We start from the raw sequence: 70,874 nt of genomic DNA, 5'->3' as shown, positions 1-70,874 counted from the left end.
TTACTCTTTATATTCTTTTCACACGAAATCAATCCGTTGACAGGTATATAGTTTCTCCCGATACATCTATAGAAGAACCAGCACTCTATATTGCACTTCATTAATGGATAGAACTATATCCCTTACTGTATGAAAGATATAGTCTTACTTTACATGACCTTGTGATATGGAGGTACATTCCAGCCCGTATTGCGGAAGCTCAATTGATTGATAATGGCCCACGAAGGCCCATAGGTATTTCACCGAGGCCCAATTAATTCTCCTACACTCTACATATTACGGGATTACAACACATGGCCAAGAGATTTGAGGGATTCCATGTATCATATTGTATTTATTATTAGCCTTATTAGTTAATTGTATCTTAGGCAACAGTGTAACTTTTCCTTTTGCTTTGACATACTCGGCCTATATGTAACAGTGAGCACAGTCAGTGAATTTGTGGCTTTTCCAGCAAACTTATTTCCGATTTAACACGGTATCAAAGCAGTGGGGTTTTGGGATCCGACTGCTTCGTAAATTCAGGGTTTCTGATCAAGGATTGCGACAAAGATGGCTAAGGATGAGGAGATAAGCAAGAAGAGCGACAAGACTGAGGGATTAGGGACGGCAGTAGGCGGCCAGCCTCCAGTGTCATTGACATAAGCCCTCAACCCAGCAGACAGCACGGGAAACCAATTAATCTCGTGCTCCCTCAATGTGAGAATTACCTCCCGTGGTCAAAGGCAATGACGATAGCATTGAAACCGAAGAACAAACTGCTGGTGGTGGAAGGGACAATCCCGAAGCCGGAAGAAGGCAATCCCAATCGTGAACGATGGGAGATGTGCAATTCCATGGTAATTGCCTAGATTTTCAACACTCTTGAAAAGGATTTGTGCGGTGTATGCAGATAATGCGAAGACACTATGGGATGACTTGCGAGAGAGATATTTGCAATGGAACGAAACCAAGATATATCAGTTGAAGACACAACTACATAACCTGAAGCAGGAGGGTCTACCAGTGGCAAAATATTATGGGAATTGCAAGACTATATGGGACGAGCGAGACAACTATATGCAGGTCCCTCAGTGTCATTGTGCTGCGGCGACGACCTATGCGGCTCAGAGAGAGAGAAAGAAGACCCACCAGTTCTTGATGGGTCTCGGACCGAAATATAGCACGGTAAGGTCCAACATTTTAAGGACTGAACCGCCTTATTCGCTGAACAGAGCATTGTCCAAGATTCTCCATTAGGAGAGTCAGAATCAGGTCGCTCGTTCCCATGAGAGTGGACCAGTAGTGGCTTTCCTCGGGAAGATGGCAGGATGCGGAAGCATGCAGGAGGGTCAGACATACTCCGGGAACCAGACCTACTCCTAAGGCAGCAACAGCAAGACTTGCTGCCATTGTGGCCGTGTTGGTCATATCAAAAGTGTGTGCGGGCTCCTGCACCGCTACCCCTCGAACTCGGAATCAAATCAAGCAAAGGACAAGGGAAAGAAGCCGTTGATAGCAGGAAGGAGAGAAGCACCAGCACCTCAGAACCGCTAGAACCAGAAGGGCCCTAAATAGAATCTCCTATTATTTAGATTTGTAGTTTCTAAAAAATTAAAATTTTTAACATCAAAATTTTAAAAGTCACTCTTATTTATAAATCTCACATCTTCTAAATAATAATAAATCAATCATAAAATTTAAAAGAGTTAAATGCACTTTACCTCCTGAATTAAAGGGTGAGTTTGGGTTCACCACTTGATCTTTAAATTATTGCAGAGTACCCCCCGACCTAATTCGAAAATAAGCAAGTTGCCTCCTACTCTAAGTTCCGATCAGATTTTCGGCCAAAAGAGGACACATGCCACTCACATGTTCATGTAAAAGGGCAAAAATGTCACAATGAAAAAGAATTAGGGCACAAATACGGCATGTCGTCTCTGTAGTGTTTGTCGCTTTTGCAACACTGTGACGGGAATTGGATCGTCATAATTCTGTGATTTTTTTCCTCTTGCTTGCAGCCTTCCTTTCCTCCAGATAGTGTACGTGGATGTCCTTATGTTCAAGAACCGGATAAGGCTGCACAAAAGAAACAGAAAGACACAAATTCCCCAAGCCTAATGTAAGCGTGGCTGCCACAGTTTCATTCTATCGACTTCCTGATTTAGTTGTGGATTAGAAGCAAAGATTTCGGAGAAGTTAGCTGTTACATATTGAATTTGCCTTTAGGAAGAAGTCAAACTTTGTCGATTTTATTCCTAGGTCGAACGTTGCAGCTTCAAATCCAGATATGGATTTTAATTGTCTAGAGTAAGAACTTATCCCTCGCATGTTAGTTGCTTTTAATTGTTTACGAGTCGTGATGCGTTGATGTTTCCAATTTTTTCCTCTTTTTTGCAAATCTATGGACGCTTTTGCTGTGATAGACTAACACTTTCATCCTTTAGTACTTTTTCTTTTTCCCCCCCTTTTTTAATTTCACCCTTCCAAGAACCTAATCTTTGTCCTTGTCATGTCATCCCATCCCAAGCAATCTCTTCCAAGCAACCGACGCATCTTTCTTTTGCCCTTTCCCTCGTGTCATGGGAGCTAATTGACATCCCAAAGCATCGAACTTTGAATCCTTGAACCATATCATTGACCCGATCCGCATTTTCTATCTCAACCGATGATCACTATTTCCCGCATCAACAACACAATGATCAACGACCCGGGTCGTTCCTTTCTGTAGTGTTATCAGATGGAAGAAGAGAGCGTGGCGGACTCATTAAAATACATTTAATAGATGCCAACTTGGATTGGTTTGGTATCTTGAGAATGGAGAAAATTTGTGATTGGGAGAGATATATACCTTAATAGGTCGATCCAACTCGAATTTAGATTAATCAAAATCCATTAGACTTTTGAATACCTAGTGGTACCAAACGGCATAAATATTCACTATTATAATTAAAAAGAAACTAATTATTAAAAATTTATGAATTTTAAAATAATTTAAGATCATATACTTTACTATCTTATATATGTAAAAGATATCTTGAATTTAATTTAGTACATTAAATTTATAAATTATGTTAAAACTCAAAATAAATAAAATATTTTAAATTACAATTAGATAGAAACTAATTATTGAAAAATCGTGATTTCGAAATAATTTAACAGTGTATACTTTACAGTCTTATACATGTAAAAATATATCTAATTTTAACTTAGTATATGAGTAAAATAGTTACAAAGTTAAGTTAAAATCTAAAATAAAATAAAATAATCAATATTACAGTAAAAAAAACTAATTATTTAAAAATCATAAATGACATTATAATTAAAAAGAAACTAATTATTTAAAAATCATAAATTTTGAAATAATCTAAAGTCATAGACTTTATTATTTAATGCACGTAAAAGATATATCAAATTTTAATATAGTATATTAGAGTGACATAATTAACAAATTGAAGTTAAAATTTAAAATAAGTAAATCAATTTTATAATTAAAAGGAAACTAATTATTCAAAAATTGTGATTTCAAAATAATAACATAATTTACTTTACTCCTATGTATGTAAAGATATTTCGAATTTTGACTTAGTATGTTAGAGTAAAATGATTGACAAATTTAACTCAAAACTCAAAGTAAACGTGAATATTTCATATTATAATTAAAAATAAAATAATTGTTCAAAAATCTCTAGTTTTGAAATAATATGACATTATATACTTTGGTACTATCTTATGTATGTAAAAAATATCAAATCTTAATTTAGTCTATCAGAGTGAAATAATTATATATTCAAGTTAAACTCAAAATAAACATAAATTTTTATATTATAGTTGTAAAGAAAATAATTATTCAAAAATCGTGAATTTTGAATTCATTAAAAGTTATATACTTTACTATCATATGTAAAGTTATATTGAACTTAACTTAGTATATTAAAGTGAATCAATGTACAATTTTAAGTTAAAACTCAATGAAATTTTCACAACTAATTAGATGCTTGAAAATATAAAGAGATTTTTAGAAAATTAATAACATTTTTAATTTTCATATAAAATAAATACATTTTTCTCATTATTAAATTAGTAAAAAAATTAATTAAAATTCTAAGTAAATCAAAATTATTTTGAGTTTGAAATTTTAAATTGAGTTAAATGCAATTTGCCTCCCGAACTAAGAGGTTAGCTTGGGTTTGCCTCCTAACCTTCAAAATATTGCAGAGTGCCCCCCCAACCTAATCCGAAAATAAACAAGGTGCCACCTACTCCAAATTCCGGTCAAAAGAGGCACATGCCACTCACATACCAGTGTAAAAATGGCAAAAATATCACAAAATCTAATTATGAAAATTAAATGAAACAAGAAAAGAAAGGTTAGGGAACGATTGTTGTCCGTCGCCTCTACAACCCTGTGACCAGAGCCCCCACCCAGACCACAGCCGGCGGTTTCAATTTCATAAGTACTGGCGACAGATTTTCAACATTCAGTTATCCTGTTGATTCTGAGCAAGGTATGGACCAATATACCCATTTTACGGCACACTCATGCCTCGACATGTCTTGTGCTAAAGTCATAGACTTTGCATATTTTGTACGAGCAAGCATGAGTTGTTCACGAGGCTGTGACAATCATTAAGTCAGCACTTGATGATGAATTCTACGTTAATTCAACAGCTATCAGAATCTCATGAATCGTTTATATAATGAACAATAGATATTTGATGATAACCATAACGTTTTCAGTGAAATAGGGTCATCACCTAGGACTGATTTTCATGACTTGGGAAATCCCAAGTTCGTGGTTTGAAGCCTTTTGGTTTCCACATCTGCTTAATTCCATAAGTTACATCCATATTTTCTTTCATGGTGATCAATGCAAAAGATTCTATATTTATGTGATCGAAATTCTTATAAGTAGTTTAATCATTTATGTGCATAAAAACGAGGCATCTTGCAATTTTAAAAGACCCAAAAGGAATTGGAAGAATCGTACATCTTGATTACGGTGATGACGATCCTTCTCTTCAATCTTTTCCTTAATGCAGTCGTACGGGACGTCCCTAATTTTGCTAAATCGACAACAAAGACTCTTTCAATGTTGATTTCTCGATAAAAGATGTCGATAGCGAGTGCAAATAATAGAGCCATACATCATTGTCGAGTTGTTCCTTTTTTGGTGCAATGTTATCAATCGTCTTGGCCTTATGTACAGGGAAGACCTAACCTTGCGTGCTTTTGCTTTGCCCGCTTCCCCCCTCTTCGTGTGCTCAACCAATCAGTATACGGTGATAGCTTCTCGTCCTTGCAAAAGTAACGTTCGTGACATGCACACGTCACATGAAAGGCTCATCAAGACAGTCCCATACTATCAAAATATCGGGTCCTTATTTAGTCCATACTTCGAGAAAAATCCAGGTTTAGGCAGTGCCAGCCGCCACATAAGCATGAAGCTTTGCAAACATCCAGCAGCTAGACGGATTATGCAGCGTCGAAAGACTCATCGAACTCAAGTTCTTAGTTCTACTCGTCTGATGCCCGTGCAGTAGCATGAGGCTAAGAGAGGGAGTCAAATATCAATACGGACACAAGAAACTTACCCGGGCCAATCCAAACTCGGGCAGTACACAAAACCTTGAGCCTCTAAACCGGTAAATCCTTCTCGTACCCGAAGCAGGGAGGAGAACATCATAGCTCAATGCTATTCCGGTCGTTTATTGGGGTATGAATGCCCGGCCATATTTATCCATGAGACCCCGAGCAATCAACAGCTATCAGTTGTCTATCCGAGCTTGGTAGCCGACAGAGAATGGGCTTTCCCTGCTAATCCAAAAAGAAGTACCCTGGCTTACGGGACATTGGCAACGCCTTCTATTCGTGGAATTTATCTTGTCATGTTTTCGCAGCCTCGGCGCAAACTGCTACAACATGGATAGCGATGCATTCCAAGAATCCAGCCATGGCACTTGTATGCTGCGTGCTCCTGGCCACAGAAATAGGATTTTCTAATCCGATCATTTATGTCTTTCGTGTATCTATTCAAACTGAGTAAAATCTAACTGAGTGAATCCTTCGCTTAATGGATCTAGATCATCTTAACCAATTGATTGGGGGCAGAAATTGGTAAAACAATATTTTCGTAATTTCCAGCTAACCATTTTGTTGAACCCAGATATTGCATCATCACGTAGGCCAATTTCACCCGACATATCCATATCATAAAAATCAACTTAGATTATTGATGCTTCTCCGAGCCAAGACATAAAATGAAGACACATACATATTGCTTTCGTACTCCAAAACACCGATATACTTCAATCGGCTACCAAACTCTCTTAGACCTAACGTGTTAGCAGTGGGGACGACCCCATTTGGAGCTTGCCGCGTGGCAGCGGTGGCAGACATTTGCATTTTTTATTTTTTTTCTCTCTTTCCCCATGCCTTGGGCTGCTGTTGCGTAGCATCAGCGGGCCCACAAGATCTGCTGCCGCTTGGCAGCAACGAGCTCACAAGGTCAGCTGTGGCTAGCGGCAGTACATATTAAACTTTTTTTTTTCTTTTTTAAGTTTGAAATATTTGTGATGCCCATATGAAATGGGATGGGACTTAATATTGTGGTGTGGCGAGTTCCCATTTATTTTAGATTCCTATTTTTATTTATGTGGCACAAAAGTGAGTTCCAAAAAATAGAAACGGGGACTTGCACATTGTGATGCTCTCAGACCCCGTTTCGTACGCCGAAATAAAATGGAAATGAATATAATAGATTTTTGTATAGTGAGAAAAATAGTTACTTTTAGATTGAACGAGAAAAAAAAAAAGAAGCGACACACGGATAATTTTGATCGAATTAAGAATATCCACTAGATCACATAAAGAAGATTACAACAAAGTCGCACTTGTATTTTCCTAAGCCTAAACCCAATTCACTCTCAATCAAACGAACCCTCACATGAAGCTCTCTCTCACAATCTTCACCGTACTCAATGCTCCAAGACTATCTTTATTTATAGAGTTTACAAGACCGACATTCATAATATCAGATATATCTTTAGCTATACTATACATAAAAGTATGAGATGTTTCTCCATTTTTTATTATTCTAAAAATACCCATACACTTTCGTGACTTTTTGTTGCACCATTATTAGATTCATTACTTTTGGTCGTATACTTCCATATGCTTATATTCAGGTTCTTTCTCTTTACCATTACTTTTTGACAGTTTTTTCTCTCACATCCATTTCAATCAAGTTAGTCCTTATTGCAAAAATCCCTTTTTTTCATATCGATTTATAATTTCAAAACTTTGTTGTATCATATATTCGTTGCCAAGTAATTTAACACAGTCTTTGTCTCTTGGATCCTTTCACACTTTTGATGGCAAATATATATATATATATATATGAGGTGTTTCTCTAACTATTCTTCCTATTTTGCCCTTACTTAAATAATGATTGTACAAATTTGCTTCTTTACATAGTTAACAAAACTAAATTAATTCTCGAAATCATTGTACCTTTTGGTAAATGTCTCACATTTAAACGATACAAGGGAAACAACTTTTCAAATAATATTTCAAGAGACCTTTGCATCCCCTAGGGCTAAATGAAGTTCATACATCACTTATTTTTTAAAATTTTCATTTGAAAATTACATCTTCTTTAGTGTAACAAAAAAACTATAAAGATCCGATCAGAAAAATAAAGAGAAAGCTATAATTTATAGATAAATTTAATAGTTCAATTAGTATAGATAAATTTAATCATCAAATACTATTTCATATTTGGTGAAATAATTTTCTGGTGAAATGATGTAACTGCTAAAGTGATGCGATTACTTAAAAAGTTACATTTATTTTTGCTATATATACTTTCCAGTTTTCAAATAAACATATGAAAACTTATTAGAACTCCCTTCTCTCTCTAAAACTTTTTTAATTGATAGTTTCATTAATTTGTCTCAAAAGATTCTCGATATTGTTGCCTAAAAATCTGAATGTCATGTTCTTATATTCCAAAAGGTATGTTATCTCTTATAAAATATATATTTGCTTATAATTTATGAATTCTTTATGGGTCTTTAATAGAGAATATTTACGTATGATTCTCGAGAATTTCTTAATCTATTGTTTTTCATAGATTTTACTCTCTTTTTAAAGGATATCATAGATTTTCCTCTATATTTAGAGATATTATTTGATTGTCTTTTATTGTTTTCTTTCTACTTTTTTCTCCATACCCTTGGTCATATTCTCATAGGAAGTAGGAAATTGAGCAGTTCGGGGCCTTTGGCCGGCAAACAACACCGGTCGTCGACCTCGGTAGGAGCGGTCATGCCCTTCGAGGAACCACCATCGGCCATGACTACTTTTCTATTTCGTTTTTCGATTCCATAAGTGTTATTTTTATGTGTGTATGTATAACTGTTCTAATTTTTTAGAATTTAAAAATTTTATGTTTAACTGTTGAAAAAGAAAAAATTCAAAATATTGGAAAGGCTTTATTAAATATTAACAAATTTTATGTCCCGTTTATACAAAAACAAATATTTTGGTCTGAAAGATAAAATGTTATATATGTTTTTATCTTTTCTGGTATTTATTCCAAATGAAAAATGAGAAGAAATTAAAATTTTATGTGGATTACAGATAACAGCAGATTAAGAATAATTATTCATTACTTTTGAGGTAATTTTCCTTAATAATGTTCACTCTTTTTATTCTTGGTTATCATTATTTTAATCCTGCATTCGGTTAAGACTTTTATATTAATTATTTATTTATTTCTCACGTTTTATTTTTGCGTATTTTAAAATCTATTATATGTGTAATATAACGAGAATATTAAATTACTAACATACTTAAAATGAATATTTATTGCAATTTCTTTCTGATTAAACATTAGAATTGAAATTTTTTCTTCTTCTTTTGTTTTAACTAACTACTTCAAAATTTCAACAAATATATAATAATTTGAAAATGTGCAATATCAAAATATTATACCTTTATTTCTTAGATTAACCTTAATTTTTTAAAGAAAAATCGACTTAATTCTCACAAAAAAATTGAAGTAATTATTAATAATTTATAATATTATCAATTACGCTATATTTAAATAAAAAAAGTATCTTACATTAATGATATTAAGTAGTTCATATTTATTGATTTGATATATTTAATCCAACCAGTAAGATTATTAATGATATTATATAATTAATTAAATATTTTTTAGATAAAATTTAATTTTTATATATTTTCTAGTATTTTATAATTATTACGTCTTACCACTTAATCGAGAAACATTTCACGTGCACCATGTGTGTAAATTCACTAGTATTTTAAGTATCCCTAAGAATATATCCTAAAATATTTATCTCTAAAGATATGTACAAGACCATCTAGAAAGATTTTTCCTTTGAAAAAATTCTGAGTTGCAACGAAGACGAACCGAAACAAAAACAAAATCACGGCAAAACTTGCACCCGGCCTCAGTTGGGACGGCACCGCTTTTTGTCCTGCAGCACCAAGCTGCTTGCTCAACTCTGTACTTTGTCCCGCAACATTGTCTTCTCTGTTCTACAGCACAGACTACTAAACAGTCCTCTTTGTCTAGTCGAATAAGCTTAATAAGGTGTTTCCCAAATATATCAAATGATTAATTAATTACTTGGTCAATTTCAAAATTAGTTTGTGACTCTCTTCATCTCATCGGTTGTTCTATCCAATTTATTGTTGAAAATTAAATTTTGTATTCTTAAGCTGCTTTGACCGTTCCCATTTGTCTTTAACTCTTGCCTTCAATGCGTGATATATATACTAGTCGAAATTGCACAAAGTTATATTGACATTAGGAAAACGGCACAATTAGTACAAAATTTTTTATTAAAGCAACATTTTGGTATTTGGTAGAAAAAAAAGTAACACTTTGGTCGGAAAACTAAAATTGTAACAATTTTTATATAGAATTTTCGATTCTTTAAAATATTAGACAAACTATTAATTATGATTTAACTTTGTTAAGTTTTGTTGATGTGACTTTACGAGGCTCTTGATATATCGAGTTTTTATATGGGATGGTTGTTGGCAAGGGAGGCGCAATCCACCCCCCCGCCCCCCGGGTCTTTCGGATCACCTTTGTTCTTCTCTCTCTTTAATTTTACTTTTCATTTTATTTATTTTACTTGAATATTTGAAAATTTTTAATTCTAATTTTAATATTAATTAATTTTTATTATTTTGTTATTTATATTATAATTTGATTTTAAAATAATTTTTTTTTTATTTTCTTTATGTTGTTTTACATTTATAATATTTTTTAATATTATTTTGTTTTATTTATTTGTCTTATTTGGGATCTATAAGTAATACATTCTATTTAAGTATTTTTCCACAACCATATATAATTGAATTATATTTGATAAAATATTCACTACATCAATAATTTTTGAAGTCAAATTAGACTCTTTTTGTGCTTTCTTCATATTTAAGTAAAACTTACTTCGTAGCTAAGCAAACTTACTTCATGGTTATGTATATATTATTATTTTATACGTCAAAAATTTTTCTTTAGAAAAAAGTCAAATCCATTTGTGAGAATATAAGAATTGATCGTATTCTCCGACATCTCCGCTAGGACTTCTGAAATGCTTCCGCCTTACACATGTATAATATAGTATATTATAATTGATAGATAGATAGATATAGATAGATTAGATAGATAGATGAACCCATAGGGTATTATGATGAGTGACATTATCACATTACCTTTTTGATATTCTTTGGGTTGGGTTCTAGTGAGGGATTATTGTTTTTACAGCCAAGACTTATCCTCGTGGGCCTTGTATTCTGGGATTGGATAGTTTTGTCGAAGTCGAATTGAAATATTGCAGTGAATTATCTATTCTCAAGAGAGTTCCCTAAAAATGCCTTACCGACTAATCATTTTCAATTATTTGTGTTTTTCATTAAAATTATATATGTTGTTTTGATGTGTTAGACAAGTTTATTTTGCCGTAATTATGATTTCGTAATATCACAATATGTTGTGTCAAATTCATTTTTCTGTCTTTATTTGTTGTAGAGGTGTCTTGCATCTACCCCGGAAGACTTAAGGAACCCAAAGATATCGTTCTAGATGGTCTTGTACATATCTTTAGAGATAAATATTCTATGATATAATCGAGAGAGGGTATAGTGCAGTGGCGTACATTTCGCCTGGTGACCAAAAGGTCCCAGATTCGATACTCAGTGGGACTACTCGTACACCTTTATTAGATATTTATGATTTTTATTTTAATATACTAGGTCCATGGACCTTCCTTGTAACTGAAAAAAAATCTATGATATTCTTTGTGATATTTATATGATACTATGGACGTGGGCAAGTGATATACTAGAAGGTACGGATCGACATCCCAGTATTGATGGAACCACCATGATTGGTTAAGAGCCCTTTGGTCAAAGCTTCATAGAACTCAGATGATCAGTTGTAATGTATGATTTCCGCAAAAATGTAAAAAAGAGAAAAACAGAGCTTCTGACAGTTTATATGATCAATAGTGAGTAATTATGATCATTAGCCGACAATAATATTACTATGTAAATCTTTGTATTTTCAGTTTGGATGGGTTCTGTTCGTAATTTTTTCCTTTAACAGGTAACTCTTTATCTCGCACAGTTGCATCAACACAACAAAAATTGAAAGACCACAACCGAGGAATTTGCTGATTGGATTTCGTTTTGATCTTCTTATTTAGCTTTGGGTTTGGAGTTCCACTGAATAGGGTATGCATCAAAACAAACATCAGCCGCTTCCTGCTTTCGCTATCCGTTCTATGTCATTCCATGAAGTGAGATCCTTCGGTCCACGATGGGAAATAGGGTACGGGATGGGGGACATCACAAGAAACAGGGCAGCTAGCAATACATGGTAAATGAATATCTACTTAATGAGCTAAAGCTTTTCCACCCCAGCGCAATATATTGGATACACGTATGGCTTGCATAGTCCAATTTCACCCCACATATATCCAAATCATACAATCAACTTATTCGAGTAATACAATGACAATTCTCCAAACCACAGCCTTGAAATAGAGAGACACACATATTGCTCACATGCAAAACACCAGTATCCCTCAATATGACTACCAAATTTTCTTAGGGTGAAAAATGCGAGGAAAATATGTTGACTGCACCATGAAGATGAGCAGTGGAAGTTGCAACATTGCAAATAGAGCAACAGGGATGGCAGTGAGTGCTGTGATCGGGAACAAAATCCACTTGAACCTCTCACTTACGACCATATATAATGTTGCTCCGAATGCCACCATCATGGTTGCCAGGGCAAGGAACAAGGACGTGAATCCTAATATCAACCTCTTCGGGAGCGCTCGAAGGAAATCTTCTTCTGCGAACCGCGCCGTCAGGATAGACAAGAACATTAAGATGGAAGTTGTAGAGGAAAAGAGAGCTAGAGCATCGGACACAGCAAACAACATGAAGACTCGCTCGTTTAAAAACAGTGGAATGCCTTTGCCGTCAACATTTCCACCAGGAACTGTGAAAGCTGCTGCAAAAACGACGGTAGCTATGAGAGTGGATACCACCATGCAGGAGCTTGAGGTGTCCTTCATCCATTTCTCCGCATCTCTGAGTAACCTCCGATGTTTCCTTGTAAACAGTTCTCCAACTATTCGGCCTCCTTTATCCTTATGTTCTCTAACTTGGGGATGAACAAACTCTTCCACAGCCTGGAGAGGCATGCAAATCCGTAAAGCTTATAATGTCCGAGCAGAAAAATGCAATTCCAAGGCAAAACTGGTAAGAAGCATGCATCGCACCTTAAACCATTGCAACTCTCTTTGCATTTGTAGTGCAGGACAAGATACAGATGAAAGTTCAGGGTAAGGTGACAGTTTTGCGGCAGATCGCAAAATTTTCGGACCGCATCCGTCCTTTTCGTTGGATAAAGCTTTGGTAAATGCGCTCTGTTCAAGCATCAGATTAAGCACCTTTTCTTGTCGTAGGGCTACCGCCGACTGAAGAGTGGCTGCAAATGTTGACTTGACCCAAATCAAATAGGGAAAATTCTCAAGGCAAATGGATATTATTTCAACTATGCCTGACATCGCCGCACGACGTAGAATATTTTGACTTGCAAAGAACTGATTTATCTCCCTCGGAGTCAGACGATCGGCAATTACTTTGCATGTAACTTCCACAAGCTTTTGGGTGCATTTGTGTTTGTACTTTTCATCTTTGATGCACTTGATCGCACCAAATGCTGCAATTTAGATTAAGTTAATTCATGATTAAATAAGTGAAAATAATAAGACCAAAATAATTACAATACCAATCTGACTACTATATCGTATATTGTACCAAAATAATCCTGAGCTTTCCCAGCAGTTTTGATGCTCCACTGTCGAACTGCAGTCAGAAGCAGACAAAAGAAGGCAATTAAGCGTAAGAGATCTAGGTATCGCTTTATGATCAGCTCGAACTTCTGCAATAGATATGGGGTCAACTACTTATAGGCTTAGTGGAAATTTAATGCGGTGTTAAAGCTCCTACTCGTCTCATGTTTAGCCCGAGTGTGGAACTTGTGGTCAACTTAGTCCGAATGCGGAAGAAAAAATCCACCTCATAATCAATTATCGAGTATGGAAGTGGAAGACTTGGGTACCACTAGCTTTCAGCTTGAATATATGGAATTTGGCTTACAAACCTCGAGTCCAATAGGTTGTTGAAGTTGGTGGTATTTGGGGGTTCACCTGAGGGGCTTCCACATCATTGCTAAGTAGGCAACGTGGTGTATGGTCGTGCTCCACTTCCACCGGAAGAACTTTAATAAAATGAAAAACATATTTTAAAAAAAAAGATTCAAATAAATAAATAAAAATTAGAGGCACTATATATATATATATATATATATAATTCTAGATGTACGGTGGTATATGCATCGCTGCCAGAAGTTAAGCTTGCATCCGCTTTTGAAATCAGAATGCTTGTCTGTCAAAGCTTCTAGCATTCCCAGTCCGAGTTCATTTGTCAAGGCTAAGTCTGGATATATCTTCGATAAGCGAATGCATATATCTGGTGAAACAACGGACTAATAAGTTGAAAGAAATGAAACTTTTTCACAATAATTAATTAGGAGCAAATATGTTAAGTTTAGAGAATGAATTAGTGAATAAATATATGCATGCATTTACCGTAGGAACCTGACCACACCAGAGCCTGAATTAGTGAACCGGCCTTAGGACCGGTAAAGGGACAACCAGGATGATCGTCAGTAGTTTTCAAGGTAAGGTACTGCGTTACTTCTTTGCGGTTGAAAATGGCTGCGGTATGGAGGGCTGTAAATCCCTCAGCGTTGATGATTTGGGTCAACGTCCTGTGTCTATCGATCAGAGTCTTTACGACATCCAAACTTCCATACATTGCAGCAAAGTGGAGGGCTGTCTGGCCGTTAGAATCTGTCATTTCCAGATCTTCTGGGGACAAGCGTTGTACTAGCTTCTTTATGAACTGCGTCCGTCCCATTGAAATTGCCAGAAGCAATGCAGTCTCTGGTCCTAGAGAAATTCTGGCCGTTTTTGCATCGGGGTCGCTCTTGAAAGTCCCCTCAGCCGTCTCCCAATCTCCTGCTAGAGCTGCCTTATACAGGTCTTGGTAGCGCCGGAGATCATCTCCATTGTCTTTTAATTTGCACATTTTTATAAAAAGTTAATAAGAGGTCCTTAATTAATTAATTAATTAATTGCTTTCTTTCTTTTGTAATCCAAATCATATATGATCATCTTAACAATATCTATATGCATGCATTTATAGAGAAGAGAAATGACTACGCACATTAGAATTAGAATGCGCGAGCTTTCATATTTCTATAATTTACTTAATGTTTTTTTTGTAATATATTTCACAGAAATAATGAATTGATGACTTGTGATAAATTCATTTGATTGATCGAGAAACCGAGGTTTCCGATGCCCTTTTATGGGTTTCCCGTCTAATAATCTATTTTAATGGCGTCCGTCATACATAATCCGTTGGCATATCAATAACTAGAATTTGTTTTTCAATAGGGAGTAATACTCTTGACAAACAATAAAGGAGCACAAGGAGGGCAACTGCATCTATGGGTCTACTTGTATTAAATTCCAATAGATTTATAAGTGATTAGGTCAATCTCCAATTTTAAAAAATTAAGCCGATAAGTTGTAGTATCCAATTTCTCTTTATAAACCTATTAGATTCATTGATAGAAGGGAAAAAAAAAAGAGAGAGAGATATTCTTCCTAACTTTTCTACGTGTAATTTCTAAACAAAAAAAAAGCAATTTTAATCATAAACCTTATATCACTTTTTCATTTTTATCCTAAACCTATCTTTTTGTTCGACTTTGTCCTCGTTGTTACGTATATTGTTCTTGTTGGTCCTTCCGTCTACTTTTCCATCCAAAAAATAAATTTCCACCGAAATAATTTTATTAAAAAATTAGAAGAAGCTCAAAAGAATGCTGTGAACAAGAGGAACAAAGAGGGGATTGAATAGGGGTTGGTGACCGACCGAAGCCTCATCAGCGACCACCCTTCCCCATCTGGGGTCACCAGCGACCTCCAAGGGGGAAGGGTAGCCATCGGCAAGGCCCTCTCAAAAAATATTCAAGGGTTCCCAGTTCCGACTTGGAACCCTCAAATCCGCAAGGAGGTGGCCTCATTGGCAACCACCCCTCCCCCTCTTGCTTACCCTCTCCGATCTTCTTCTTCATTGTTTTTTCTTTCTTTTATTAGTTTTCACTTTTTTTATAATAAAATTATTTCTTGAAAATATATTTTGGATGGAAAAGTAGACGGAAGGACCAACGGGAACATAATAAGTAACGTGGCGGACGGAGTTGAACAAAAAATGATAGTTTTAGTACGAAAGTGAAAACGTGACATAAGGTTAAGGACCAAAACGACATTATTTCATTTCTAAACTTTCAACATCCACTCTCGAGTGATAACATGTGGCCCATTACGCGTTGTATGCCCCTAAACACCCATGCGCAATAACTAATCGTGAGCCCGACCTGCTCTTTGGTACTCGGGTGAGGGTGAACAAACTAAAATATCCACGATCCACACTCGAGCTTAACTATAATGAGACACACTTTTTGTTGTCTTGAAATTGGATCAGGCTACACTCGAGCCTGACTAACGTGAAACGCACTTTTGACTTCCTCGAAATTAAATCTGGCGTGGTGTAAACCCACACGTATCTACAAAAGCATAACATGTTCTGATATCATGTTAAATTCCACTGAGTTCATAAGTGATTGGGCCATTTCCAACCCAAAAATTCGAGCTAATAGATTGTGGTATCCAATCTATCTTATAAACCCATCATACTCTTCTCTAATTTTTCCACCTGGGACTTTTAAGGGCGGTTTGTTTTCACAATTAAAATCACTTTGATTTTAACTTTAAATTTAACTTAACACACTACACAACAAAAATACACATTTCCCAAGTTAAAATTTTTAACTTTAACTCGACACACTACACAATAAAAATACACATTTCCCAAATCAAATTTATAATCTCAACTCATTTATCATTTTCCACAATCAAAATTAAAGTTACTTTAACTCTCAATCGAAACCCACCGTTAAGCTCTCAACATCAATTTGAATCTATTTATTTTTTCAATTATAAGGGAAATCTATGCAAGGACGAAGGTAATAAGGGGAGGGGGCAAAATTACGTTGACATGGTTTTATATAACGCCCTTGCTGGACAAAATTTCTAGCTCCATCCTTGGACTTATGAACCTATTATAAAAATCCTAAGAGTTAATAAAGGGATACGAGTACAAGAATCAAACCAGTAAGCTTTTGATTTACCGGGCAAACATATGCCCTACTGTGCTAGATGCTCTTTCTCGAGTATGTCTATTTGTCTCTCACACTATTTTCTTCAGAGTGTTTACAGAAAGAGATAACCATGTTGATCTTTCCCAAAATAAAGGACAAACATGTATGTTCATATAACCGAGGCATGCTTTCCTTCACTTACCAGGATATGAGGGAGGAGAGTGATCTGAGTCTCTGCCGGAATAAGCTTTCCTCAGTCGATGTGCGACCATCGGATTGGGCTGAACGTAGCACGCCTCTTTTCACTAAGGCAACAACTAGACTTTCACTTCCTGCAGTTCAAATCGACCTGATTGTGTTAACAGCTGTGTTAGTTCTACATTAGAACATATGAAACGCTCATTTGTGTGCTCTTAATTTGAGAAATATAAGTAAAATGGATGCAAATAAAGAAAACATACTCCGACTTGGAAAGCCGCTTGCTTACTGGAGTCTGACAACCATCGGCAAGTCAAAATGACAACAACGGCGAGGGAATTGATCCGCGGTGGAACCTCTTTGTTTGGCTATTATCGAATTAGTAGAGAGTTGGAAGTTTTACAGTAGAGAAGCACCAATGCCTGGGCCGATCCTTACGGTAATTGTACATTAAATTTCACATTGTAAGGAGATGTCCTTGGAAACTTGATTGATCATTTAATAGATAGGACAAGATACAGATGAAAGTTCAGGGTAAGGTACAGCAGATTGCAAAATTTTCTGACCAAGTTAGTCCTTTGTGTTGGATAAAGTTTTGGTAATTGCGTTCTTTTCAAGCGTTGTTCTAGCATCTTTATGAATTGGGTCCATCCCATTGAAATTGCCAGATGCGACGTAGTCTCTGGTCCTACAGAAATTAATGCCATTTTTGCATCGGGGTCGCTCTTGAAAGTCCTCTCAGCCGTCTCCCAATCTCCTGCTAGAGCTGCCTTATAGAAGTGCCTTGGTAGTGCCGGAGATCATCTCCATTGTTTTTTTATTTGCACATTTTTATGAGAAGTTAATGAGAGGTCCTTAATTAATTAATTGCTCGCTTTCTTTTGCAACCCAAATCATATATAATCATCTTAACAATATCTATGTGCATGCATTTATAGAGAAGAAATATGACTACGTACATTAGAATTAAAATACGCGAGCTTTCATATTTATATATTTTACTTAACATTTTTTGTAATATATTTTACATAAATAATGAATTGGTGACTAGTAATAAGTTCATTCGATTGATCGAGAAAACCAAGGTTTTCGATGCCCTTTTATGGGTTTCCAGTCTAATAATTTGTTTTAATGGCGTCCGTCATACAAAATTCGTTGGTACATCGATAACTAGAATTTGTTTTTCAGTAGGGAGCATTCTTCTTGACAAACAATAAAGGAGCACAAGTAGGACAATTGAATCTATGGGTCTATTCATGTTAAATTCCACTAGACTTATAAGTGATTGGGTCATTCTCCAATTCAAAAAAATTGAGCCTACAAGTTGTGTTATCAAATCTTTCTTTATAAACCCATTAGATTTATTCACATGAAAAAAAAATATATTCTTCTTAACTTTTCTGGGTTTTCTAAATAGAAAAAAGCCATTTTTAATCATGATCCTTATATCACTTTTTCATTTTTATCCTAAACCTATTTTTTTGTTCAACTTTCTCCTCGACGTTACGTATTTTGTTCTTGTTGGTCCTTCCCTCTACTTTTCCATCCAAAAAATAAATTTTCGCCCAAATAATTTTATCAAAAAATTAGAAAAAGCTCAAAAAAAAAGTTAAGAAGAAGAGGAACGAAGAGGGGAATGGAGAGGGGGAGGTGGCTGACGAAGCCTCGTCGGCGACCACCCCTCCCCATTCGAGGTCGTCGACAGTCTCCAAAGTCGCCGGCGACCTCGTAGAAGGAGGGGTGGTTGCCAACAAGGTGCCCTCACAACATATTTGAGGGGTCCCAGTTTCTACTGGGGAACCCTGGAGGGGGGCCTCGCCGGCAGCCACCCATCCCCCAAGATTCGAGGGTTCCCAGTTGCCCCCTCCCTGTCTTCCTTACCCTCTCCGATCTTCTTCTTCATTATTTTCTCTTTTTTTTTCTTTTATTAGTTTTCACTAATTTTTTATAATAAAATTATTTCTTGAAAATATATTTTGGATGGAAAAGTAGACGGAAGGACCAACGGGAATGCAATAAGTAACGTGGCGGACGGAGTTGAACAAAAAAACATAGTTTCAGGATGAAAGTGAAAAACCGACATAAGATTGAGGACTGAAAATGACATTATCCCATTTCTAAACTTCCAAAACCCACCCTCAAGTGGTAACATGTGGTCCATTACGCATCGCGTGCCCCTAAACACCCATACTCAATAATTGACTATGAGCCCGACATGCTCTTCCGTACTTGGGTGAGGGTAGACAAACTAAACTACCCACGATCCACACTTGGACTTTAACTATAACGAGACACACTTTTTATTGCCTCAAAATTGGACCGGGCTACACTCGAGCCTGACTAACGAGAGAAGCACTTTTGGCTTCCTCTAAACTAGACCTAGTGTGGTGTAAGCCCTCATGAGTGCACGAAAGCATAACCTGCTATGGTGTCATGTTAAATTCCACTGAGCTCATAAGTGATTGAGTCATCTCTAATATAAAAATTCGAACTAATAGGTTATTATATTCAATCTATCTTATAAACTTATTAGATTCTTCTTTAACTTTTTCACATGGGATTTCTAAGCTCTCAACGTCAATTTGAATTTATTTTATTTATTTAGTTGTAAGGGAGACTTTATGCAAGGATGGAGGCAGTAAGAGGGGAGGGGGCCAAATTTCGTTGACATGTTTTTGTATAATGCCCTTGCTGAACAAAATTTCTTGCTCCGTCTCTAGACCTAAGGACCTATTATGGAAATCTTAAGAATTAATAAAGGGGTATGAGTACAAGAATCAAACTGGTAATCTCTTGATTTACCAGGCGAACACGTGCGCTATTGCGCTATACACTCTTTTTCGAATATGTCTATTTTTCTCTCACACTAATTTCTTCAGAGTGTTTACAGAAAGAACCATGTTGAATCTTTCCCAAAATAAAGGACAAACATGTACGTTCTTATAACCAAGGCATGCTTTCCTTCACTTACCGGGATATGATGAGGGAGGAAAGTGATCCAGGACGCTGTTGGGATCGGCATCCGTGCCAGCTGGATTTGTAATTATCTTTCAACGTATGCCCATCGGATTGGGCTGAACGTCTCACGCCTTTTTTCACTACGGCAACAACTAGACTTTCACATCCTGCAATTTAATCGACTTGAGTGCGTTAACAGCCCTCTTAGTTCTACATCAGAACATAAGAAACTCTCGTTTGTGTGCTCTTAATTTGAAAAATATAAGTAAAATGGATGCAAATAAAGAAAATATATCTCGACACAGAGAGCTGCTCGCTTACCAGAGTTTGATAACCATCGGCAAGTCAAAATGACAACGAGGCAAGGGAATTGATCCGCGGTGGAACCTCTTTGTTTGGCTGTTATCGAATTAGTGGAGAGTTGGAAGTTTTATAATACAGAAGCACAAATGCCTGGGCTGATATTGAAGAAAGAATATTCCATTGAGAAGCAAATTATGAAGCCATTCATCTCATTTTTACTTTTGCTTTTGATTTTTGCTTCTTTTTTCGGGTCATATGATTCTCCTATTGCTTTTCAAAATTCTCCCTCTGGTTTTTGCTGAACGACCTAGCTGGCCGCAATTACGAGAGTTCGATCCCTGGATATGTAGTCCAGCACTGGGAGTACAACGTCCAGCACTTTTTGATATTGTAACAGGTAAATTCTTTTATAAGTTGCCCGTCGGAGCTTGTTAGCCGAGAGACAATGGGCATTAATCCCCTGCTAAACTGGAAAGAAGTACCCAGGTTTAATTACGGGACATTGACAATGCCTATGGTTCGTGACATTATCTTTTCTTGTGTTCACCGCCTTGGTACAAACTGCTTTAACATATATAGGATGCATTTCAAGAATCCAGCCGAGGTACTTGTATGCTGCGTTTGGCCGCCAAGATAGGATTTTTCTAATCCAATCGTTTATGTCAGTCGTGTCTATGCATACTGAGTATAGTGAATCCTTCTCTTAATAGGTCTAGATCATCTGGTTAACCAACTGACTGGGGGAGGAGAACAATGGTAAAACAATATTTTTCATAAAAATAAAATGATGCTTTTCCAGGTAAACTATTTTATTGAACACTAGTTCGAGCGCTTTCAATTTGAAAAATATAAGTAAAAGGGATGCATATAAAGAAAATATACTCCGACCCGGGCTCGCTTAACCGAGTCTGAAAATATTGGGAAGTCGAAATGACAACAGACGCATGGCAACTGATCCACGATGGAACCTCTCTGTATTGCTATTATTAAATTAGCAGAAAGAAGTTTTATACAGAAGCACCACTGCCTGGGCTGATATTGAAGAAAGAATATTATGCTGACAATCAAAGTATGAAATCATTCATCTCATTTTACTTTTGCTTATGATTTTTGCCTTTCCTTTGTCTCCTTTTTCTTTTTTAAGGGTAATCTCTCCTTTCAATTTGAAAACATATAGCGCACGTGAACGAGAAGTACAAGAACATAAGAGAAATGGAGATTAAGCAAACGAGTGTTCTGAATGTTCCATGCTCATATTGGGTGCTCAAAACAGAGATTTACTCACAAAATTCCATCTTCTATTTTTTTTATTTTTTCGATTATAAGAGAGAATTACGGTTTTAAATTTTAATATAATTAAATAATCTTAATAGCTAATAAAATGGCACGAGTAATCTCATAACGAGTATCAAACCTTAAACCTTTTGGTTAACAAACGAAAACGTTTGCGACGGTACTATATATATATACGCCCTCTTTTAACTTCTATTTTCTTATAAAATATGAACAAAGTGACCGCATACATTTTTAAGGGTTCAAACGCTGAAGGGATGTGGAGAAGAAAACATAGTAACAGTAATCAGGAGAGATTCTTTTCGGAGAGTTAGGGGCAAATTCGAAAGAAAATAGAATATTACATGGAGAGAAGCAAAATTCAAAATATGGCAAGTTGTTATCTTTGGGTTATTAGAAGGATATTTAGGCCAAATTGTTAGGAGGATTTAGATTTTCTCTTATATTAAAAAGATACCGATTCCGTTGGGCTTTTGGAGGGTACATATTGAAAAAATGAAAAAGATTCTGATTTAACAAAATCTCGATGATAGGAGCTTTCACTATTCCTTTTAAATGTATATTTTTAATATGCACCATTTGGTATTTATAATATCAAAAAGTCCCAACTAACTAATGTTCGAGACAAATCGGCTTACTAATGTATAAATCTCATTAGATCGTAGATTTTCTCTATTTATAAGACCAACTCATTGGTACCTGTTAAATGTATTTCCCTTCTTCCATCTGACAAAAACTTACAGAATGGACAAAGATTCCAATACAATGATGATTGTTGAATGGACAAAGATTCCAAAACGAAACGACCCAAGTCGATCAGCTGATCGTGTGTTGTTAATGTGGAAAATAATGATGATCGTTGAGATTAAGGAGGCAGATCGGGTCCAGGATATGGTTCAAGGATTTAAAGGTTATGCTTCGGGATGTCAATTTGCTCCCATGGCATGAGGTTCAGGGCAAAAGAAAGATGTGTCGGTTGCTTGGAAGAGATTGCTTGGGATGGGATGACATGACAAGGACAAAGAGTGCGCTCTCGGAAGGGTGAAATTAAAAAAGGATTTAACTTCCCCACGGGCGCTCCTTAAAAGGAAGTGTTTGCTGAGGCCAATCGAAACATGTCACATCGCAGATTATCAATGACGAAATAATAAGAAACTTATTAAATAATAAGAAATTTATTATTTATCAAGAAACTTATTAATAATAAAACACTTGCTAATAAAAATAAATTTATTATTTTATGAGAAACTCATTATTTTAGATTTAACAAGACTATTATTAAATAACAAGTTGTCTTGCTGAATAACAAGAAACTTTTTTTTTTTCAACCTTCGTAAAATCCACCTTTTAAGGAGCCTTCGTGACCTAGCAACACCCATTAAAAAAAGGGGAGAAGGAGGGGGAAGAAAGTACTAAGGGCATGTTTGGTTGACTGGAAATGCCAATTCATCCCGGATCTATTCTGCAAGGAATAACATTTCCCGTGTTTGTTTGCATCCAGAATGGGAATGACAATCCAAATAGGGCCTCTCATCCTCCATAAAGAGGGAATAGTTATGCCTCACTCTTCCCTCCATAACAATTCTCATTGAGAATAGATCACAATCACCATCTTGTCCCTTAGCCACTCCGCCGCTATCGCTGTCGCTCCGCCCTTCCATCACCGTTGTCGTTGCTGCCTCCCTAATAGGAGGTCAGATCTCTATCGCCATCACCACCGAACTCCTCCATTCGAATCGACCCAGGAGGTCGAATCTAGGGCGGCTCTTAACCTCTTGAGCCACGCATGAGGTCGACCTTGACCCCACGACCCCCTTTGTGAGTTCACTAACCCATGCCGAGGGTCACGTGCCTAGGTCTCTACGAACCTAGGCTCGGGAGGCCTGGGTTCATCGAGACCTGGGCTCACGACCCTCAGCCTGAGTTCTTGAGCCCAATGCGAGCCATTATTGTTCATATTTTTCACGTTGAAGGAGATAAACAGTGAATTTTCCTTTTTAAAAAAAATTCTATTTAATATATTATCTTAATATTTTAAAGAGGGCTATTTATGTCTTTTTTCTGGTTTTTCGTGTATTCTCAATTTTCGCCATTTTTCTATTCCGTCCAACTAAATAAAATAAAATTGTCAAAATTTTAATTCTATTTCTTGTCCATTCCAATCCCTTCCATTTTATTTTGTATCAATTACAGTCCAGCGAACCTAATTTAGCATAAAGGATGAAACTGAAAGTCTATCATGACATAAAACGTCCATAGATTGCTATCCTTTTTTGAACTTTTGCAAAGCTAACAAACAGTGAATAAATGGGACCGACATACCCATCATATGGTACACTCATGCTTTGTCACGTCTTGCGCAGCAAAAACCAAGACGACATATTCAGATTTGAAGGAGGCATTTGGATTTTCAATATTATTAAATATGGTCGAATTATATATTTCTGGGAAGGTAACAGTCTAAGTTTACAACGGAGCAAACCAAATGAGAATCTAAGAGAAGTTATGACCAATTTACTCCATCATGCGCAATGGAAACCAAGAAGACGAATTCGGACCTAAAGAAAGAATTTGGATTTTTAATCCAATTAAATATGGTCGAATTATACATTACTGGGAAGCTTTAGAAGTCTAGTTTCTAACACAACAAACTAGATGAGAATTGGTATTTTTTAAAAGAAGTTGTGGTCAATTTCCTCTGGCCCGCGAAATGGAAATGAAGAAGATAGATTCGGAATTGAATAAGGCATTTGGATTCCCAATATCATTAAATATGGTCGAACTATATATCTTTGAGAAGCTCTAGAACTAGGACCAGCTGTATTTGACATGACACGATAACACGATATGGTTAAGGCTAAATGTGTTTTGTTGTCACATGGTCAAACCCGTTTAGACATGATAAATAAACGTGTTTAAACGGGTTCAACTCCTGTAACCGGTTTAGACACTGTTAAACCAATTTATATTATGTGCTATCATGTTAATAAATTTGTTTCACATATTTCATCAATTTACAGAATAAAGTACACTAAGATCATTTAAATTCGTTTAACTAAATCACTCGTTTATGGTGTTTTTATCATGTTAATCGTGTAGTAACGTGTAATTCAACTTAATAGTGTCATATCATGTAGGTATAACATGTATCTAAAGGTAATAGTATCATATCGTGTAGGTACGTATACATACACATTTAGACGCGCTTAGTTAAACGGGATAAACGTGTCGTATCCGTGTCAACTCGTAATTAAACTTATCGTGTTCGTGTTTGAAAATCGTGACACCTTTATTAAACGTGTCGTGTTCGGATTTAAAACTTTTTGAAATGAACGTGTTTAGACACGACCTGTTTAAATACGACACGACACATATTGTCACCTCTACCTGGAAGTCTAGTTTCTAACACAATAAATCGAATTGAGAAAAAAATTTATTATGTTTGCTATATTTGTCATGTGAAAATCAAGTGTTATTTTAGTGTCGGGTTGTTTCGAGAATTAGATTTGACGGATAGAATAAATAAAACTAAAGTAAGGATCATTACCACGCCAACGTGTCTTGATTCAAGCGGTTTGACGTTTGTTCTCCTTGAGCAAAATCTCGAGGCTAGAAGAGCTTTACTTTTTAGTGGACCGATCCGGCTCGACTAAATTAGTTGGCACCCAATTAAGCTTCCAGATACCATGTTCACACCGAAAAAAAAAAATTGTCTTGGCCTTACGTACAGGCAAGACCTAAACTTGCGTGCTTTTGCTCCGGTCCCTTCCCGGCCCCTTCTTCGTGTACTCAGCCAGTTAGTATACGGTGATGGCTTCTCATCCTTGCAAAAGTAACGTTCATGACATGCACACTTCCCGTGAAAGGCTCATTGATACAGTCCCATACGTATCAAAATACCGGGTCCTTATTGGCACATACTTTGAGAAAAATCCCAGTTTAGGCACTAAGCTTTGCAGGCATCCAGTATCTAGACAGATTATGCAGCGTCGAAAGACTCATCAAACTCAAATTCTTCGTTCCACTCCTCATCTGATGCCCGAGCAGTAGCATGAGGCTGAGAGAGGGAGTCAAATGGATACACAAAACCTTGAGCCGCTAAACCCATAAATCCTTCTCAGAGCTGAAGCAGGGGGGGAAATCATCGAGGCCCAATGCTATTCCCGCCGTTTATTGGTGTATGAAGGCCCGGCCATGGTAGCCAATGAGACCCCGAGCAATCAATAGCTATAATTGCTCGGTTTAAAGTTTAGAGAGTATCTCATCGACCCAGTACTGGGGAAAATCATCACATGCAAGAGACACTTTAGCTGGTCATCAGACATCAATCATCAAAGATCGAGCCAAAAAAAAAAAAACAGAGAGAGAGAGAGAGAAGAAAAGACATAAATCATCAAAGTTAAAAAGAATCCCAGTGAGGAAAAGAGGATTTAGTACTACATTATACTCGACCATGTTAATATTGATTTCAAAATATGAGTAATATACAGAGGGAAGACCAGAAAAGAACGGGAGGGAGAGAAAAAAAAAAAAAAAACTCTTCCCTAATTTACATGCTTGTTTGGTTAACTCCCGGATTTATAGAAGAACCTCCCAACAACTATTTAGCACACACTACTCAGAATGTCAATCTAGAGACATCGGAGAGAGGAACATGTTCCACAGAGTTCTTTCGCTAGGTATGCTCCTTCGACTTATAACACACGTGAAGGTCAGGACCCTACTAAGACGACCTAGCTGAGGAAGATTCGCCAAGCGACACAGAGGCCAAGGAAGAAGCCCATACTCGGGCACTTCTAACCCTTTCTTGGAAGCTCTGGGCCTTGCACAGTCTTAGTTTCATCCATAGCCTCCTCACATCAATTATAGGTAGGAGACGGCCTAATATTTGGGTCGTCTCACCAAATATCTCCAAGTTCAGGTGGGGAGCATAAGAGACCCAGAAAGCTTTTAAGCGAGATACGACTCGAGGCAGTGCTGCTAAAAGGACCCTCAGATATAGGAAGAGAATTGAAAATATGAGGTAGGGCTCTCTTGCTACGAGCTCCTTCATTGATGTAACACTCGTAAAGTGCATAATGGAACTTTCACTGGCCTCATGATTTCTAGGCTGATCTAGCATGATGTATTGAACCGGTTCATAACCTGCAACACAGATGGGCAGGATACACATCAAACGGGAGATACGCATTGAGCATGCCTACCGGATTGCAACAAAATCCTGTATGTAATATTGAAAAATAAATCGGAGATGGGGAAAATGGAATATACTAGTGACTAAAAATTTGAAGATGTTGATACTGGAGAGAGAGAGAGAGAGAGAGAGAGAGAGAAAAAATACCAGTGTTCTTCTCATAAAATTGCACGAGCGAGAGAAGAGTTTTTGGGCCATGATATCTCATTCTTGAGGTCTGGTTCACCAATAATATTGATGGCAAACTACGGATCCCATACCTTGAAAAGACGCTGCAATATGAAAGCGGGGGTGAGGAGAGATGATGAGAGATTTTCAATGACATTGACAACACCGAGAAGTCAGATAGACACTCTCTAACCATACACTCACTGAGCTACATCGCTGAACAGTCTGAGACAGAAGATTGACTATGAAAGATCCCCAACTTGTTTCATAAATAAAATTAGAGTGCTCACATAGCTACAGAAATAGAACCAAAAAATGAGACAGGGAGACATGAAGCATTCAAATGAGATATTTACCGATCACCGGAAGAGAGAATTCTGAACAATTTATGACATTTTAATTATATTTAGTAGAAAATATCATCAATCATCAAAAGATACTATTATGCAAATATAAGCAGGCGGATACAGAGCAGAGAGTATACCAAATGCACAACTTAATAACTCTACATTGCCGTTGCTCGTATCCCACTTTATTATAATATCTTCAAAATAAAAGGCACTTCACTTTTCAGTTGAACATGAGGGAACCTTTTCCATATCAACAAAGTCTGGCAACTCGTTATGCTCTGCTAGCATGTTGAGAAAAAACTAAACCAGCAGTTTTGAGTCTTGCGTTCTAATTCATCAAAGGAGAACTCACAAGCTTAAAAAACAAAACTACCGTGCTCAAATCTAAAAAAGTGTAACAGCTTGAATGCCTTCTTTCTTAAACTAAGACAATTGCATCTCTACAGTTACCCAAGACATTCTCAATACTTCAATTTGTAATTGTTAAGATAAAAGATAAAAGATCAACCTCTATAATGTCAATGCAACAACGATCTCATCCTAACAGCCAAATGACATAGTCAGTAACAATACTAAAAGAAGCAAGCCTTTCCCTGTATAATTACTGATTTCAGAAACACTTAACAAAGTAAAGGATGGAAAAAAGGAAACAACAGTACTCAGTTGTCAGGAGTCAGGACAGGACTATTCAAGACTTATGAAGTTATCAGCCCATTAAAGCTAGTGTAAGATTAACATCCAGCTCATATAAATATAAAGAAACATGCAGTCAGAAACTACTCTGATCACCAAAAAAAAAAAATCAGTAATATGTAAGGGATGTCAACTTAGTAGCATCATACCTCGGCAAAGCAGAAGACTGTTCTACCGCCAAATGATTTATCTGTGGAAACATGGAACTAATAACTTCAAAAGTAGGAAATGTAGCCTGCGAAAATGGGCACCGGGAAGCCTGGAAAAGGATCGAGGTATATCCATGATCATGCTTGGACTCCAAGAACCGGTCAAGGAAGTCTCCATCCACCTGCAGAAGATCACAAGTAAAGGACCTAAAGGTCATCAGTCACCCAAACTTTCTATCCGCAGACCAACAGCAAAGGCAATTTGTTCGATGCAAAAACTTCTTAATTTGAAAAATCATCGATTTAATTTCCCAGACAAGAATAATGATAAGGACCCAAATACGTGGCCAGTAAAATAGATATTTCTAGCCACCGAATCTTATATAACTAAAACTCTTGTTCATAGTGGACACTTATCAAGCAATTAGATTTTTCTTTTTTATATTATTATTAATAATTTTCATATTCTATTTTATAGTAATACTCTTATATAGATCCATAGCAAGCACATCATGACACGTCATCATTTCTTTTTTCTTCATGTTGCCCTTCTCTTTCCTAATTTTTATGGTTAGCCCACAAACTTTGATGGTTTTTTTGTTTTTGTCCCTTCTTTTTTTTGTTCGATTACAAAGAAGACCCTAGACTTCATACTGTAAAATAAAAAATTAAACAAAAGGAAACCAAAAGTCCCATTAGCAGGAATAGATTTAATTTGCCAGACAAAGGATAATGATATGGACCCAAATACGTGGACAGTAAAATAGATATATCTAGCCACCGAATCTTATATAACTAAAACTCTTGTTCATAGCGGACACTTATCAAGCAATTAGATTTTTCTTTTTTATATTATTATTATTTATTATTTCATATTTTATTTTATAGTAATACTCTTATATAGATCCATAGCAAGCACATCATGACACATGTCATCGTTTCTTTTTTTCTTCATGTCGCCCTTCTCTTTCCTAATTTTTATGGTTTGACCACAAACATTGATGGTTTTTTTTTTTGTTTTTGTCCCTTCTTTTTTTTTTTTGTTCGATTACAAAGAAGACCCTAGACTTCATACTGTAAAATAAAAAATTAAACAAAAAGATACCAAAAGTCCCATTAGTGGGAATTGAATCCATAAAATTTTGGTTCCAAACAAGAAAGTGTATGATGATTGTTTTTAATATTCTCTAATAGAATTTCAATATTACATGTTTTAGAGATACAAAATTAACTAAAACATGTCATATCATGTAAAAGTGAAGTTTTTACCGTAATCTATGTATAAATTTCTAATATCATATTAGAAAACACAATATCGTTAGAAAAAGAAAATATTATTTAGGCGAGTGTGAATTGATCACGAAAGAAAAATGCAACTAAAAAGTCAACCTAGAACAATATAATTAACACAATTAAATTAAGTTGTAGATTTCAACACGATTTTAAAATACAATGCATGTATTATTATATTTATTTTTAAAGCTATGCATTGTTTAGGTTTGATATGGGTTAATACTCCAATTATATTATTTGAAAATACAAATGTAATTTAGTTGAATATTTCAACTTATATAATCAGAAGACCGATAATTATATCATTTTTAATATTTAATATTCTCACAATAAATAAGAAAAACCTAAGATATTTTGGTAGAAACAACATGAAGATAATCATATCTTCATAATCTTATAGCGAATTCATCAATGCAATTTTTTGACCCTGCGGCAAAGCACGGGCATCATTCCCTGGTTTAATGAAATTAGGATAAAATAGAAAGGTCTAGACCACCAAAAGGCACCAAATGTAATCTTTCAAAATGGGAAGGGATTATGCTCAAGTAATTTTATCAAGGACAACAGCAGTAATTGAGGTACTGACAGAGAGTAGGCTATTTAAGGAAATTGGATTATCTCTCACTATTGCTAGGTGGAATTTCAGATGGCTATTCATTTTGGTTTACTGACCTTGCCTTGAAGCAGGATCACAGTCAAGATTACATGCGTTTGCACATCTGGTTACTTATAGGTGAACCCTGGATTTTAGGGATCACGATAATGATTCTGCTAATACCTAGTTTAGGCCGGGGATGTAGTCATAGTCATATGTCTACCCAATTTCTCTTAAAGGAGGAAACCTTCTACTCAACAAATGAATTTTGGTCCTTACCATCAGGCATGAATAACAAGTAGAGTATTTTATCATATTAAACATTATAAATAACACTTGTTCAATTAATTAGCATGATGTTTAGCTATTTCAAGTTATAAAAAAAAATAAAATAAAGAGAGAGAGAGAGAGAGATTTGAGTTCTAGAGATGTGTATCTAGAAACAAGCATGCAGCAATTAACTCCAAATGCAGCAAACAGCAGACAATTTACGAGAGGCATACTAAGACATGACAAAGCAAAGTCTTAGAAACAGAAAGAATTTCAATAAGATTCACAGGCCAACGTCAAAAGATTCAAAACCAGCAAATCTGCAGGGAGACCACATAGATACCAATTAATTCACAGTAAGAGCACCGGCTATGACAAACAATGCGTCCTGTCCTTAGATAAGAAAATCTTCTATTTACACTAAGCATTATCTACAGCCAGACACAAAAAAAAAACGATGCGACAACGAGCTAATTCACAAAACCTTATAGACTAACCCTGTTTAATCCATCTCAGAATGGAACTCCAAGAATATGCCCCATGTAAAACTAAACATCAAATGGACCAAACCGACTGAGAGCCCTCAAACTCAATTATGCAGGTCGGGGTTGAGCATATCCCCTTTCAAGTTCATATCCCTCCATTCCTTTGCGATAAGCGAAAGAGCAGAGGAGTGGCAAAATCGAGAATGGAAGATAAAAATAAATCTTGCAAGCAATCAAAGTCAACCGACAATTTTCATTTCTACTCCCCGCTATCACATAATTTACACCAAAAAGCTAACCGACAATGAGTTTCTCTCCCCCAACAAAACCAGGAAAATTACTAGAGATAAACCAAACAAGCAGAGAAAAAAAGAAAAAAGCAGATCGCCCAGATGGGCAAAACCCCAAAATAAGCAATCTTGCAGAGCGGGCGCAAGGAGAACGCCATAGAATGGGGCACAAGAAATCACCAACTTAAGCTAACGCAGGAATTGAACCCTCACCTGGAGAGGAGGATTCGGGGAGATCGAGATAGGGCACCGCGATTGCAAGGTGCAGAGGAACGGGGCAGATTCGCGGGGACACAGAGGCGGCGGCGCCGAAGACACGCGCCGCGCCGACCACAGCGCGGCCATGACGAGGAAAATAACCGACGGGGCGGTAGACGGCCAAAAACCCATCGGAACAGAAAGCCGCTGATGAAACGGAGGGTTGATCAGTGCTTCTTCCCCGGGGTGCGGCGAACCAGAAATGGAAATTCAGGTCGGAGGTCTCAATCCGGAGCTGCACACTGCAGGCTGTGCCCGGCAGTCCAATCAGTCATTCATCGGCTAATCCCGCTCCGCTCTCTCTACCACTCCTCCCAGGTGATGATCAGTGGCAAAATCCTCGTCCGATCTTCAACCCTGAACCGGGAATGGCTGCGAAATCGAAAGGGGAATCCAGCAAGAAGGTGGACGAGGAGAAGATTCAGATCAGTGATTGATTGATTGAATGATGGTTGGATGGATCGATCGATGACAAGCGATGGCGAATCTCTCCGTCTCTCTCTCTCTCTCTCTCTCTCTCTCTCTCTCACGCTAGCCGCCTCGTGTTTGTGGAGAAGAGGGGCGGTTGGTATGTTTCGTGGAGGATTCGTCACATGCACCCGCCGTATGCACCCACATGGGTCTGACGTGTGGGTCTCGCTGAGGGATTGTTTCTTGCCCGGCGTATATGGCGGGAGTAGTATGCAAGTGCGGCCGATGCAACCAACCTTGTTATAACTACTGTACGGGTCCCGACATTCTTGTTGGTTAATTGCACAATCGGTTCCTAAACTTTTAGATAATTGTAGTTTTACCCACCGTACTGGGGGGATTCTTGCATATTTGCACCAAGCTTTATCTTGTCCTTTCGCCAGCTTTTTTCAAAAGTAAAATTCCAAAAGATTTGTCGCACGTGTTGTGGAATGTTATGTTAAAATTAGTAATTGATTGAGACCATATCATTGAAGATTATACTACCAATTATTAGAACATTTTTCATGGGTATGTCATTCAAGATTATTCGTCATGGAAAGCTACTTGACTTATCTTGCTTCAATAATATATAAAATTAATTCAAGAATCTATATAGATAATGATTAAATTACTGCTAATCTTGACTGATCTATACCATATGGGCTACTAAAATAGGCTTTTCAAGTTCATACAATAAGAAGTCTTCATTCGTGTTATGAAAGTTTATCATATGGACTTATTGACACTTTGGCTACTTGTTAATTGACTTTTTAAATCCCCTTTACAATGTATCTAACCCAAACTAGTCAAATTATTTATTATAAAAGAAAATTTTATTTTTCGATCCTTTGTTTAATCCTCCTAGAGGCATGAGATTTTAAAATATGTATTAATTCCCATGATCAAAATAACTATTGTGAAAAGTGATTATTTAACTTAAAGTTATAATTAATAATGAAATTATTGAGAAAAACTCTAATTTCAGTAGTGGTACTTCCCCTTTGGGGAATTGCACATAGTTCATTTTTCACATTGTCTAAGGTAATTTCAAATATATGACTTTTTATTGTTATTTTTGCATGGAGAGGGACATGCAATCAGGGTGAATTTGTACAGATGTAATGACTAAATTACTGTTCATCCCGATAATTTACAATGGCCTTATTAGTTGTTTGGTGCATACCAAGAATTAAAATCGAGACATGAAACTATAATGACCACAACACCCTTTAAAATAATTATTTTCTATTTTTTCTTAAAATAAAAATAATAAAAATGAAAAAAATAGATGCGTGATCAGGGAAGGAGAGGGGCTGTGAAGACCCGTATTGGGCACCACCACCTTGCAGTCATCCCTCTCTCTAGTGAAGAGAGGAAGAGGAAGGAAATCGAGACTATGGTGGCCCGACATCGGGCACCACATCCTTGATCAAGATCGCTAGTGGTCAAAAGAATCACCAGGGATCTCGATCGTGGCTGTGGCGACCGGCGTCGAGCCACCACATCCTTAATTTCTTTCCTCTCTCTCATCACTCGAATAGAGAGAGAAAGGGACGATCGGGAGACGATGGGGGCCTGACTCTGGCTGCCACTGAACCGAGCAAGATTATTGGTGACCCTTGGGTTCGCTAGTGACCTTGTCGGGGCATGTGTGGCTAGCGTCGGCCCCATCAACCCTTTCCTTCTTCAACAATAGTCTAGAGTCTAGACCCAAGAAAAAAAAAGTTTAATGGCAATTTTCGAAAATCCGAAGCAAGAATAAATGCATTTTTGTCTGAACTCCAAACCCATCTCCTAATTAGATTAGTCCTTAATAATAATATCCTAGTAAATTCCTAGCACTAACTCTATTCCGTTGTCACCAAAAATGAGTTTAGGATTTCGAAAATTCTATCATGCTTTATATTCAGACGACCAAATATAAACCATGGTAGGCTTTGAAGTGAAAACCGATATCTATGATTTATCCCAAAAGGAAGAACTTCCATGCATTAGGCCCTCCATGTCTTAGACATTTCCACTGCGACTTGGCCCGGCCCAACGCACCACTTATGGACCATAAAACAGTGCCGGGGCCGTACCACCCCCATCGAAGGAACCGTTTAATACACCGGGCGCAGCGCGCCTCTACGCCTGCTGCATCTCCTATTGCTTTAACTGAACCTCACATACATCAGGGAAGGAATAGGGACACTGAAGATTAGGGCTTTGCTCGAGCTTCGATTGTACTGGCAGCAGAACGACCGAAAATGGAGCTGTCGGCGGAGAAGAGGGACGCGGAGAACACCAACAACGACGATAATCAACAGGCGGCCTTCGATTCCGCCGACGGGAACAGCAGAGAAGCCGAGGAACAGCGGGAGCGACAAGCGCGCGATCTCAAAGCCGGTCTTCATCCTCTCAAGGTCCCCTCTCTCTCTCTCTCTCTCGCTCTTCATTCGCTTTCCTCTGTTTTGCATGTCCTATTGCTCGTCTTCTGTCGATGATGATTAGCCGAAGTTTATCGGTCCGTTCTTGCGTATTTTTGGATGCCTGAGTTAAATCTGTTGCGATTACGATGATACGCCGATTGATTGATGATTCCTGATAGTGATCTATGTGCATTTAGCAGATCAATGTCGATCTTTGACCGGGCGTACTATCAATATCAGATTTTTGCCGGGCTTAGTGCTTTCCGAGTAATTGTGATAATAACGTGAGCAGTTTTCTCATAGCCAAGTATGGTCTTGTCAAGAATTTGCATCTTTTATAAAACAAGCTGATGGCATGTTTATTGTGTAATCGATGCAGAGGCTATGATGAGAATGGTGAAGTTGTTTAATCGTCTTTCCATGTATATATATGTCTGACCAGATCAACTAAGGACTGTTTCGGTTTTTAATGTACGGCCCCTTGTGCGTCAGAACCTCTCTGGGATTCTAGATTTTTGTTGGTTGGATTAAACGTTCTATATGTCTGTAAAGACGAACCATTACTCTGTGCATCTACCTCTAGGCTCTAAGTACTCGTTACTCCATGGATTCACATTTATAGATCTTCTGGGCATGCATAGCTGAGTTATATTTCTGTGTTTCCGTTCATTTCATAACCTTACTTGTTTTTGTTTCTGATAAACAGTACAAGTTTGTCTTTTGGTATACTCGTCGAACGCCTGGAGTTAGGACTCAGACATCTTATGAGGACAACATAAAGAAAATCGTGGATTTTAGTACGGTAAGTTTATTTCTGGATATAGTTGGGTTGGTGTTAGATGTGTCGAGCTAGAATTGTTCTACAGCGCTAAATGAGGCTTGCGAATTTACATTCTTCAGGTGGAAGGCTTTTGGGTATGCTACTGTTACTTGGCTCGTCCTTCTTCATTGCCTAGTCCGACAGATTTGCATCTGTTTAAGGAGGGTATCCGTCCTCTGTGGGAGGTAACATCCAGAGCCACAAATTCATCTTTCATATTAACGTGTTTCCTTCATCAAAAGATAAGCTTCAGCAGAGATTCTCTTTCAGGACTCAGCAAATTGCAATGGAGGAAAGTGGATAATAAGGTTCAAGAAGGTTGTCTCTGGGCGCTTCTGGGAGGACCTGGTAAGTCATGGAAAGGCGCACTCCCTGTTAAGAGCCTGGACTTTCTTATGTTACTAATTATATGCATTTCCTGTGAGCTTCATTGTCATTACTTGACTAGCATTTTAAGTGGAGATTTATGGTCTGCCATTGATTTTTCTGGCTAGGCCAACTCTTTGTTTGATGATTCAAAAAGTTGATGTCAAAATGGACATACTCAGCATTATGTCATCGACATTCTTCTAGTTGATTGATCTTGCCTCTCTTGGATACGGATGAATCTCCAGGTACTTGCCTTGGTGGGTGATCAACTTGACTACGGCGAGAACATATGCGGTGCAGTGTTGAGCATTCGCTTCAATGAGGATATAGTGAGCATTTGGAACCGGAATGCTTCTGACCATCAGGTCTCAAAGAATCCAAACAGTCTGCTTATTAAATTTCCATTTGTCAGTTTCTTGTTGACTGATTTTGTTCTCTCTCTTCAGGCGGTGATGGCCTTGAGAGACTCCATCAAGCGGCACCTAAAGCTTCCCCACAGTTATGTCATGGAGTACAAGCCTCATGATGCATCTCTACGGGACAACTCGTCATACAGAAACACATGGTTGAGAGGGTAAAGAGATGCTTTGCATCGAACCCTCTAACTGCGACTAGATGAGCGGCTGAAGTGGAAGATTAGAGTCTTAAGAGTCTGCTTGTAATGTTCAGAGGGAAATGATAACTGTTGATGCTTCTTGAAATAGCATCTGCCCTTTGTCAGATTTAAATTTTCCAGACACAATGTCCTTGTAGTAGTACTGATTGAGAAGATATAGTAGAAATTTGAAGTTCATATCACAATCAATTCCGCAAATATGTTTGATTCACTCACTACAAATGTTGTAGAATTAGGTCTGCGCGCGCTGGTGAGTCACCTTCCCCATGTCCATATTGGATGCATTGTTTATCATCTCGACTGATCTTGAAATTAATATTATTGGATGATTTGATGATGAGAAGTTTCAAGCGAGAGATCGAGAATGAGATGTTAGCTTCTGCATGGTTGAGGATCCAGTCTGTTGAGCTTTGTTGCCCATTTTTATCTGATATATATATATATGTATATATAGTAGCATTGAACTCCAGGGGAGAAACATTGGACCCTTATTGTTGGATGGAATGTATGGTTGATTATTAGCACAACCCGAAAAACATTCAAGCTTTCAAGATATCAAAGCTTTTGTTGGTACAACGAAAGTAGTTTTTATTGTGCAGAATGACTGGATATGACGAATATACATGATTAATTGTTGCATGTCAATGAAGATCAACCAGACTGCCGGTCGATCTAAACAGACGACTGAAGCCCGATAATACCTGCCAAAAGAATCAGAGCAAGGAAGGTCAGGCCCTCATTTATCATAAGAAAAGTCGAACTCATTGTAGTAGAAAAATATCTAAGGGGTAACTGATTGAAGAAATTTAATTACCGCATCCCACCCTTGCACCGGCATTCCCAGTGGTCTTGCTAAGCTCATGCCCACCTGTGTCAAAGAGATGACCTTCCTAATCAGACTAAGTTTGACAAAGATAACCACGAAGCACGGCTATACATATGTAGTTTGAACAATTATGAGCATATCATACGGAAACGATTCCAGAATTTATAACAAAAGTCCCAGAAGATCAGCCATGAAGTTGCGGCACAAGATTGAAACACTATGATCTGAAAATTCAAATGAATGCTGCTGTCTTGTATTGGTACTAATTCGAATTACAGGGACCTGTAGGTTGGATCGAAACAATTTCCCTGATATTGAAGTTCTCATCCATCACATTTCTGTCGTCTAATTACGGACCTAAACCTCAACATCTGTAGTTTTTGGAGCCGGTGCAAGTTATCGACTGAGGATGCAGAGGGCATTGGTAAAATCCCACAGAGGAAGTGCTTCTATCAATGAAATGACTACTGAGCACAAGGAAACAAATCCGAAACCACTCAGCTTTCTTCCGACAAACTTGATATGCCTCACTCACTCCACTTGATATTGTGTTCCAGGGTTGATCGAACTTAGCTCAATGCGAAATGTGTAGAAACGGTAAATTAAGAAGCAAGCTTGATCGCAACACCCATAGACATATAAACATTTCAAAGCAAGTTAATCTCGTTCATATTCGTAGCTTGCAAACCTGAAAAATGCTCAACTTACCTCTACCAAGATCATCGGGATCGGCATGCACAACAACCGCCCTCCCCAGTATGGAATGCTGCCCGCTCAATGGTATCTAAAACATAACCAATAGCATCTCAAAGGTAAGAGATAAGAAGCAAGATTAGCCCATTAGCGATGGAATCGATATTCACTCGCGAAAAGATTCGGCATTTCGCAGCAATTCGAATCGGAAGTACCTGTAAATCCGTGATCGAGACCTCAGCAACTCCTACAATATCAAAAAACTCATATCACATATCAGAAGAGAACACATTTCACCCTTCAAAACTCATCCAGACGAGCTCAAAGAAACCCACCGTCGTGGCCTGCGAAGATGTTGCCCAAATCGCCTGCGTGCCGCTCGCTATCGGAGGGAGCTCCGTGGTCCTTCTTCAGGGGATTGAAATGGGGCCCTGAGGAATTCAAAAGCTTCGCGGATGATTGAACGGATGATTTCCCCTACTGCAGGCAAGAAATGAGTGTACTGTGTACCGTACCGGTGGAATTGCAGCCGTTGGTGGTGTCGCCGAGGGCGTGGATGTGGAAGCCATGGAGGCCCGGCGAGAGCCCCGTTATCTTCCCCTTCACTTGGGTTGCCCCTGCAACACAGTTCCACGGGCAGTGTGAGTCAACTCAGCAACTCGAGAGAGTCATGGAGCTAGAAAGAGAGAGCGAGACCATTGGGTTGCTGAACGAATTGGAGGGAGCCCCGGACGTTGACGTCGCCGGTGATCAGAGCCACCGCTTTGATGGTGCCCATTGCAGCAGCAGCTGTCCCTTCTTCATCTTCTTCGGTTTCATGGGCTGTGTTTTGTATTATGTTTTCCGGTGGAATACGCATTTCCATTCGCGTCCAACCGACCGGGCATACTCCCGGTGTATGCGCCCAAGGCTGGATCTTTGGCTCCGGGCTTATATGCTCCGGGAGTATAGCGTGGCGCCGTTGGTCCCGGGAGTGAACGGAGGGCGCCGCCGGTTTTGGGATCCCGGGCTTTCTGTTGGGACCATGGCATGGGCCTTAATGGGCCGGAGACCAGTCTGAAATGGGCTGGGCCCATCATGAAATCGGACGCTCGTATTGAATTTGACTGAATGGGAATTGATCCGATCCGATCCGTTCGAGGAATCATCCCTCGTGCATACAAGTCGTTCCTCGTACACATAAGTCGTTCGATCAACCTCCTGTGCTAGGGATCTCACCTCAGGATGTTAATCCCGGCTTGCGGAGAGTCGAAGAAGGTTTCTAAAAGGAAACGGAGAAGATTACTTACCCAATCTTCCTCTTAAGTCGCGAACAATACTAGAGGGGGGAGCTGCTTTGATACCCCTCGTGAACCGGTACGACTCTTCATAGTCTCGTATTGATATTATTATGACGAAATTCATACGATCAAAAGTTTATCCATATATTACAGGAAATCGGAATCATCAGTGAGAAGACCATAATCTTTTCCTACCGTGCAGTGACATCCCTCCTTGTGAGTTATGAACCAGTGATGGATCAGCAATTTTCGCGGGGTACTCCATTCATACTCGGATCTGTCAACACTTCTATAAGCCGGACTTATCAGTGAGTTATTTATTTTAATATATTATAAAAGATATCATGAGTTGATTTAAGCCGTTTGATATATATTTTTTTTAAGTAAAATTTCGAATTCAAATTTTATCAATGTAAAAAATTTAAATTGAAAATTTTTTATTAATTAATGAATCGAACTGATAACTGGATTAATTGGGATTCAAAATAACATAAAAGGAGATGAGAGAAGACGAAGTTGAGAGGGGGGTTCCCCGTCCCTACGGATGGAGGACCAAAGCAACCGACAGCGGCCGAGCTGGACGAAAACGAGCCAAAACAGAAAAAAGTTGGAGGCTAATGGCGGGCCCCACTTTTTGGACCGCCCTCTCCTTCTTCAATCTTCTTCAGTCATTTGTCACTCATTTTAAGTCATTACCCATTTGATGAGCTGAGACCCTTAAAAAAAATTGGGAAAAAGACAAAAATTTCGTGATTTGAGATCAGTATAAATCTCAGCATATAGAGAGTTACTGTGTTTTTTTTTTCATTTTTAATCCTTAATATTTAACGGAATAAATCATATGAGATTAATTATTTTAAATAAAAAAATATGATGCGATTTGTTTCGATTCTAAATTACAATGAATTTTTATCTTTTTTTTTCTTAAAAACAATTATATATATATTAATAAAAATTTAAAAAAATCCCAAAAAAGACAGAAAAAAAAAAAAGAAGAGAGAGGGGCCTCGCTGCTGGTGGCGGGTGGTCGTCCTCATCAATACCATCACATTCCAAGCGAGGACTTCGAAACGTTGATATCTCTCTCTCTCTCTCTCTCTCTCATCTCTGCCTCTCCTCTGCCCTGATATTTTCTGGGAACGGGGGGACCGAGAGGGACACCAAGTCAAGGCCTTTTCTTCGTTCCTCTCCGATCAATTTCATACCCTCGAGAAGCTCGGAGGCGAACGAGAAGCTAGCGGAGATGAGGGAGGTGATTAGCATCCACATCGGGCAGGCCGGGATTCAGGTCGGGAATTCTTGCTGGGAGCTCTACTGCCTCGAGCATGACATCCAACCCGACGGCAGGATGCCTAGGTAAATAATAACGACCGACCGCCAACCATCGCCCCCAAATTCCTCGTATTTTTGTCTGTCTTTATACGTATGATTATGCCTCCTGCCCAATAATACGTGTTTCTACGTATACGTGTACGCATCCATACGATTCCCATACGTATTTTCGCGATCCCGTCGGAATTCACGACCCTCTTGGGGGCATATGTTGGTTGATGATCGTCTTGTCCTGGAGAAGTACGTATTGCCGGATTTGGACTCGTTGGCCATTCTTCTGTTGCCCTGCCCGTTCTTTTTTCCTGTCACTGTGTCTCGCCATCCTGTCGTTTTGAATCCTCGTATTCGCTGGCTGATTGCTGGTAAAGGATGATTTTTGCTGAAGATGGGAACTTCCGTAGCTCGATTCCCGCGTGGTCGGTTTGTGATCTTTCGTTGAATTCTGCTTTCGTGAAATTTCGTCTTCTGAAGCTGGACTCCATGAGAATGGTGGTTATATTTAATATGAAGCACACGTTGCGTTTGGGAGATGTTCAATGGCCTTAGGATTTCGTATATGTGGATTGAATTCTCAGTCTTCTGCGGGCTTGAATTGCTTTCCATTGTCAATTGTGTTAAAAGTTCACATTTATATCTGTTGCTGTTAAATGTAGGGTTTCAGTTTCTTAGGAGTAATAAGGTCCCCTGCCTTTCAAAGTGTTCTGTCAAGTCTGAAGAAGCTGTTGAATTGGCCCTTTCGTTGGATGAAAGGGTTTGACATGGTCCCCTTGAGGTCTTCCACTGAGCATCAATGTTACCCAATCATCTTCCTGGAACTCCTTTCTGGTTCTTCTGCCTTCCGGCAAATTCAAGTCCGATGTTTGTCGGGATTATTATAGGGCCTACTGCCTTTCCTACCATTGTACCTCGTAGAGCTGCAAGTCCACCTGTTGTGAATGAATTGTACCAATAGTCCATCTGAGATAACTTTTTGCATCATTTGCACTTATGTTTCTCCTCGATGGAAATCAAGGCAATCCGATTCGAATTAGTGCTCTTTATTAATCTTTTAGAGGGGTCCTCTGTCCGTATATTACTGATGATAGAACGTCTTCTCTGGTTTGGGAAAGAAATGTTTTGGTAATTTTATTTAATTCATGATCCACTAATAACCAAGTAACTAATACGCGCTATTTTTACTTCATTTGATTGTTTACATGTGGATATATGTCTTCGTCTTGATTGATTCCTGGTTTGATTTCATATTCAACCTTCCTCTCTTACGCAATGCCTTATATCCATTTGCCTTGCAGTGACACCTCAGTTGGAGTTGCAAATGATGCGTTCAATACTTTCTTTAGCGAGACTGGTTCTGGGAAGCATGTTCCCAGGGCTATATTCGTAGATCTTGAGCCCACTGTGATTGATGAAGTCCGGACCGGGACGTACAGACAGCTTTTCCACCCCGAGCAACTTATCTCGGGCAAGGAAGACGCTGCCAACAACTTTGCTAGAGGACACTACACAGGTTCCATCAACTAATATCTGCTGTTTTATGTGTCTGCTTTTATGCTATTTGAATATCAGATCCATCTGATTCTTTGTTTTTCTCTGCTCCAGTGGGAAGGGAAATTGTTGATCTCTGCCTTGACCGAGTAAGGAAACTAGCTGACAATTGTACCGGTTTGCAAGGGTTTCTGGTTTTTAGTGCCGTTGGTGGTGGGACCGGTTCCGGTTTAGGTTCCCTGCTACTGGAACGCTTATCTGTAGATTATGGGAAGAAGTCGAAACTCGGGTTCACTATCTATCCTTCTCCTCAGGTACGCATCGAATTCGGAAACTTCAAGTCTTCAAAGAATATCATGGCCGATCTTTTTGGGAAACTCTGTCATAATCTTTCCACCCACCCCCCACACCCTCCTTTCATAATATTATTGATCATGAGACCACTTACCAGTGAGGTCTTAAATTGAACAGGTTTCTACCGCCGTTGTGGAACCTTACAACAGTGTGCTTTCCACTCATTCTCTCCTCGAGCACACTGATGTGTCTGTTCTTCTTGATAATGAGGCCATATACGATATCTGCAGGCGATCATTAGACATCGAGAGGCCAACTTACACCAACCTCAACCGCCTAATATCACAGATCATCTCTTCCCTGACCACCTCTCTGAGGTTTGATGGTGCCATCAACGTAGATGTCACGGAGTTTCAGACCAATCTCGTCCCATATCCTCGTATCCACTTCATGCTTTCCTCTTATGCCCCTGTGATCTCAGCTGCAAAGGCTTTCCATGAGCAGCTGTCAATTCCCGAAATTACAAGCGCTGTGTTTGAGCCTTCGAGCATGATGGCCAAGTGTGACCCAAGGCATGGGAAGTACATGGCTTGTTGTTTGATGTATCGTGGAGATGTGGTGCCAAAGGATGTGAATGCTGCCGTTGGAACTATCAAGACGAAGCGTACGATCCAATTTGTTGATTGGTGAGTGTAATTAAGGCCCCATACATTCATAATCCTTAGACTGAGTGTCCATTCGATAAAATTCGATTATCTTGTTAATCTATTCACAGTTTCTCGTTCTTGTTATTAATTGAATGATTTGTTTACTCTATGCCGTTTTGTTAGGTGCCCGACTGGATTTAAATGCGGCATCAACTACCAGCCCCCGACAGTGGTCCCGGGAGGAGACCTCGCGAAGGTGCAGCGTGCTGTATGCATGATAAGCAACAACACAGCAGTGGCGGAAGTCTTCTCGAGGATAGACCACAAGTTTGATCTCATGTACTCAAAGCGAGCTTTCGTCCACTGGTACGTGGGAGAAGGAATGGAGGAAGGAGAGTTCTCGGAGGCCCGTGAAGATCTCGCTGCCCTCGAAAAAGATTACGAGGAAGTCGGGGCTGATGGAGGTGAGGAAGAGGAAGAAGGGGAAGAGTACTGACACATGCTGTCTCTCCCTCTCGGTGGCTGTGTTGTTGCTGTTGTTGTATGATGCTTTCGCTGTTCTCCTGATTTCTGTTTTCCTTTGTGGATGTTTCTTCTGTGCTTGACTGTGTTATAATCGGTAAGAATGTTTTTGTTCATTCCAAGTTACAACAATTTGATTTTAGTCTTGTCCCGAATATCATTTCATTGACTATTCATCTATTAATGCTGGTATCGAGGGCTATTTTAAGGATCTAAAGGCATTAAGACAGGGATTGCTTGTCCGGGGATTGCTTATCCTTATTTGTTCGTTATGGCCATCGAAGCTGTCTATGAGCTGCTGGATAGTGTTGCTGCTGATGAGGACGTTGTTTTTCTACTTTTCATCTATTCTGTAAAAATCTCATGTTCACTTACCTGGCCTTTGCTGATGATTTCATGGAGGGTGATTCCTTAAAACCTATGCTAGATATTTTTGATGGATTTTTACAAGATGTCTGGCTTGAAACTGAATCCAGCAAAAGCTGAGATTTATCGATGAAGCTACTGTGAAGGCCATGCTGGCTATAGTGGTTCTAAATGTGGTTTTCTTCCTGTTCGCTACCGTCGTGCCCCTACCATATTTGACAAGATTGTCAGCAGAATCACCAGTCGGACTGCGTCAGTTATTCGAAAGGGAAGGAGTTTCTGCTTATCCACTTATCGAAAACAAACTGGGTAAGTAATCGACTTGCTACTTTTTCTTTTTCTGGTTTGATAATTGGCAATAAGCTGTCTACAATGGACAAAGTGGTCGAATGGTGTCCTGCTGCCAATTCGAGTCCAAAACAGAGGAAGAAAACAGGAACCTTTTGTTCTTCGAGTGCCACTTCACTAAACAAGTATGAAGCAAAAGTTTTGCACTTCCGACGATATTGGTGAGGCTGGAATATCGAGTTGAATCCGACCACCAAGCAATTGAAAGACGAGGCTGTTCTTGTCAATCATGATGAAAGCTTTCCGGGCGTGCTCTCTCGTATCTTGTTTGGAAGGGAGAGGACTATGTTGAACTTTCAATTAAATTAAGAGCCTTCTATCAAAAGAACATGCAACATTCTTTGCAACGTGGTGAGAAGAAAGGATCATTGTGGGGGTTGAAAGAGTCGCAGAGGAAGACCAAAACAATAAAATCTTAAATGATCCTACTTTACAATGACGTGGCGAGAAAGAATTAATTATATTTCCGTTTATTATGAATTGATTGGTGCTTTTTTAAGTCAAGTGACGAGATGAAACCATCGAAGAATTTCTCGATTACAGCGGACTACCAAAGGAAACTGCTTACAAATTGGGGGATTCATTTGACTGATTATCTGCTTTGTTTCCAGTTTTTTGGTTGAACAAGTAGGCCATATATGCTCGTCTCTTACGCGTTGGGCCTCTGCCAATATTGTTTCTTATGAGCTGTTTTGAGCTTCTCTTGGTGGTTGGTGCCAATAATTAAGGTTCATGGTTCTGCCGTAATTTATGATTTTTTTCGTTGATATAATAAGGGTCTCAAGGGACAACGGAACGGTTCGATCACCAGACCAGACGATGTTTAACGTCGTTTTCATCTATAATTGTGGTCCTAGTAATTCCGAAACCCGACCTTGTCTAGAAACAAAAGAGAAGAGAAAACATTACTAGAGTGGATCGAGAAATTAATTAACGTTTCTCATTGAAACCATCAAATTAGCTTTCAGAGCAGCAATGAAGCCAACGAACATAACGGAGGAAGATCCCATATAGCCTCGCTCGGGTCATTCACCAACGTCCCCATCAGCTCCTCCACTCCGCTCACCGCATACAGTGATGCCGATATCTGCCTCTCGAACTTCATCCTCTCGAACTCCGAGAACTCTTCCATGTCGGCCGCAGCCTGAGTCTGATCCCCCGAACTTGCACAAATCCTCGGCACCTCTAGCACCTCTTGCGTGTACGAGAACCGGTCGATTCTCGGCCCGGGTACATCATGAGAAGAACCAAGCGCGAATTCCTCGATGCAGTGGCTCAGGTCGGGCCGGTACACGTCTTCGGTGCTAGCACAGCTAGTGGTGGAACTAGAAGTGCTATGAGATGAAAATAAAATCATGTTATCACTGACACTAGTAGTGGGGGTGGCAGCAACATTGACATTAGCAACATCTGTGACATTTCCCTGGGGAGTACTGTCTGGCATTATTCCCCTCTTGTTGTTCAGCAGGCTCCGAATCCGAGAGGCAAGCCGGGAGTCTGAGGGCGTGTGGGCCCTGAAGTTGGTCCGGGTGTTGGAACCGCGCAATAGGCGGGCAGCCTGGTCGTAGGCACGGGCTGCCTCCTCGGCGGTCTCATAGGTCCCGAGCCACATCCTGATCTTTTGGGTTGTGTCCTTGATCTCGGCCACCCATCGCCCCGACGGCCTCTGCCTCACCCCGACATACTTGTTATTGTTGCCGCCGCTGCCACCGCCGTTCCGATTCCTTGGCCCCTTGAACTTGTTTATCTTGCTGCTGAGTATTGGGATGTTACTGTTCTGTTGCTGGAAATGAATTTCCATTGCTTGGGAGGAAATGAGGAATTTGTAATTTTGGCTGAATAAAAGAATGTTTGGGAGAATTTTTCTCTTTTTGGTGTAAATGTTTGGGAGAATTCAATTGATGTTAGTGGAGGCCTTGTCTGTTTGGCTCCTTGGGGGTAATATATATGGGAAAATTCCAATTAAAAAACATATATTTATATGAGAAAATGTTGGTCTGAGTTTTTTATGGGAGAAATTGTATTTAAGAGAAGTGGTCGGATGTCATAGGGGATATTTTCTGAAAATGTTGTTTTATGTTTGTTGTCTTAATGGGAATTAAAAATTAAATTATGTTGGATAAAATTGATTTCCAAGAATACCCTTCTCGTGATGTGTACATGCTTTGATTTGGTCTAAACTCTCAAGTATATATAAACGTACGTTGGTTTATGCCATTTTGTACCTCTTCTAATTTCGAGTTTTAGTCTTGTGGAAGTAGAAGATTCAAGATTGAGAAAGTGAATTCTCTTTAGTAAACTAATCAGATTCGAATTTGAATTGGTTGGTATCCATTGAATATTCAAATGATACGCAAAAAAGAAAAAAAAAATCTAATTAACTATATTGCAATTGTGGAATATTACGCAAAACTTAGGGCTTGTGAGCATTTATATAGAGGTTATTGATTATACCTTTCGTGAATCAAAAGCATACTTTTTTCAGAATTTTAGTTGCAAAATACCACATGCCGCCAATAACATGAGCTGAAAATCCAGTCTAATTCCTCTTCAATTGATCAAAATCGAACATATGTTTTTGATAGCTCAGTTGATTGTTGATTCGCACGACTACCCTAAACGATATAAATTCGTGACCTTAAAAAGATAAGCAAATCCTTTTCTCTTATACGCAATTGATTGAGTATGTTTTGATATTTATACGATGTTCTTGGAGACTGGAGACTAACTCGAAGGACATGATCGTCAAATTTGGTTTGCCCAAAATTTGAAGATTATGCTTTTAGAAGGCTGACAAAGAATCGGACTGGAAGTATGTATGAACCGAATGATTTGTAGGTGTTCAAGACAAAAATTCGAGGTTAAATTTGTCCATGTCATCTTACTTCCCTAACCAAGTCAACATTTGACTTGACTCGTGACTGCATGACACACCGCCACGTGGAGCCACAGGAATGATCCTTCACATAAATCCAAACTGCTACGGCTAAACGCGGAAGCCGAGAAAGCTTGAGCGCAATAATTATACATTATTGTTAGCAAGGAAGTTAAATTTAATTTAATTTAATTTCAGAAGACAAAAATAAAAATAATTGAAAAAAATATGTGAAAAAATTTGAAAAAGTAGATAAAAAAGTAATGATTAATTTATTAAATTGAGAAAAAAGTGTTGAAATTGAAGAAAAATTATTGAATAGTTGAGGAAATTTAATATTAAAAAATTAATTTAAATAATAAATAATAAAAAGTATAAGATATAATTTGAAAAAAAGAAGATAATAAAGTAATAATTCTGTAGTTAAATTGTTGAAAAATAAAGTTAAGTGAAATTTAATTTTGTTATCAAGTATACCGGTTCTTCGGACCACAAAAATCAAATATTCTCAATTTTGTACTCAAAATCTTATTTGTTATTGAATCATGGTAATAGTACTTTGGAAGGGTTTGTGGTAGAATGGTATCTCTCTAAAATTTTGTTATTGTGATTGCGGTAGCAAGCCTGAACGCTTAAATCTTAATATATAGGTATGTGCCATGGCTCAAATGGTGCATTTCCATATAGAAATTCAAAATCATATAATTACGTCCTATGGGTATAGTTACGCTGGTCACGCCTCCAACCCCTTCAATCGATATAAAAAGAAAAGAATTCTTTTTACCCGTCTTTCTCTTCGATCACCTCTACCAAGATTCCGGAGCCACCTTTATATTTATCTTTCCTTCCTTTTGTCATAAAGAAACACTTTCTTTTGTACATTATTGGGTTTTTTACCTTATTGGCTAAGGTGATTTTTGTTTGAGAATTGATTTGGTCATAACTATGAAATACTTTCAATTTATTACAAAACCTTACACTGCAGGTGAAATCTGTCCATTAACAATACGTTGTGCCAATTGTATGGTACGACTTAGTTAACAATCTAAATTGGAGGTTTGTTTAAAAGGTTGACTAGGTCTTCATGTGTTAACAAATTAGAAGAATATAATGTCGGCTACTAATAAGGAGGGAAAAAAAAATAGTACAATGCTCTTAAACTAAAGTCATCCTCACATCACCAAGCCCAAAATGTTGCTTGAAGTACGAAGCTAAAGGATTCCCAATTATTCTATGGTGTACGTGATTATTATGACTTCTATCATCTATTATTCATATTTTCGACCTTCTCAATATAAAGAAATGCTTCTATAGCCAAATTTCATCTACCTTGTCGTTGGCCCAATTCCAAAAGGACAAACAAAGAAGGAAATATCATATTCCGTCTATCATATATAAAGCATTAACATCAGTTATCTCATAAATAAAGCATTATCATCAGTTATCTCAAATAAAAATTGTAAGTTGGAGATGATAAACCAATAAAAGTATTTGGTCATATAAATTCATGAACCACCACTCATCATATATTTACAAATTTATGCATTTGTTGCAACTCTATTGGAGAAATTACTCATTTGGTACAAAATGTTTTACTAATGTAACACTTTAGTACAAATATAAAAATTGTAACGGTCAACTATACAACGTTTTAATTTTGTAACAATCTTATACAAAATGTCAATTTAGACATCCTGCAGTTAAGTCCTGTTGACGTGATTGCCTACCTGTCCAAGTTACGATGATGTGGCCTCAGATGGCAAGAATTTATTTCCTTTTCTTTTTTTCTTCTGTTCCTCTTAAAGAACCTAATCGTAAGTCTCAAATCGAACTGTAAATCTCAGAATTGAGACTCTCTACATGCTCCTTTTCTCTTCTCCATCATCATATACTGCTCTACCTCCAAGCAAGTGTGCTAATGGAGTCTCCGCATGCAATGCTCCCAACGTGCCATTGTCAAGAGGTTGCGGCGATGAAGACTTCATGGACTGAAGGTAATCCAGGTCGGAGGTTCCTCGATTGCTGGAATTTCGGGGTACGGTTACAATATAGGGAACTTTTAGGGCGACTTGGAGAATGAAATTGATTCTCGTAACTTGGACAGGTAGCCAGCCACGTCAACAGAGTTTAGCGTCGGGGTATCTAAATTGACGGTATATACAAGACTGTTACAAAATTAAAACAATTTGTAGTTAATTATTACAATTCTTTAGTTTTGTACCAAAGTGTTACATCGGTAAAACATTTTGCATCAAATGAGTAATTTCCTCCAACTCTATTGGTCACGCTACGGAGTGAGGTGAGGTATAAAATAATACATCAGTCGTAGATTAAGGGAAATAATGGAAGAATATAGAATCTTTTATATAAAAGATCCACATTTTGGTACCGTGGGACTTACTATACTGTTCATATAATCGAATTGTTTTGAGAATGACCTCTATATATACAAAACGGGCGAGTGGGTCTCCAATTTAATAATGTGTCGTGCTTAAACCCACGAACAGCTTTTTCTAATTTAATTCTTTTTCCCCGCACAATGACGTGCGGCGGCGCGATCTAGACATGTTCGTCTCCCTCTATTTTTTTTTTTTTGGGTCATCGTTTGTCGTTCCTTGAATGATTTTTTTTTAATCCTTGAATGAGTAATTTTGAGGAAATATGGTCCTATAAAGTAGGTGTATAATGAAAAATGCATCGCAGTATTGTCACGTTTTATTTATTCAAAAGCTCGGAAAACCAAGTTAATTAACCGTTAACAGACTGACACCTGAGGACAATGTGAAGATTTTGAGCAATAAATTATTTTGCGTCTCATGTTGTTTATCATCATTATTTTGGGAAATTTTTTTATAAATTATGTTTAGTTAATTGCATCATAAACATATGATAGAGCTTTGATAAGACAAAAATTTGTTAATTTCATTAATCATTCTAACATAAAGTAGCATATCTAGACGTGATAAAATATCGTTCAGCTCTAACTTAAATTTCCAATCAAATTATCAAATACCGAATAAATTAAGAAAATAAACAAAATATGAACCGTGCCCATTAAAAAATACAAGAATAATTTGGGTTTTTGCCCTTTCTTCTGCCAAAAAAAAACTACAAGAAGAAGAAGAAGAATATTCGGAAGAAAATAAAACCAAACAAATGCCAAGGAAATGAACAACCCTAAATGGACAGTAAATGATCTGTCTTTAAACTTGTTCGAGGAAGTAAACTAGTCAAGATATGCGCAAACTGATCCGAACACTTCCTTACTCTCTATATTAAAAAAAAAAATGCATATGCCTCATTATGTAGTGCAGCATCGCTTCCCAAAGTGATTTGCAATCACACAAAAAAAAAAAACTATTCCGTAGCTACGACGATGTCCCGCGCAACCTGCGGGCAATTCGATTAACTTCTTATATATATTAGGTCTCTCTATTTATTAGTATTACAAATGTTGAGGGCATAAGTAATTAATTAGTCTAGCTGAGGTCCCTCTTAGCTCAAACATCACAATTATACTGAAATCAACATTTCTCCTTACTATATTCCTTTTTTTAAAACTTCAAGCATCCTCATATAACATTTGAATAAGATTGTATAAATGAATTAGGTTAATTAGTATCATTAGAATTTACTAGTATCGAATTTAGATTTTATGATAGTATTTTGATATTATTTCTATCCTAGTCCGATTGCTTCCTCTGCCTATAAATAGGTTAGTAATTCTATGTATTCGTTTAGTCAGTATAAATAATAAATCCCCCCGGCTTTTTCCTCTGACCATCACGTTTTGATATCTCCTTTATCTCCTCTCATGTTAAAGGACGATGCCGAGTACTCTGAATAATCAATATAAGTCGGTTGATTCGTATATCTTCGTGACCCTATGGGCTCATCTTCAGGAAATGTTTGTTGAAATTTCAACTTTCATTGGGGTATAGGTATCCCTCCTTGGGGCCGAGCACCAATCTTGAGCTCTTAACACGGACCAATCAATCCCCGACGGCACATTCTAGCTTGTCGATGGCCTTGTGACAGAATCCATTGGCATTCCCTATGGGCTAAGATTGACTCTGATACAAAGATCGATTGCCTATGATCAATTTTTTTTTTGGATAAATGATGAAACTTCATTGATAACAGATGAATTTACATCAGAAACCAATACCATTTTCCTCTATACGGAGTAAAATAAAAAAATACCCAAGAGCTACTCCCAAGTCAACTAGTTGCAGTATCAAAATGGTGAAACATATGCCTCGCAATGATAGAGTGTGCAATTTTGCATGAGAATCGAGGGAGAACAGACAACTTTGCTTTCACATCCGAGAAGATCCTTCGTATTATAATTGTTGGAGGCGAGACTTGATTCCGGTAGAGCCTGGCGTTCCTCTCCCTCCAGATGCAGTAAATGTAGTGAGTCCAGAGAAGTTTAAGACAAATAATATCCAGCTTCTTTCCACGGAGAGAGGAGACCCAGCAAAGTTCCGTATTCCAGTCGACATTGTGTTTGTTCATTCCAACACGGTCTAATAAACTTCTCCAAATCCCTTGGGTGATAGGGCATTCAAAAAAGAGGTGATTTCGGGTCTCCAATTCCAAACTACAGAATTCGCATTCGGGTGCAGTAATCGAGATTCTCCAACTCATAAGCCTATCTTTTGTACTCAATCTATTATGAATACAAAGCCAGCTAATGAAAGAGGATCGAGGAAACCGCCCCTCAAACCAGATTGCGTTCCTCCATTCCATCTTCTGGCTTCTGGGACTAAAGCATTTCCACGCACTAGCAACAGAAAATGTCTCGGATTTGTGAGCCGTCCATGTGACCCTATCACGATCAGAGAGTTGAATTGCATTAGCGAGATCACGGAGCAGGCCAGCTTGCAGATCCGAGCTTCTAGGCCAATGCCAGCATCCATCAACCAGAATCGAACTAACTGTTGCGTGCTCCCTAATCGACGGAAAGCACTGGAGCCCCCTGGTGCAATAGTTTATTAAAGAACCGACCGGTAACCACTTGTCATACCAGAAAGATACATTCGTACCAGGGCCAACACAATAGCGGATATAGGGAGACATCAAAGTCCTCAGCTGCAAAAGTTTTCTCCAGTTCCAAGAACAATCACCAGGTATCCTTAAAGACCAAATACTTCGGTCTTTGATTAAATATTTAGCAACCCAGGCCACCCAAAGAGACCCTGAACGCACGAGGAGAGACCAAAGGTTTTTGAGTACGCATACCTTATTCCACAGGGTTAGGTCCTTGATACCGAGTCCTCCATCAGACTTTGGAAGACATAGAGTTTCCCAGCCGAGCTTTCCTCCTCCTATATGCTGCTCAAGGCCTTTCCAGAGGAAGGATCTGCACTTCTGCTGCACCAACTTTATGACTTTCTTGGGAAGAATGAAGTGGATACACCAGTAGCTGGCCATGCTGAAAAGTACTGAATTGATCAACTGTACTCGTCCCGCGTAAGACAAGTGTTTCACAGACCAACTCCTTATACGCTTTAGGATTCTCTCAGTAAGAGCCTCGCAGTTCTTCGTGGAAAGCTTGCCCGAGACAAGAGGGAGCCCCAAGTATCTCACAGGAAGAGTACCTTTCTTAAAACCCGAGCTATTCACCAATATAGAGATGCCTTCCTCAGTGATGCCTCCCGTGAAGATTTCAGATTTCTCAGGGTTCAGCTTGAGCCCAGACCAGTTGTAAAAGATGTTCAACACTTCCAGAATGGCAACAAGAGACTCTTTGGACCCGTTTGTGAACAAGAATAGATCATCAGCAAAGCAGAGATGGGTGAGCTTGATAGACTTACATCTAGGATGGAAGCCGATTCTGCCTTCGTCTGCAGCAGTGTCCAAAAGCTTTGAGAAGACCTCCATGGCAATAACAAACAAATAGGGTGATAGGGGGTCACCTTGTCGCAATCCCCTTTGGCCGGCAAAGTAACCACATAAGGAGCCATTGACAGCCACTGAAAAGTAAGGAGAGGTAATACATCCCTTGATCCATCTGAGAAATGATAGGGGAAATCCCATGACCTTCAAACAGTTAAGAATAAAATCCCAGTTCAAGGAGTCAAAGGCTTTCATTAGGTCAATTTTGATAGCACAACGGGGGGTTATTCCTTGTCTATGGTAGTTTCTTACAAGCTCATGAGCAAGCAAGACATTGTCAGATATTCTCCTGCCCTGCACAAAAGCTGTCTGGTTTAGGCTTATAACATCAGGAAGGACCCCTTTCATTCTGTTGGTGATCACCTTGGTAATGCATTTATACACCACATTGCAGCATGAGATAGGGCGGAAGTCCTTCATGCGATCAGCTTTCTCCTTCTTAGGGACAAGTGCTAATATTGTAGAATTCACCTCTCTGCGCAGCTCGCCTGTCGAAAAGTAATGTTGTACAGCAGCAAGGAAGTCTTTATGAACAATTCTCCAAGCATGCTTATAAAAATACACCGTGAAGCCGTCTGGGCCAGGTGATTTATCATTTCCCATTGAGAACAGAGCTGATTTGATTTCCTCTTCTGTGATAGGAGACACAAGCAGTTGTTGTTGAGCCTGAGAGATCTTCTTTTTGAGAATAGAAGAAAGTTGCGTCGCAGAGGTGCCCGCTACGCTTGCATCCTTTTCTCCTAGAAGGCTTTGGTAAAAGTTGACTGCTTCCGCTTTTATTTGATGTATATCTTCCAGCTTGGAACCTGAGTTAGTGTAGAGTACTCGAATGGAGGTTCTTGCATTTCTTATCTTCACTGCCTTATGAAAGAAAGAAGTGTTCTGATCCCCCGCTTTTAACCATGCCACCCTTGACTTTTGTCTCAGTAGTTTCTCCTCTTTATCCATGGCTTCTAATAGCTCAACCCTTATAGCGATTTCCTTTTCCATAATTTCAGAAGACATGCAATTACTTTCAAGAATTTCAGTTTGGATCTGAGCGAGTTGAGTTTGCAAGGCGTCAACTTTAGCATGCACATCCCCAAAGTAAGATCTATTGAAATCTTTCAGATGTCTCTTTAGATTCCTCAATTTCTTGTAAAGCACTGCCATAGGATTACCTTCCTGGACCTCCATCCACACACGTTCCACAAGTTTCAAGTACTCTGGATGCTCAGTCCAGAAATGGAAAAACTTAAAAGGCTTTGGGCCCGCATTCTCTTTGGCACCAAATCTCAACATGATAGGACTATGATCAGAAATTCCGGGAGAAAGAAATTCCACTGTTGAGGCAATATCCCGTTGAAACCATAAGTCATTAACCAACGCTCTGTCAATCTTCCTAGCTTGAAACCCCTCCTGTCTTTTGTTGCTCCATGTGAAAAAACAGCCGGTATAGGGGTGATCCTTAAGCTCCGATGTGCTAATGAAGTCTGCAAATTCTCTTATACTTTGATCAACAACAATTTCCCTCCCAACTACTTTGGCCTCTTCTAATTCTTTAATTGCATTGAAATCACCCATCAACATCCAACTATACCTCATACCCACTGTTAAAGTCTGCAGATCATGCCATAACACCCTTCTTTCCGACAAGTCATTTGAAGCATAAACAAAAGTCAAAGCAACCCAACCAACTCCTTTGGGAACATTTACCAATAAATGGATATATTGACTAGTTTTGCTAAGGAATTGCACCTGCAAGTCCTCTCGTATCAGAATCCACAATCTGCCATTATGGGCATGCTGATAATTTTCCATCAACAACCAGCCTTTCCATTTATTCACTATCTTTAGACAATTGTTTTCCTTTACCCGTGTCTCAATGAGAGCAAAAATCCCTATATCGTGTTCCTTCGCAAACTTAAAGACCATTTTCTGTTTCAGAGGGTCATTTATCCCTCTAACATTCCAAGAGGTAATTATCATGATAGTAATTTAGGAGGTTTACCTCCCTTGCCCGTTCTAGGTTTCCTTTTGCCTTGAACTTTCTGGGTTGATTTCACCTCCTCCACTGTAATGCTCTGATTCTGTGTTGTAACTCCCCGACGCGAGGATACCTCCAGCTCATCATCTGAGCTGATCGCATCAGAACGAGACTTCACATCTTCTAAGAGAACTTGCTTGCTATTCACCTGTGAGGACTCTCCTTTGGAAGGGACTTCGATATTGTCCCCGTGCAAGTCACTCCATTCAGCCACTTTTCCTTGCTCTGATGCAAGGGGGGGAGTGGGAGTAATAGAGTTGGGGACCTCCAACTCGCAAACTCCCTGTCCAGCGAGCATTCCAGCATCAGGAGGGGACAGTTCAGCACGTTCAGCATCAGCTTTTTCACCAGCCCGAGGAGAACTCCCTTCCACAGGGGTTGGTGTCAGTATTGCTGGAGTGGCTGCAGATGGGTTGCTGCAACTGTGACCGAAAACTTTGCATTTGTCACACTTCTCAGGCAGCCATGGGGTGTCCACAAGAACCTCTACTGTGTGTTCATTTCCCAAATCAACATTCAAAACACTTGGAATTTTCTTCCCAAAGTCAATCGGTTCATTTCCCAAAGATTTGATCAATTTTAATGAAGAAACAGATTGATTATGGGCCAGGGCCTCTCACGCATCACACCTTGAATATCACAAATGGGCCTACCGTGAGCCATTGAGTTCGGTCGGTAGACAAGTTGCACGATAATATATTTTTTTTCCGTGAAATCACAAGATGTCTTCCGTTTATTTGGTGGAATTAGCCCTCGATCAAGTATTTTATAAGGCTTCAATCACGAGGTGTTTTTAATGAATTTCAAAACCCTATACTACTTGAGGTGTAATGTTCGCCAATGCGGAGCAACCTAATGATCATTGCAGTCTCAGTTACATATATTTGCAATCAATTCATAAAGATTCACTGACCAAACATGATCAGATGTGCAGAATCATCCATGGGAAGATTTGCTCTAATGAAATGATTAGATTAAAACAGTTTTGCTAGGCACCGCTCCGCGAGGAGCCTTTCTGCTAAGGGCGAAGATTTGTGCCGACTGCTAGGCCGATGAAAAATGCCCTCGATCTTGAAAAGATAAAAAACTACAATTCATGCCACTCCGATCTCATAATACGAGTCGTGTTCTACTGTATTACACCCTCTATCTTATCGTGATTAGTTTCGTCCATTATAATCCTACCTAGTCTTCTCCCTGCGGCAGTCTTCCCTTCGATTGCGAGAGTCCCAAGGCTTTTAAGGGAAGTCAAACTTTAACGGCCATGTCCATGGGAGAAGAAAAGTCAAAATGTTGACCGCTGAGGGCGCCAAATAAAACTGTCAGGACATAGCGGCTTTCTCTTCCCACCGGGTCCCACTTAATCCACGGGCTCCAAATAATTTTGACGGACGGTCCGAACTCCACTTGCTTGCTTGGATACAATGCAAAGAAAAGGATTAAACCTAAAATTAGGTCAAAGATGGAAGAAGAAAACTTACAAGTTAGGTATGATACAAATCAGGGACTGACGCAGGAATTAGATCAGACGTATCAAGAAAGAAAAACCACTATAATATGAGGGGATGAATATTAATATTTAACTAGACGATAACTCGTGCGTTGTATAGAAAATTTAATAAAATATAAAGTCGAATTTTATTTTCAAAAATTATAAATTAGTAAGATTAAAAGTACAAAAAAATAATATATTATTATACTTTATAATTAAAATTGACACATGTAATTTTTAAAAGTAATCTATTTAGAACACATAGTACTCAAATTAATTTTATAAATATATAAACAACTCTAAAAAGATTTTACATCTCGAAATACCCTTTACAACTATCGAGTAATATTTTTCATTTTTCAAAAAAGAATCTTAATTATTAATTAATATGTACCAATAAAACATGGGCTAAATAGAAATGATTCGCTGAACTTGATCCAACTGAAAAATACGGCAAAATAAGTTAATGGAATAATAAGGATAATCTTCATTGAGCTAAGTGTTACAAGATATAGTTTAGATAGAGCGTCCATCTTGCATGCCTAACTTTATATATATATATATATATATTCTAATGATTTTAAAAAATACAGAAAATACATGAATTTCTATATATATAAGTAGTGTCAAATTTTAAGACAAAATGACTGCTAATTATCCTCGCCAATTCTCTCTCGATCCATCAATAATAAGAACAATATAGATGATAGATAAAGCACGATTCACTTCTCGATCAACGTTAATGATTGAAAAATCACAACACATATCTCACCTAAAGAAAAAAAAATCACACACACACACACACACACACACACACACACACACACACACACACACACACACACACACACACACATACATCACATTGATCTTTCAGATCTCCGTTTCTTTTGCTTTCTTGTTCGTATAATGCTGAAACACTGCGTATATTTACGTGGGCAGTAGTAATATATACTATATAATATCATATGAATTATCTCGACTAGTCAAAAAAACATACGAATTATCTCCATTCTTTTCTTTTGTAATCGATCAAAAGATAAAAAATTACAATTATTTTCAGATAATGTACAATTTATAAAAAAAATCATGGCCGGCACAAAACTTTTCTTCTGCCCTTCCAAGATATGGATTATGGTGGAAAATAGAGATAATTTTATGTTATCCCCGAAATCTTGTAAGCTCTATGAACCCGATCCTCAAGAATCCTTATCACAGTACTTTAAGGTATGAGGGTTAATTAATCTGAGTCCTATAACATAGGCCGCAAATCCAATTCCAAAAACCCACGGCATTATTCATAATATCTAGCAACTTCTAGCCAACGGCTTCCAATTCCAAAACCCACCCCTTAGTACGTACTCCATATATAATGACACCAATTACCAAATTCTGCACCTATAATTAGAACAGAACCGCGTAATATGGACGGAGAATGAGTGACTCTAAGAAGACTTGTATCACGTAATATTCTTCCGTATCCGTTGTTGCCCCAGCATTTTCCCTGGGAGCTTTTAACTACAAAGTATTTTTTCCATCTTCCTCTCGAGTCCCGTACTCGGCAACAAATATATATGGCGTGCCCACAAATTTCGATCCTCCCATCACTCAGAGTTAATCTAAAATCCCCATCAGGCGGTTCTTAATACATGTCCTATACAAATTAACTCCATTCATTTCTTTTGTAATCGATCAAAATATAAAAAACTATACTTGCTGCATGTACTTCAATACAACAATTGGTATATTAAATATCATGCCAGCGCAAATTTTTCGTCTGCCCTTCCAAGATATGGGTTATGGTGGAAAAGATACATATAATTCTAAGTAATCCCGGTCATCCAGTAAGCTCTATGAATCCTTGACAGAGTAATTTAAGGTGTGAGGGTTAATTAATCTAATTCCTACAACAAGATATATAGGCCGCAGGCTGCAAATCGGACTAAGCTCAAAACTGTAGATCTGAAAGAACTGATTTTCACGGATATCCTGCCTGGGTTTTGGTCCAGTTTAATTCAGTTTATGATTATGTTGAGCCTTTCTAGCTATTGAGAATGATGAAAGTTTAGGCCAATTTTTACAGGAGGTTAAGAAGCTACTTCCGAACTTGAATCTTTTTTTTTTTAACTGAAAAACAAACTCCAACAAGAAATGCGATTTCCTTTCACTTTTGGTTTTTTCTAGCAAACAACGAGAACCCCTTGAACTTTAACATGTACACGAGTACTGTTGTATAAAGCCTAAACCTTCCCATTTGGTGTTACTCTTTATTTTCCAAAATGCACATGAATAATTCTTTCTAATTAATCACAATCACTATATATTATGTACAATTTAGTAATTTCATCAAATTACTTCTAAATCCACTCACCCACTTTCCTGTCGACCTCTTCCTCTCTCGATCATGTCAACCAACCACTTCTTTTTTCTAATAAATTTTTTTTTGGCACCCTGTGTAGCGCGGATGCATATGTCTAGTATTCATATATACAAATGGTAAGAGATTAAATATATATATATATATATATATATATTTAATTTCGGATGATGGATAATGGTTGGTCGTGACCATTGCTTAATTTGCATGATGAGCATTCTGAAGCTTTCGCAGGCAGAAAAATCCGCCGTCTCACTTGATTACTTGCAGTTGCGGCGTACAGAAACTGGTATTGCAGTCCGCAGAAAAGTAAAGATAAAGTGAAAGCAATGGTCTTCCATTTTATATGGGGGATTTTGCTGCGTCATGTTAATCTCTATCTTGACATTTTTTCCTTTGCTTCTTCATAGGAGCCGTATCTGGGTATACTTATCTTTAAGGCAAAGAAAGCGTTCGAGAATTAATGAATACGAGGGAGAGAGAGATGAGAATGGAATAATTGAGGGGCTGCAGTCCAAATGCAGCACATGCAAATTACATTTCGTCAAAAATGGTGATAATAAGATCGAGGATATGAATTGTGATCAAAGAACGGTCGCTAGCACCAAGGGAACAAACAACTCACGACCTAAATTAAATTAGGAGAAGTACATAGGGCATATATATACATACATACACATATATATTATTTGCCTTATCATGGGGGTGGATCATTCGATTCACGTGCCGTGGATCTGACAATTTTACTAATTATAATTTACCAAGAAATTCACTTTGTTGTAATTTTCTTGTTCTGATAAGCTCTGCTAAATGAAAAATTAATTTCGTCCTGTAGAGACAACGATTTATACATATGATCACAGTAAGGTTTTCGCATTGGCTATACGACATTATGATTTGTTCTAGAAGCCCAACAGCGGAAAATCTCCATGAACTTTTAATCCCAGTTTAGATGCGAAAAATATGGAGGAGAAGGCCACTCAGCTGTCATGCACACAGCATAGTCCTATATATAATGGATCAAACCCGAGAGTCGCCTATATGATAAATATATGATTATGCAGGGTAATATAGATGCATAGCCCTATTAATTCAGATTGGCACAGCATGTTAGCTCGGTATAATGTTCTACAAAATAATTTCTAGATTCCTGTGAGATGCAGTAAGGCTTGTGCACATGTGAACTCACATTATTGCGTGCGAGTGGTCCAACGACTTAGATATTTCAAGCTCTTTGGGCTCTCAGCGTCTCGGCAGGTTTGAACTAATTAAGACGGTTTCACACAATTTGTTATCATTTTATATTTAATGATAGATGAATTTGTGTGCTCAGTCATAAGTCATATAACTTCTGATGAACTCAAGCATATATATTGCGGCATCAGAAAAATGTAATCTAGGGTATATGTATTAATTCGTATCTATATACTCTCCGTATGTCACAATGTGGTATCAATATATAATGCAGATATACATACACATCCGTTAATCTAACTTGTCATGTTTATGTTCGATCATCCTTCATTGGGAATGGATCACTTAGACTAATGGAAGTTTATCTATTTATCGATATCATGATGAAGAATCTGCAATATATAGCAGCTAGGAAACCCTAAAAACGGAAGCCCACACAAGATAAGCAAGAGGAGAGATTGGCAAGTTGAACCAGAAACCCAACTCATAATCGAGATCCGTAGGTGCACATGAAATGGGTTTAAATAGATCATTAACAACAGCGAACAACTAATCACCCCTATGTATAATGTTCTTGAAACGACCATATACTAGTTTATACTAGTTTAAAAAGCATGCATATGTATCATCGGTATTTTCCAACAATAAGACTCTGAAAATCTTATTCGTTGGGGTACGTAAGAAACTCGCCGGTCAAAATAAATAATTCAGATGCATCAGTACCTACTATCTTGTGGTTTTCAACAAGTGATGAGCAGCATACATCCTCATCATCCTAATCATCTATAAAGGAACATATACTCTCATAATCTCTTATATATACGCAGATGACAAATGGATTTTGTAGCACAATTAACAAGGATTACAATCACCCGATATATCAAGATTAGATGGTTTAAGGAAAAGATCTCCAATACTTATACGGAAGCATGTGTATATAATATGTATGTGTGAGTGTGTGTGTGTGTGTATATATATATATATAAAAGTAATTCGGGCAGAGTTAATTTTTTATTATTATTTTATTATAAAGGCATTCAAGAAAATATCGGGCTTGGTGCCCGCGCCCCATCGTAGCATTCATTGGTCCAAAATGATACAAAAATATATATATATATATATGTGTGTGTGTGTGTGAGTGTAATTCTTTTATAAGAAATATTATCCAATATTAATAGACAAATGCCTGCGTGACAGAAGAGCCGCCCATGCAGTGAAAACGACAAATTAGCCAAAGTACTATTTCCAGAAAATCCAATAGATTAAGGCCACTCACCTACACGTGTTGGAACCCCATTGGCCAAACGGAATGTTCTATTCATCTGTTGCCACTGTATAATTATGCACTTTCCTCCTCATCTTCATCCCCCTTCTCTCTCTCTCTCGATCAAACCCTAATTTTCCTCAAAGAAGAAGGAAGAATAGCAGAAGAATCAATCATTCCGGCCTCCTCCATATATCAAAACCCTATATATTTGCGTGCAAAGCCAGAGAGAGCAGATTGAGAAAGAGTTCGATAAGAGAATATCGTGGAAAGAGAAGATATGAGGGCTCCATCATTTTCAGCTTCGACGACGTGCAAGACCCCATGCTGCAGCAAAGTGGGGATTAAGAGAGGGCCATGGACGCCCGAGGAAGACGAGCTCCTGTCGAACTACGTGAAGAAGGAAGGAGAGGGGAGGTGGCGGACTCTCCCCAAACGGGCGGGCCTCCAGCGTTGCGGGAAGAGCTGCCGCCTCCGCTGGATGAACTATCTCCGCCCGTCCGTCAAGAGAGGCCACATAGCCCCCGATGAGGAAGATCTCATCCTCCGCCTCCATCGATTGCTTGGCAACAGGTACAAATAACTTCAAGCTACTTCTTATCAGAACATAATTTAAACTAATCCAGCACTAGGTTTTACATAACTTCAAACGATACTAGGTTTAAATGTTATGTTGGAATTTTTGACAATTTATCACGGTTTATTTTTTGTAAAGTTATCTCATCAAGGGTTAAACATGCAAAGGGGGTTTCGAATTCAAGATCTCACGGTCCACCAAACGAAACATACAGAGTCCTATAAACTTATAGCTAGCTAGTAATCCTCGGGGCATTTATAATCAAGTTATAGTTATTACTTTGTTAATCAAAAGTGAACTATGTGTTATAGGTCAAAATTGATATTAATTAATTTGTCTGGAAAAGACAAATGTGTCGACCATCTTATAAGCATGTAATGTACGGATTGAAAGGAACATATCAAACATAAATGGTACTTGAATTTACCTTTCCTTGTGCATTTTTTCTTTTTTTAGAACTGAACATCCTCATAAGCTTCTTTTTGTTTTTTATTTTGCATTTCCTATTTTAACTTCAGGTGGTCATTAATCGCTGGAAGGATCCCGGGGCGCACTGACAATGAGATCAAGAACTACTGGAATACCCATCTGAGTAAGAAGCTCATCAATCAGGGGATAGATCCGAGGACACACAAGCCATTGAACCCATTCCCCGATTCCCCGGGAGATGCTGTCAGCAATGCTTTCGTGCCAACATCAAACCGACCTCCACAACAACCTTACTTATCTGCCTCAACCATAGACAAAGCCAATGGCAGTCAGCATCAAGCAATCCCCACTGTCCAAGATGACATCGGAAGAGTTATCAGTGAACAGGAGCAACAGCGAAATCATCCCATTCCAGTCGAAACTGGGAATTGGCAGAATTCCGATGGGATAATGGTGGGATTGCACAATGTCAGTCATGGTGGCAGCAACAACAACGGGCAAAGTTACATTATTGATAACTTCAATAATGAGGATATGTTCTCTTCATTTCTAAACACTCTTATGGATGATACCTATGCAAGTCCTTATCAACGGCCTGAAGCAGCTGTCCCGCCGTCACAGCTGGTCTCCATGGTTTCTCCGGCCGTAAATTTCAGTAGTCAAGGTGCCATGTGGGATGCCGAACTGGTCAGATCGACTTTGGAGACTCTGGGTGATCAACAGAGTTATAATACCAACATACGCCAAATTTAGTAATATTTATATATGCGTGCGCAATTAATACTATTTGCACAAAGTGAAAAAAAAAACTTAATTAATAGTGCTTTTCTTTTTATTTTGGATTAGTGGATGTAATTATATATATTGCCTGTTGATTACTTGTAATAGCTAATTGGTAAGTGTGTGTTAATTACAACTAACTAAAGCTTGTACACAAGTCTAGTCAGCAGTGTAATTGTTTATCCTGTTATGCTGGGAGAAAACTTAATTATCTTTCATCTATATATAAATTCTTATAAGTTAATGAAATAGCAGATATATAACTGCTTATATATATAGATATTTGCTTTCATATTTTGTGAATATTTTCCAGTCCAGGGTTTTGGTATTATCTCGTTCATGCATTTCTCTCTAATTTTGCAGCTAGAAATATATATATTTCTTCGCAATGTGTTTGAATAATTCGGTGTCGCATGTAATCTAATTGCCTTTGTTTTTATCTGCTCAAGCAAAAGGCTGTGAATGTGAATTTGTGCATATTATAGGCTGGCCAGATCTGTATGAATATTTGGTAACATATATACATATATAAACACATGTTTATATGTTTTTGCATGCAAAAAGATTCTGCTTGCACGTGATATTTTCGGTGCTCTCACACATCCATTTGTAATTCAACCATGCACGGGAGGATAAATGAGTGAAACAATAATTAAATTGATAATTTGTCCATGTTTTCTGAAACAAATGCATTATATAGTGAAAAAGTTTGTATTGGAAGCAACTTTCTCATTAATTTTACAAAAATTCATTAATTCTGTACCTCTATATCATGGTTGCATTCGTAACCCTGTGTTTGCACGTGTGTCTATATGTATTTATTCAATGTATATGAACTATCTCTTGATGCATACGTGATATATGTAAAGCTAGCTATAGGTGCATGTCAAACTTCAGACGTACATATGTACTAAGCTCTTGTCATAATAATTAGCCTCATACACACACACACACACACACACACACATATGTAAGGATGTAATGTTTGATTAATAGAGACCTATGTCTCTTATATATCCTCTATTAGCCATAGTTGATTAATTTAGGAATATGAATTGCATTATGGTTGATCATGCGTAAAGATATGCATACACACACACTCTCTCACTTAGATATATAGTATTTATATCTAGCTCTCAATTGGTTTGTTCAATATGTATAATGCATGATCTCAGAGAGCTGAAAGGAAATCTTCGTGGAATATGCGGTTAAATTTGGACATAAATAAATTTCTTGTATCTATTATGCTTTTGCATTTCTTTTCCAGCATCTATGTATTAGTGTCTAGAGAACGTTTCAGTTTTCAGGGCCTCTCTTCTGAGTAAATAATAGTATACAATTTATATGCATGGGACGATTAATTGTAGCATCAAATTAATAATATTATACGATTTACGGTTTAGTTTTTGCACGCAAGCATATTGTATTTGCTTAACCACAAAGGCACAGGTTTTTCTAAGAGCAATATACAATCATCGCCATTGGTATACGTACGTAGATTTCTTCCATGGCAAAAGACATCAACACATTATATGTATTTTATTATTTTATATCTTGAAAAGGTCTATCTTTGAAGTAAAAGAAGTGCAGGCTGACCTAAAGAAACATGGCATGTCCTTATTTAGTTATTTATTTTTTGTAACCGAAAAAAAAGTGCGTGTGCATATATATATATATATATATATATGCGCCCTTGATGTGCGAGATATTACTATCTAGCTGTAAATGATATATATGTATACTTAATTATACACACAGAATTCTACCAAAGAAATTACACACACAGAATCAATGGTTCAAAACATGGTGATATTGGTTACGTATATTGGCCGCTATTCGAGTTCCAGCTGGGGCTTGCATATGAGAGTTAAGTCAATAAATTAGACCTTAACTATAAATCACTTTGTGGTAGAACATGTAATTTCTTTACGTACAAGTCATTGAACCCACTTAAGCCAATCATTTGAAACCGAGATATATCAGAAAATCCACGTCGGAACTGATCCTCTTTAATTAAGCTAAAATGAATGAAATTTTGAAATTGGTAATTAGACCAAAAAAAATAAAAAAATAAAGATCAAAGAATTTGAAAGTGGAATGGTCAACATTCACTAGATAACGTTCTCATACCAAGGGAGAGAACGAGGATAATTATAATGTTGCACTATTTATAAAAGTATTTCGATGCGCTTAACATTACTAATTATACTAATTATAGGTATATCGGGACTAATCTGTTGTTAGCTCTTTGTAATAAGGTCTGCTTGTCAGGGGATGTACATACTTACAATCTTCACGATCTTATTACGTACATATGTCCATTACCTTCCGTTTTTTTTCGATAACTCAAGTGAATCCATTAATAACAGAAGCGGTAGCTACATGGAGATTGAATAGTTCGCAAACAGATACATATGAAGGAGGTAACAGAGAAACATCACATGAAAATGAAGAGGTGCATAATAAATTAAAAGGGAAAAGAGAGATGAAAACTACATCCGAGTTATAAATTCTTGAGTTATATGTCCGTTCCATCCTAAAGTAGCTAATTGGGCTTTGTACGTACCTAATAAATTCATGTGCAAAATTAAGTTCCTAGAAGATAGCGGAACCAGAGGTAGCAATATGTGCCGTGTTGTGTTTATATAGATCGTGTCTAAACGGGTTTGTATTAAAAAACTCTAGACCCGAACACGATACATTTAATAAACCTGTCAAGATTTTCAAACACGAACACGATACGTTTAATTATGAGTTGACACGGATACGAAACATCAAACCCATTTAACTAAGCGTGTTTAAATGTGTATGTATACTTACCTACACGATATGACATTAATATTTTTAGGTACATATAATACCTACATGATATGACACTATTAACTTTAATTACACGTTACTAAACGATTGACATGATGAAATCGTCATAAACGGGTGATTTATATAAACAATTTTAGATGATTTTAGTATACTTTCTTCTATAAATTAATACAATATATGAAACAAATTTATTAACACGATAACAAATAATATAAACTGGTCTAACCATATCTAGATGAGTTATAAGAGTTGAACATGTTTAAACTCCCGTTTAGACACGAAACACATTTAGCCTTAATCAAAACTCGCCTCTCCATGTCGTATCCATGTTGTATTATTGTGTCGTGTCAAATACTGTTGGCCCTAGGAACCACAATGTACTTCGTAATGAGCTTTAGTTGAATCATATAATATATTGTGGTCAAAAGTAGGCAATATTGATCTTTGATTTTTCTTTTTCTTCTTATGTCTTGAGTGTAAATCTAGCTATATATCTTTAAACCGTGTTGAAAAAAAGCACGACGTTTTGATATTCATCTGTTTGGATGAGCTGAGTCGAATCCTAACATGAGATGGACTCAAGTGACAACATGATTTTAGCAAATTAAAAATCTTGAGAATTTATCGAACGAAAGAAACAAATCATGAGGGAAAAAAAGGGGCTAAAACCCCAACCCCGATGGCCCCATGATCAGTTGGCTACGTCCACCACCCCAGCCTTCCAAATGGCTATGGCAACGACACTCAACCGTCATGGGCCCAGCTGGATGGCCTTTGTGCTGACGACACTCGCCCTCACCTTGGTTAGCCAATCCTACCTCCCTTCTAGCCAAGAGACGGGTCGGATGCTACGACCTAACCTATCTCTTCGGTACTGCCTGTAGATCCCGGAGGCTCTAGGTTAGCTATGCAAAGAGATTAAATTTAGAATATAAACTTCAAAGCAGTGTAAATTGTTGAAGCTTACACTTATATAGAAATGACATGTATCTGTAAGTTTATTATATTTTCGAAGTAGTGCCATGTGGATCTACATGGGTGTGTATGTTATAGAGGGCTAAATTTGAATGAACGCTACCAATGTGCCCTTTTTTTTTTTATCACGATTTGGACATCGGCACATATATAGATCAATTTGCATTTCAACTGATCAATTATGGAACTAATTCCCCTTTCCGATTTCGTGTTCATTGGCATGTAACTAATTCCATACATGCATATGGAAGAACTGAAGAAGTACGTACGGTTCCAACCACATAAAAATTTGTCGTGCTGCATGCACCATATGACATTCTGGTCTCCCTGGACCTGAAAGTCTAAAGATACTTCAAACATGTAATAGGAGTCAAATCTAACGGTTGGAAATGGCCTAGAGAAAAAATAAAATAAAATCCGACGCTGAGGCCTTAGTCCAAGAGTTCCATGTTTTCCGGGAGGTATTGGTGGGTCCCAGTTAAAGTAGGTGGCGGTCAACATTTATGTCGGGCAAAGCCCACAATCAGTTGGGCTAAGAGGATCTGTTTGGGCCTCAAAATGCAAGCTCTGAATATCACATAAAATAAACAACAAAATCACCAACCACAAACTTAAAAAGCAGCTGCATTTAGTAGTATCTACCCTTCACACACACAACATATATATACTCTTTTTTCTTTCTTTCCTTTCAAAAGTTTGTACTAGATCTAAACTCGAGGTGCCCAAAGGAATTATCGATCGCCGAACTTTTCCTGTGGGGCAGGAGTTTAAGATTTGTACTAGAAGCATTTCGTAGTCAGATAACTGCGAGATATTCAGTCAGGAATTAATCTCGGTCAATAGGTTGATGATACATATATTAATGACATTTCAAAAAGAAAAAGGGGATTGGAGGGTGGGGGTTTTACCCCAGAACTGTGATCATCAGGACATCAACTCTAGCCTCAACACGATGTGGTCGTATCAAGACTCATAACAAGGCCTTCGTGCTTTTAGGTAAAGCTTTCCGAGGATCAGTCTGAAAGAAATCCTGAATTATATTGATGGATCATTTCTAGAGTCACTCATCGCCCAGCGAGCCACACAGTTTCGTTAACATGTGTCCATTATCGTAGCACACTGTACTATAATGCAATAGAACAGTCGCCGGTCTAGTGCGATCCTTGGGCAATCCCATATATATACTTAAATGCCCAAAGGGAAACATATACGTATGCGCAACACCCTGATCAAGAAATGGAAAAGAACAGTTGCATATGCTGTGAGAAGAAGGTAAACTCACCTGGAAAGGCATAATCAAACTCTTCGTTCTTCGCGCCTACGAAGTCGGGAACGGAAAGCGATCTCTTCTCGGGATGAAAAGAAAGGACTTCGTGAGTGACAAGGAAGGGAATAAGAAAGTACTAGAAGGAGAAGAAGAAGTGGAAGAGGAGGAAGAGGAAGAAGCTGAGACACAAGCAAGCAGTGATCAGGACCAGTGGAGGGGGGAAAGAGAAACCTGAAGTTAGATTGGTTTTTTTGCTTCTTCAACTTGGGCACGTGCTTGTCATGGTTCAGTGAGAAATCTTGTGTCGTGACCAAACATTCTTATTATGGGGAAGGAAGTAGAAGAAACATTGTTCACTACTTAACTCTCTCTCTCTCTCTCTCTCTCTCTGATTTTCATCGGCTGTTATTTTTCCCATTATATATTACAATTAGACCTACCTTTCTGGCCTTTTTCATATTATTATTAACCATATTATTCCCCCATCATTTTAGACGATTCGTGGGGAGACTTTCGGAGGGAACTAACTGCCTGCTCCCAGTTGTCCTTGATTATATACAATATATATAAGGCATTGGTGGTTTTACATGCAAGTAAATTACTTGAAGTTGTAGTAATATAGTTCAATACTGAGTGAACTATATGTATTTGCATATTTTGAGAGTCAGTCGCAAAAAATTGTAAGAGATATTGTTCCCGCAATTTTGACAGAGTGAGCATTAAAGGTCATTCACCTTTTCAACAAATACGTTTTTCCGGACTCGAACTTGTATTTTCCTTTTAACGAGAGGTTGAAGCACTCGACTATCACTTTTTGGTTAGAAAATTACTTATATTTGAAGTAAGTGACACGAATTTTGAAGAATCTTTATTTATATTTTTAGTAAATTAAATGATTTTTGAGACAAGTTTACTTAAACTTTTAGTAAAATATATATTTGAGTACATCATACCATCACATTTCATTGTTGCACCAAATAAAAAAATTGAAAATATAGACATTTCAGCAAAAATAAGTTTAGTACAGTGACAGTTGTCCACAATCCAAAAGTAAAATTATCATTTTTTTAGTGCTTAATTCTAATGATTGATACTCTCCTACATCAAGTAAAAACGAAAATGAGAAAAGAGATTTAATGCAGTAGCAGTTAACCAATATCAATTATAATATTTTGAGTAATTAATTATTATCATTGAGACTTTCCTACCCCTATCCCATTCTCTTGTCTTTGAGGACTATATATAAAACATGTATGTTAATTCACATGAACAAAATAAAAAAATGAATATATATGTTTTGAAATTATATATATACATGAAAATCTATTTTGGTAATTGTTTTTAATAATTATTAGTAGACAAGTAATTGTATATATGTTTATATCTAGTAGAATTCTATGTTCGTTATTTTATTTGAATTTTTCATATTACCAAAATGTAATGCGACTCTTTCACTTTATATAATTCTACATATTTACTGTAATTATAAATTATAATAAAAAAATTTGTAAATCTGGAATTTTTTTTTACTTTTAGAGTATAAATTCTTTTAAATCCTATAATATTAATATTAATATAATCATCATAGAATTTAAAAAAATTCACATATTATATCTTTTAGAACAGAAACATCCTCACACATGCAAAGTAAATATATTTTATGAATAATGTGATAAAATAAATAATGAAAGGTTTACCAATTTTCAAAACTACCTTATTATTGTTATTATTTCTTTGCAAGTTTATTGCGCATTGCTACATTCTACACACTTTTCATCTGTGGTTGAAAATAATCGTTCTACACATTAATATCTATTGTATAATAACCATGCAACGCACGGTCAATATAACTAGTGTATATATAACTTTTGATTTCAAGGGCGTTCTCATTTCGAGCCCCAAAACCACCCGAACAATTTTTTTATGCAAAATGGACAATCTTGGACTCGTTTGAACCGTTTTCGCGCGATCAATTGAAACCCGAACTTTGTCCCGACTTTCCCTCACGAACCGTGGGGCCCACGGGCTGCCCTAGGGCAGGCATAATGGAAAATACTTTTTTTGTTCTACTTTTGCCCACGAGTTTTTTTTTTTTTATTAAGTGTTCATAAAACGTAAAACGTTTTTAATATTTCTCTGGACGTAATTTCTCCGTTCATGACCAAAATAAAAATGGAAAAGAACAAGAATGAAACGGGGAGGATATTTTTTTGAGTTAGTTAAGGCAACTTCCAAGTCAGTGGGACGAAGGGGGGCTGAAAGACCTGTGCCCACCGCTCCACCCTACCAGGGGGTGTTAGGTGGCTCATGCTTTTTTGCAGCATGACTGATGATAATGATTCTCCCATTATGGAACCAAGAATATCTTGTCATAGTGAATAAGATCCTCATTGTCAATCGGGATGAGAGTAATAACAGGCAGAATTAATTCCAAATACATATTCTACGAGTTACTGGATCATCACGAGATTAAAACTGTCACATATCATGAGAATTTGTGTATCATATGCTTCTTTGAACCGTTGAGTTACAAATTATCGAGAATGTGGTTCTGTACTTTATTAGGAGATAGCCCTCGATAATTTGACATTGGGATGGTCCTACAACCGTTGAAATTACAAAACAGGCGCAAATTAGTCATATATTATTCGCAAATGTATGGTGGACTGCTTTTGCTTTGTGGTAGAGGAGACTTGACATTACTTCCAAATTCGGCTAGGTCGATTCTCTTGGCAGCATGGGCGCTGTAACTATCATAACTATTCATTTTCCTGATATAAGGGATTAGTTTGGCCCGTATAGATGCCGGCGAAATCGACAACCAGGTTAGTTTGGAGATTTCATTTTCATAAGTCGTGGTTGTTTATTTATTTATTTTTTGGTAAGTAAATCGTGGCTGTTTAATAGTTGACATTTCTAATGGCCTAATCAACAGATGTGAAATGACTAATCGCAACATAAAATTAATGGGTTGTTTGGTCCACAAAATAAGTTTTGACGAGATCAGAATTGGTATTTCATCTAAAGGAATAGAATATATATTAATCGAAACGAAACGAATAGAATATATATTTCATCATTTTCTCTATTTTTTTATTTAGTAT

At 37.8% G+C, this 70,874-nt stretch overlaps 7 protein-coding genes and 1 long non-coding RNA gene across 11 annotated transcripts; 3 read left to right on the top strand and 5 right to left on the bottom strand.

Annotated features, from left to right (window-relative positions):
- Window positions 1-11,953: 11,953 nt before the first annotated feature.
- On the bottom strand, window positions 11,954-17,580 carry LOC116202375 (ankyrin repeat-containing protein At5g02620-like). 3 transcript variants are annotated; one of them, XM_031533914.1, is made up of 8 exons: window positions 17,296-17,579; window positions 17,037-17,166; window positions 14,190-14,675; window positions 13,924-14,070; window positions 13,703-13,819; window positions 13,357-13,404; window positions 12,816-13,258; window positions 11,954-12,725 (listed from the first exon to the last, which is right to left on the bottom strand). In XM_031533914.1, the coding sequence occupies exons 2-8, from the start codon at window positions 17,104-17,106 to the stop codon at window positions 12,120-12,122; spliced, it is 1,917 nt and encodes a 638-aa protein (XP_031389774.1). In that variant the 5' UTR covers window positions 17,107-17,166; window positions 17,296-17,579; the 3' UTR covers window positions 11,954-12,119. The 3 variants fall into 3 exon arrangements, with proteins under 3 accessions (XP_031389774.1, XP_031389773.1, XP_031389775.1); XM_031533913.1 differs by having other exon boundaries at window positions 17,037-17,183; window positions 17,296-17,578; XM_031533915.1 differs by lacking the exon at window positions 13,924-14,070 and having other exon boundaries at window positions 17,037-17,183; window positions 17,296-17,580.
- An 8,421-nt stretch (window positions 17,581-26,001) lies between these two features.
- Window positions 26,002-31,880, bottom strand: LOC116205172 (5'-adenylylsulfate reductase-like 7). Its single transcript, XM_031537675.1, has 4 exons — window positions 31,287-31,880; window positions 28,141-28,322; window positions 26,928-27,052; window positions 26,002-26,731 (listed from the first exon to the last, which is right to left on the bottom strand). The coding sequence occupies exons 1-4, from the start codon at window positions 31,461-31,463 to the stop codon at window positions 26,310-26,312; spliced, it is 906 nt and encodes a 301-aa protein (XP_031393535.1). The 5' UTR covers window positions 31,464-31,880; the 3' UTR covers window positions 26,002-26,309.
- A 2,064-nt stretch (window positions 31,881-33,944) lies between these two features.
- On the top strand, window positions 33,945-36,211 carry LOC116205841 (eukaryotic translation initiation factor NCBP). The gene is made up of 6 exons (XM_031538517.1): window positions 33,945-34,189; window positions 34,902-34,997; window positions 35,096-35,200; window positions 35,286-35,363; window positions 35,630-35,749; window positions 35,831-36,211. Exons 1-6 carry the CDS (start codon window positions 34,034-34,036, stop codon window positions 35,960-35,962), a joined length of 687 nt encoding a protein of 228 aa, XP_031394377.1. The 5' UTR covers window positions 33,945-34,033; the 3' UTR covers window positions 35,963-36,211.
- Window positions 36,212-36,494: 283 nt separating this feature from the next.
- Window positions 36,495-38,399, bottom strand: LOC116205842 (superoxide dismutase [Cu-Zn] 2). Its single transcript, XM_031538518.1, has 7 exons — window positions 38,216-38,399; window positions 38,035-38,136; window positions 37,855-37,950; window positions 37,735-37,766; window positions 37,535-37,610; window positions 36,815-36,868; window positions 36,495-36,701 (listed from the first exon to the last, which is right to left on the bottom strand). The coding sequence occupies exons 1-7, from the start codon at window positions 38,382-38,384 to the stop codon at window positions 36,673-36,675; spliced, it is 558 nt and encodes a 185-aa protein (XP_031394378.1). The 5' UTR covers window positions 38,385-38,399; the 3' UTR covers window positions 36,495-36,672.
- Window positions 38,400-39,847: 1,448 nt separating this feature from the next.
- LOC116204592 (tubulin alpha-3 chain-like) lies at window positions 39,848-43,290 on the top strand. The gene is made up of 5 exons (XM_031536749.1): window positions 39,848-40,155; window positions 41,424-41,638; window positions 41,731-41,930; window positions 42,088-42,596; window positions 42,741-43,290. Exons 1-5 carry the CDS (start codon window positions 40,043-40,045, stop codon window positions 43,051-43,053), a joined length of 1,350 nt encoding a protein of 449 aa, XP_031392609.1. The 5' UTR covers window positions 39,848-40,042; the 3' UTR covers window positions 43,054-43,290.
- Window positions 43,291-44,613: 1,323 nt separating this feature from the next.
- Window positions 44,614-45,725, bottom strand: LOC116204593 (ethylene-responsive transcription factor ERN1-like). Its single transcript, XM_031536750.1, has one exon. The coding sequence runs from the start codon at window positions 45,592-45,594 to the stop codon at window positions 44,758-44,760; it is 837 nt and encodes a 278-aa protein (XP_031392610.1). The 5' UTR covers window positions 45,595-45,725; the 3' UTR covers window positions 44,614-44,757.
- Window positions 45,726-60,898: 15,173 nt separating this feature from the next.
- Window positions 60,899-62,976, top strand: LOC116205201 (transcription repressor MYB5-like). Its single transcript, XM_031537714.1, has 2 exons — window positions 60,899-61,495; window positions 62,018-62,976. The coding sequence occupies exons 1-2, from the start codon at window positions 61,203-61,205 to the stop codon at window positions 62,679-62,681; spliced, it is 957 nt and encodes a 318-aa protein (XP_031393574.1). The 5' UTR covers window positions 60,899-61,202; the 3' UTR covers window positions 62,682-62,976.
- LOC116205202 lies at window positions 62,408-67,995 on the bottom strand. 2 transcript variants are annotated; one of them, XR_004156474.1, is made up of 2 exons: window positions 67,786-67,995; window positions 62,408-62,636 (listed from the first exon to the last, which is right to left on the bottom strand). It is a non-coding gene; the product is annotated as an uncharacterized LOC116205202 (long non-coding RNA). The 2 variants fall into 2 exon arrangements; XR_004156475.1 differs by lacking the exon at window positions 62,408-62,636 and adding an exon at window positions 66,033-66,406.
- Window positions 67,996-70,874: the final 2,879 nt, after the last annotated feature.

This window comes from Punica granatum, chromosome 4 (assembly GCF_007655135.1).
Source record: "Punica granatum isolate Tunisia-2019 chromosome 4, ASM765513v2, whole genome shotgun sequence".
NCBI classification, from domain to species: Eukaryota; Viridiplantae; Streptophyta; class Magnoliopsida; order Myrtales; family Lythraceae; genus Punica; species Punica granatum.
Note: the sequence above shows the minus strand (reverse complement) of the source record. Positions and strands in the feature narration are given on the sequence as shown.

Coding starts and splice junctions, on each gene's coding strand:
- LOC116202375 (XM_031533914.1), bottom strand. CDS start 17,106: ATGGTCGCACATCGACTGAGGAAAGCTTATTCCGGCAGAGACTCAGAT. Junction 14,071..14,189: donor GGTGTGGTCAGGTTCCTACG/GTAAATGCATGC, acceptor TTGTTTCACCAG/ATATATGCATTCGCTTATCG. Junction 13,259..13,356: donor GAAAGCTCAGGATTATTTTG/GTACAATATACG, acceptor TCTAAATTGCAG/CATTTGGTGCGATCAAGTGC.
- LOC116205201 (XM_031537714.1), top strand. CDS start 61,203: ATGAGGGCTCCATCATTTTCAGCTTCGACGACGTGCAAGACCCCATGC. Junction 61,496..62,017: donor CATCGATTGCTTGGCAACAG/GTACAAATAACT, acceptor TTTTAACTTCAG/GTGGTCATTAATCGCTGGAA.
- LOC116205172 (XM_031537675.1), bottom strand. CDS start 31,463: ATGGGTTTTTGGCCGTCTACCGCCCCGTCGGTTATTTTCCTCGTCATG. Junction 27,053..28,140: donor CAGTCTTCTGCTTTGCCGAG/GTATGATGCTAC, acceptor TTCATATTGCAG/CGTCTTTTCAAGGTATGGGA. Junction 26,732..26,927: donor ATTTTATGAGAAGAACACTG/GTATTTTTTCTC, acceptor TCTGTGTTGCAG/GTTATGAACCGGTTCAATAC.
- LOC116205842 (XM_031538518.1), bottom strand. CDS start 38,384: ATGGAAATGCGTATTCCACCGGAAAACATAATACAAAACACAGCCCAT. Junction 37,951..38,034: donor CAACGGCTGCAATTCCACCG/GTACGGTACACA, acceptor TGAATTCCTCAG/GGCCCCATTTCAATCCCCTG. Junction 36,702..36,814: donor CGGTGCAAGGGTGGGATGCG/GTAATTAAATTT, acceptor TTCTTTTGGCAG/GTATTATCGGGCTTCAGTCG.
- LOC116204592 (XM_031536749.1), top strand. CDS start 40,043: ATGAGGGAGGTGATTAGCATCCACATCGGGCAGGCCGGGATTCAGGTC. Junction 40,156..41,423: donor CCCGACGGCAGGATGCCTAG/GTAAATAATAAC, acceptor TTTGCCTTGCAG/TGACACCTCAGTTGGAGTTG. Junction 41,639..41,730: donor TGCTAGAGGACACTACACAG/GTTCCATCAACT, acceptor TCTCTGCTCCAG/TGGGAAGGGAAATTGTTGAT.
- LOC116204593 (XM_031536750.1), bottom strand. CDS start 45,594: ATGGAAATTCATTTCCAGCAACAGAACAGTAACATCCCAATACTCAGC.
- LOC116205841 (XM_031538517.1), top strand. CDS start 34,034: ATGGAGCTGTCGGCGGAGAAGAGGGACGCGGAGAACACCAACAACGAC. Junction 35,201..35,285: donor GTATCCGTCCTCTGTGGGAG/GTAACATCCAGA, acceptor ATTCTCTTTCAG/GACTCAGCAAATTGCAATGG. Junction 35,364..35,629: donor GGCGCTTCTGGGAGGACCTG/GTAAGTCATGGA, acceptor ATGAATCTCCAG/GTACTTGCCTTGGTGGGTGA.